Consider the following 69,659-nt stretch of genomic DNA (forward strand, 5'->3'; position numbering starts at 1 on the left):
TTTTGAAATAAAATGCCAAAATTTACTTTGTGAGCACGCAAGTAAACACTTTTCTTTGACTAGCACACACTTAACTTTGTGAATTTTCCAAAATGTCACAAAAAACCCAAAAGCTGTTCTGGCTGCAAAATAATACTGCTCTGAGCTAAATGCTAATTCAGCAGCTCCAGTGTATTCAGAAAATATTCAGACCCTGCCAATGTTTTAATGACAAACTGAGCAAAAAACAAAAATGAATTTGAAAAAGTATTAAAGTGGGGGAAAAAAAATTAAACTTTTTCAGACATTTTGAGAGTGGAAGTTTAAATCAGGTGCTATCTTTGATCTGCGGCAGACGTTAGCGCTGTTCCCTCACAGCAAGAAGGATCTGTGCGGGGTTCGGATGTCCTTCCTGTGCCGACGGCTGTTTGTCTCCATGCGACCCCGGACAGATTAACAGTCCAGGGTGAACTCCCAATGTCAGATGGGATTGGCTCCACCCCTCCAACCGCCCAGTAGGGATAATCCGTAAAGATAATGGATGAGGTTTGAGAAGAACTCAATTGACTGGACATGAATTGAAAAGGAAGGATGGGACGTGATGACACGTGGAAGCGGGACTGTTTGTGTCCAGAGGGAGAGCTTCGTCCAGCTCTGAGCAAAAATATCCAAATTCACAAGTTCAACTGGAAATGGCTCGTGGGACACACTGTGTGGAAGAGAGTGACTTGTGTTTGTGATCACTTGCATGTGTGAAGCCCTCAGGATGAATGAGCTGCTGGTTTTAGACTCCTTCTGTTTTTAAATATCATGGCTCCTGGTATGACAGCTGTGCACTCGAATGCAGCAACACAAACGATCCTTCTCATCACTAATTGTCAGGAACTGACAGTGTGCTGAAATCCAAACTGGGGTTGGACTCTCGGATAATAAAGGTTTGTTGGTTAGTTGGATCTGTGTCCACATGAGTCGGCTGCAGCTCTTTCTTCAGTATGAACTCCAGACACGCCTCCAGCTCTGGTGGGCCGCTGATGTTGATGGCTTGATGCAAACTGAGAACACCGTCCTTCATGGTGGTCTTTTTCCACTGGAATCATGTCAGGGAAAGACCAGCAGGAAAGAAAAAAAAAAAAAACACTAAATTGAAAAACGGTTCAACATCATGACTGTCAAAAACACCAAGAGGGACTGCTGTATATTTTACCATCATGTGGCAAAACAACAAATTACATTCATTTATGATGTTTTCAAAGTTGCAAAAATATCTGGTGCACATTGTGCATTTTTTCAGGATTGTACACTTGGAAGTGGATGCCAAACATGTTTCACATTTCTGGGTCTGAAAGCAGCGTCTGGATGATTCACCTGGAGGATTTCCATGCCTGCAATGATGTCCCCTGTTTTATTTTTCTTTTAGGACATATGCTCTGAAGCTCTGACTCATCATACTGCACCTCTCAAACAGATATGGCCACATTGGTAACAGGGGCCATATTGCATGTGTGCCTTTGGATTATTTTCACATTCAAATGTACGACACAGGACTTCATGAAAACTGCAGGTTTTGGGGAGGAAAGGGGCCAAAAGTGAATGATTCCCTTTAAAGAGAATCATGTGAATATTCCCACTGAATGCAAAGAGGTTGTAAAATCTGGTAAATTATATTCTGGGCCTCAGAGGGACATGTACAATTATTATTATTATTGTTGTTGTTGTTGTTGTTGTTGTGATTCTTCGTAGGCCTCACTGGTCGCTGTATTGGGCTGAAATGGAAACAGCTCGACCTTCAGAGGAAGCTGCTGCGGCCTGTCTACAGAGAGCTGAACAGCTTCTCCCTAACATTGTTAACACAAACATTTTCAGTCATGACAGTAAACACAACCTTTTTGTTTCCATATAGCTCACACATTCTTGTTCTTGGACAATTTGTATGCTAAATTGAGCGAGTTTGGTTCATCATCTTGTCTTCAACAAAGTTTTTACTTTACTTTACTTTACTTTACTTTACCTCCAGCTGAACCTCTTCTGGTGCAGAAGAAACATGGCAGCTAAAGATGGCATCTTATATTGTGACAGACAGGAAGTGGAAGAGGCCACCTAATTGGGCCAAAGGGGGGGGGGGGTCTGAATTTCAGGCTCCTTTTAAAAATTATTTAAAATTATTTAAAATTATTTAAAAGGATAATTATTTCTTTTTCTTTTTTAAATTGTGTTCCTTTATTAAGATATCTGTTAATATTAAGATTCATTTGTGATATATAGCTAACATAACATATCACCCCCCCCCCCCCATGTCTGTTGATGGTTTGCCTTTGTGGAAATAAATCTTCAGTTTGTGTCATTTGTTCAGTCACTTATGATCAGTATTTTACAGTTTCCTGGGTGTTTAAAGGTTCATCCATGTAGGTTTTAGATTCTCTGATTTCCCTTTTTTCATATTTGAAAAATCACTTTTGGAAAACAAATAAATACATTTTTGTCTACGCAGCCTCACTCCTCGGTCCCTGACAATACTCTGAGGGAACATAACGGTGTATACAAAGAAAATAAGAGCTGAATTTTATCGTGACCATTTGGAAAATACCGATGAATGTCAATCAAACCTGCTGGATCTCAGTCCCCATGTTAAAAAACAGTGAGCGCATCTCACATGGAAACATTTGGATCACGTCCACCACAGTCAGAAGCCGAGCCAGCTCCAGGCCAGCCTCCCTGCGGTGGACATTAGCCCAGATTTTGGATTAATCTCCACAGGTGGCTGATGCTGCACGCACACACAGATGTGGGTCACTCACATCTAACCCCCCATGACCATTTTCATTTAGTCTGACTCATGAGCCCAGAGACAGGACGGACAGACTGGGAGACTTTTGGCTCTCTGCCTCTCTTCATTTTACAGTCCGAGCCGCAGATGAGGGAAATAAAAAACTGCCGGTGGAAACGAATAAAGCAGCTTGAACTAGATGTTAATATTCACCACAACAACAAAACACTCAGAGATGAACACCCAGGAGTGACGACCTTAATATCACCCCGAGCCTCAGCAGCCAGGCAGCTCACACTGATGCTGAGCATCACAGCGGCTCAACAGCGTCTCTCTGTGGGACGTCAGGAAACTGCAGCAGAAATAAAACGCTCAGTAGTTTTGTTTTGCTTTTAGTTTTCATTCCAAAAATCTTGGACTTTGCAGACTTGACGAATAAAATGTAAACACCTTGTTCGTAGATTTATCATTGCTGCAGATCCAACAACTGCTGCAGCTAACACACACTTCACCACAAAAAGACAGTCCAAAACCCAGTTGCACACGGCTTATTGATACACATTTGTTAGCTATGATCCCATCGAGTGGCTGTACGTCATATTCAGATTTCTATAACACTACTAACTGTGCAAGTCCTGCTGACTTGTTCAGCCGTGAAGCTTTCCAACACTTGTCACTTTTGTTTGGGTTTGCTTTCCTTTTGTAACCACAATGAGGTATGCATTTTACATCATGTCTAAATATTAAAAAGAAAGCCTTGAATCCCCGTAGATGGTCATTGTACGTCCTGCTTCTTGATAAGTGGGGTGTTGCGCTGTTGAGACTGATACTCAGGTATTTAGAGACTTCTCAGCCACCGAATGTGGTTTCGTTGAGGCTCCGACCTTCCGTTGTATTTACAACCTGCCCCCTGAGTGTCTTCAGGGCAGACTGGAGGCTACAGTGAGTCGTTATCAGAACATCAGCTGGCAGCTCATTAAACATTACGAGATACCGATTGAACAAGCAAAAGGAATTAAAAATGCTTTTCAAAAAGCTTTTAATTAAAAGCTTCGTACAAGAAACACACAGAAAGCAACAACAGTAACAGTTAACATGACACTGAATACATAATCTGTACAATAAGGGTTTGCAAAACATGCTTCAGAAGATCAGATACATTACAATGTCATCATCATTCTCCACCTCCTCATCATTACCATCAATACAATGTACATAATTCATATTAGCATAAAACCAGACAAAACTGCAGTATTGATACATTAAAATCAGTTTGCCTTCTGATCAAACCCATATTGATCTATTAAAAATGGCATTCAAATAAACAGCATCACATTAACATTATTATGCATATTTAAAAAAAGAAACTATTAAAGTACAGTACAAAGGGGAAAATAAAAACTGCTTAAAAAGCACAATTTTCAATTCATTCAACGCATCAATACACTTAAACAAGGATCCTTCCTTTTTTTTCCAATTAGTGCCAAACAAATTGAGCACTTAAAATTCACACAATCACATAAAAATTTAAAACAATTCGAAAAGGGGAAAAAAAGAGAGGAAATAATAAAATCAAGAGCCCTATTTGGTTGAAAGATAGGCCACTAAGTTGAGTTGTGCTACCCCATGAGAGAAAGAAAAAGGAGGAAAACTATCAACAGTTGGAAATGTCACCTAGCAGCCTAAGAGCTTACACATCTACCAACTGCAAGAGTCACTTCTATCCACCACTTAAACATATTCAAGATATAGTCGATGAAAAGATCTATTCCAAGTCACGATATATCCATGTGGAGAAGAAAATAAAACTTTAGTTCATCGTGTTCTAGGAAAATACAGAAGCCATTCACGCTACGCCAATTTAGGATTTAAGTTAAATACTGTCCTTTGTGTTGAAATGTATTGAAGTATCTTCATTTCGGTTTGCGCTTTAAACCGTTTCATGATAAGAGTCTGTCAAGTTTTCTTCGTATAATGGATGTGTCATTTTGGAATAAATCCTTCCACGTGTAAATTATGACATTACTGAAAGAGTACTGACAACAACTAGAACCATCCAGTACATGACAGGAGAGGAGGCGACATCTTCCTCGTCGGTGTGTAACGGAGACATGGAGGACGCTGCGCTCGAATCATTTTTAGAAAAACAACGTAAACTGTTCAGATTGTGGTGATGTCACCCTCTGTGTGACTGGAGCTGAGTAAGACGAGGTAAGCGTCGCCTGGAGTGTAGCTGGGGTTGAATGGAGCAGCTATAAGGCAACACATGCGGAAGATTTTTTTTTTTTTTTGTTTGTTTGTTTTTTTCAGTATTGCAACACACAAATACACCAGAGTGTGAGCCAAGGTCTGCGAAGGTCTAGGAAGAGCAGCCAGCACCAGAAGAGGGCTTGCACTCTGTGCATAAAGGGCTAAGTTTCTTTGAAATACTTCTGATGCTCATGAAGGTCGAATAAAAAAAAATAAAAAATAAAATAAAATAAATCATTTTAAGAAATGATTACTTTCAAGCTTCCAGGCTTTCAGCTTGAATCAGCCTGCGATGGACGAGCTGGGCAGAGATTGAGGGTCAAGAATAAACCTACAGAGATTTAACTTTTCCTCCAAACCCGACATGCCCTCTGACTGTTACGCGGGGCCACTGAAAGAGAGTGCACCTGGTGTATTTGGAGAATTCATCGGCTTTAACTTTGCTTCCTCTCCAGTCAGATAGAAAAAGATTAATCACTAGGAAAGTAAAACTACACAACAAAACTGTCTGGTTCAGGGACGGTTTTGCTAATCTTATCCTTCCTGCAGACATTTGTGGCTGCAACACATGGCAAAACACAACTTGAAGAGTTCAACTGACATGAATTTGTACAACAATATCAAACAAACAACAACAACCCCAAAAAAACAAAACAAAAAAAATAAAATAAAACAAAACAAAACCAGGAGCAGCGACGGGACCTCAGCAAACATCAACCACCAATTGTGCAACATAAGCATCACGGAACCATAGATACATTTAGAAGGAAGTACTGAAGTGTAACGGAATAAAAGAGCAGACATTCATGAAAATAAGTGGTGTTAGGTCCTTTGTTGCTTTGACTGGAAAACATCACAATTCACGGAAGCTTTTTAATCAATGACGACACATTTACCAAAAATGTTCCCCTAAAAAACAAACAAACAAAGGGCACAGTAGCCCATTTAAAGAACCTCGCCCAACAGACAATCAGAGAGTGAGTGGACAAGGAAAAAGGTTAATCTTTGTCCTCAGACCTGGTTCGGTGTCTCCAGGCCCCGTCCCAGGGCGCCGTCAACCACAATACGTGAACCATTTTCCAATGAAACTACCACTTGAGAACAAACAAGTAACGCACCGTTAGCTTCAAAACTGATGAGCAACATCCAAAAAAAGAACAAAACAGGGCGGACTTACCACTTTAGAAGGTCAACAGACAAACTTCCTCTACTCTATTGTTTTATTTTACAAGCCAAAACCACCTGGATAGAATTCCAGACCTCACCTACCGGATAAAATCACAGGTTCAACAAACTACGACTTCAGCTGCTTTTGGCTGGTGGTTTCAGTCTGAACCGTGTTCAGCTCATGGACCTTCTAGACCTTGACAAGTTGAGAAGTTACGTTAAATGAAAATTTCACAACTGCAGTTTAGCGTCTTGGAGGACGTCACAGAGTCGAAGAAGGTGGTGGGTTCGTGAGAAAACAAGGCAAGCAGGGAAAGACGGCAAGGACAGCAATAACTTAAAAACTATTGTTTTTGTATATTATTTTGCAGCTTTTAAGGTTGTGCGTGCATATAAATACCAACTCATACTGTACGTATATGCATGTGCGTTCAAGAGAGCAAGAGGAAAAGGCCTTGACAAATTGATCAACTACATAGGTCATTTTTCGATGCAGTCAAGTGCATTGCATTTACCTCGCTGTATTGATGCAATATATGAGTCCAACACTCCAGAAAACAACAACACACTGCCTCATTAATCTTTAACAAGCTGGACTTCCAATGCAACTATGGGGCAGGAAATTGGCGTTAACACCTGATGGCTGTCCGGAGCAGCCTTCGCAACAGAGCGTGCATCTAAAAACGGTGTTTGTTCCTTTCACGTGCACCAAGTGTGCTTGATAAATGCTCACCAACGCAACGCACCAGATGGACAAAGGTGGTCTTGAGCCGCTGAAAGAAAACAAACACGATTTCTATCCAAGTCTGTTTCAAAGAGTCAGTGCTGTGCAAGTGGACAAAATATGGCAATTTAAGTGACAATAAGAGGCATATTAGCTGCCCCATTTCGAATTTATACATTTTCTTTCTTAAAAAAAATATGCTCTTTTCATTTGTTTTTACTATTCAATGGCTGGGAAGTGTAAAGTTACATTACATTTAATTTATCCTTACACAAATATGGATATGCCTCTAAGGAGAAGGGGGTGGGGGGAGCTGAAGTGGCAACACTGGCATGATATTTTTCTATCACTGATGGCAATCGACTTCATCACACCTATGGCTTAGCTTGGGAGGGGTCACTGGTGGTGGAGGTTGGCGGAGGGGAAGAGCCGTTTTCGGGGCTGGCGGAGGGGGAGGCAGGGCAGGATGCAGGGGAGGGGAACTCTTTTATGGTGACAGTGCCGAGGTTGGTGGTGACATCAGTGACCACCACGTCCTTGCAGCTCGGCGCCATTTGAGGGTGCCAGTCGGGGTCCCCCTCGGCAGGCACCCTCTTGGGTTCAGTGGGGGCAGAGCTCTGATCCCCAGGGGCAGCAAAGAGCAGAGTGGTGGGCGGTTGGCGCTTAACCCGGCGTTGGCGAGGATTTTTCCTCACTCCGTCTGAGGGCACTGAACGGTCCAGGGCACCCTCGTCTTCCTCGTCCTCCAGTGAAGAAGAGGGTGAGGATGGGAGGAAGGAAGTTGCTGAAACTACTGCATTTGCGTCTGAGGACGCGGCAGGAGGAGAAAGCTTGGCGATCTGGCCCTTCTGGGTCTCTGTGTGAGGTTTACTGGACTTGGGACCCTCGCTGGAAGGTGAGGCTCCAGTGGCAGGCTTGGACTGCCCAGCCGAGGCGGTGGGAGATTTTCCTTCAGAGCCACTGGAGCTGGCAGGAGAGGGGGGTGACTGGTATTGAGGGGGGTTGCTTTTGCTGTCCCTGGTCCCCATGCTTGAGCATGCCCCCGTTTGGGAGTGTAAACGCACAGGGCCTCCGCACTGCAGCCCAAACGGCTTCCCATACATCGGGAATCCTAGCATCTTCAGTGGAGGCTGGAAAGGTCTGTAGGGGGCCTCTCCCTTCTTCCCAATGATGCGATTGCGGGAGGGGATGTTTTGGCGTCCTGCTGTGATATTTCTACTGCCTGCAGCTGTGCCACCCCGACCTGGCTTGTCAATGACCTTCAGGTTGAGGATGATCCGCCCTCTCTTAACCTCTCTGGGTTTGACTCTGCGATTGAGGATGCGGACGGTCTCAGAGAAAGGGGACACATGCATGCGGGAGGGGAAACCACCAGGGTTGGAGAAAGCAGGCGCCATGGGATCTGAACGGGGCAGTGGGCGCCTGGACATCCGGTGGCAACGGTGAATATCCTTCTTCAGCTTGTGGGTGGCTGCGAGGGAGTTTAGCTTAGGAGAAGGGGCCACGGCTGAGGACGAGGACGAAGAGGATGGCAAATGATGAGGTGATGCCGAAGAGGAGGGAGCTGCTCGGGTGGAAGTGGACCGCAGTGTAGTCTGGCGGGTGCTGGAGGCTTGGCTGCTGGGCTCTCTTTTCTGACCACGTGCCTGAGAGAAACAAGATATTAAAAGAAACCGTGTTTGAAGGGGCTTTTCATTGGTAGAACAAGGACCTGCCCATCTCAAAAATAGCATTATATAACACTTGCTTTGTTTCTGGAAACTTTTTGCAATTGGAGGACAAACAACACCCTAGACAACCTGGGTCACAACAGGCCAAAATTTAGCTGAAATTTTAGAGATTTTTATTGTAATCTTTTACATTTCCAAGTCCAGACATCTCAAAAGAACATTGTTTAGTCTTAGAAGTTAAAAGTCAAAACTTGCCCTGCAAATTTAACATTGTCATCTCTTCTCGTCAACTTCTGACTTGAAAGCAATAAAATCCATCTTAAGGCCCTTTTCCATTGGTCAGAGAACCCACTAAGATCTGCGTACATCTGGCTTTTGTCTGCAACGGAAAAGGCTACAATCAGCATTCAGACCCAGATCAAATGACTCTGCAGTAGACGCCGGTATTTTTCAGCTCCAGCTGTGATCAGCACTGACATAAACAACACCCAACACACCACTCGCTCCTTCTACAGCTGTAACACCTCTAAGAGCATAGACACACCGGTCCAGCACGATACTGTTGAACCAGAAACCTTCCTCTGAGCGTCAGCTAGCCCTCTGCGTTAACTAACTAATCAAACTGTCTCACAGAGACTATTTATCTTTCGCTCCCCTGTATCTGCTTGTGTGCTCTGATAATGCCACTAATTTTGGTGGAAAAAGGTTATTTGGAAGTAGTAAGCCGCTCAGCAATAAAGCTTTCACGGCCATTAGTGATTCGAATGATAAAAACCAATGCAACAGAACCATGTGTTTCTAGTTATTTCTGCTTCTCTGAATTAACCTAAAGTAGCCTCAGCTCAACTTACAGCTCTAACCGCAACTTATAGACACAACATCATGTCATATTCAAACTCCTTTCAACTTCAGATCTGAATTTAAACACTAGAGGGCTGTGCTGCATCTTCTCAAATCTGATCTGCAAAAATGAAAATGGCAATGTGAAAAACAAAGTACAGCATAAAAGCCTCCCTTAAGCACTGACTTCTGATTTAATTTTCTTAAGTCAAGAAAAAAAAAAACACTGTGTTTTGACATCTATGTTGTTTTTTTCTAAAGACAAGCATAAAAATAAACCTCAAACAAGCAAGATGACCTTATTCTCATTTAAAAGTAGAAACCACAAACAGAACTTTCCGCTTTGCTGTGAGTTGCTGTTACCTGAACAAAGGCACCTGTCTGAGAGGTGCTGACTAAATGGTTTCATACCAGCTTATATTATACACTGAAAAGTAAGAACCTTATATCGATGCACATAAACATTGAAAACTACCTTCATGACAAAGTTTTTGGGTTTTGGTCCTCGTTTCTTCGGCCCATTCATTTCCCTTTCCCGTTCTCTAAAAACAAAACAAATAAGGAAACGGCAGTTTACGAAAAACAAAACAAAACACATTACAGTTTAGAAACACAAGCTAAAAAAAAAAAAAAAAGCAATACGAGCAAATATGAAACAAATTAAAAGAGAAGACTAATAAAAGCTTTGGTTGTGCAGAAGCAGTCAGGCACAGAGAGTACTTTGTCTCCCAGTCTGCATGTGTCCACTTTAGTTTCCACTTGGTGTGTGATAACAATTTTGTCTGTTTTATCAAGTTCATTTTGCTGTGCAGGTTAGTTTACTGTAAACATTTACTCTCAGCACAGCAACACAAGTGGCTTGGCAGCAGATGTAAAGGATCTGAGTTCAGGCAGACTTCTTACAACTCAAGAGAAGAGGAGGAAGAAGAATATAAAGACACAAAGAGAACAAGTACTTAGAGATATATTGGAATTAAACAATGTCCAGAAAGAAGACTCAGAGCTAAGGTAAATAAAACATACTTAATAATTATAGAAACAAAAATCAAAGCATAGCGGATTGCTGTTGAATTTGCTCTCACCGTGCACCAACTTTACTCACTTTTGCTCAAAGCCCAGAATCAGCCTGTCATCCAAAATATTCTCTTCTGGCTCCCAAGTGCTGTGTCTGAACAAGAATGAAGCAGGGAAAGATTTTCAGTTTTGAGCTGTGCATCTAATATAATGTAATGACCTAAAAATCAAACAAAACAGGGTTGTAATGTTTATATTAATCTTGTCAACAAAAGTGGCACTTACTTCATTGCCCATCCTTTCCATTTTACCAGGTACTCAATTCTTCCCTGCAAGAAAATGACAGATGGTGGATTTGACACATCATATATACAAGAGCTCTGAGAGAGAGAAAATCCTCCCAAATCCTTTGAATCTGGATTGCATTTACAACGTTGTCCCTTTTCATGTTCAGTCTTTACTCTTGCATCTATACATCTATATAAATCTACATTTGGTACTTGGTATGTTTTTGTTTAGCATTTTGCACATAACAGCAGAAGCTTAATGAAACGTAAGAAATTTTCAGTCCTGGTGAGGCCTTTGTCAGGTTTTATATTAGTCTGTATTGTGGGAGTTCTTCACATTTGACTGGGGACACTCTGCTGCTCAACCTGGCTCTCAATGTTCATGTAATAACTAATTTCTTTCACCCCCATCAGAAAACCTTGAACTGCATGGCCAAAACTGCAATTTCCTCACTGTTTTGGGGACAAATAAATACATTTCCAAAACAGACATCTATTAAACGTTTGTATGATGATCCTTATCTTAAAGAAACAAATTGTAGTCCTGCTTTCGAGTACAATCTCAAAAAGAAGGTGTGTAGCTGGTAATTCAGTGGTGGCTGAGGCCTGGTGGGCCTGCTGCTGTAACAGTGAACACTTAAAAGAGTCACTCAAAGATACCCCACCATCATTTACAGGGTCTCCCCCAGTAAACATATGGCCTCCTGCATCAGCTGGACTTTCTTTTCAACACCACATAAAGTGCAAGGACTGATGTTTCTGAAAAACCTTAAAAAAAAAAAAATAAATAAATAATAAAACAGTCTGCAGGAGAAATCAACAGTCCCCAACGTGGGTGCAACATGCACATCCTCCACAGGCTGCAAACTGGGCTTATTCTGACCGTGTAGCTTCTGCTAACATTTTTTAGCTGGCATGGAAGTCAGGCCCCTCCATCTTTAGACCACATCCCCTCCGCTGGGCTGCCTTCTTCTTTTGCACTAGCCCCCTTCTTTGTGTCGCTGTTGTTGTTGTTTTTTTTTTTTTTTTTTTTTTGCTTGTTGGTTTGTTTTTTCATTGCTATGCTAAAACCCGGACGGCTGGTATAGCCTTGCTAGTTAGCTTCTTAGCTAGTTGAGACCAGCAAAGTTAAAAGGCATCGGCGAGCCACAAGGCCTCCGCAGCGCCGGATAGGCAGAACCCGGAGCCTGTGGACCGGAGCTGAGCCGAGCCGAGCCGAGCCCAGCCGAGCCGAGCCCAGCCGAGCCGGGCCGACCAACATCTGCAGGCGGTCAAAAGACGCGGGACGGCGGCGGTGCGGCTCACCTTACGAACGCGGCGTTTCAGGATGGCTTCCGCGGCGAAAATACGATCCCCCGCCGCCGAGAGCTCCATCTTTCCTGCCCCGGGCTGAGCTACCTGTCTCCGGTTCGCCTCTCTCCAGACGACGAGCTCCGCTGTCTGCTCGGCCCGACCACAGCCGAACTGTGAGAGGCGGCAGACACACACACACACACACACACACACACACACACACACACACACACACACACACACACACACACACACACACACACACACAACTACGGTGGCGGCGCAGCCAGCCCGCTGTCACGTGGCCGGGGTCAGCCTACTGGTCGTCCTGGCAACGACGAAGACACTCGAGAGGATGCGCGCACACATTCACACACACATACAAAAAAAAAAAAAAAAAAAAAAAAACGCGTGCTGCTCTCGGATCTCAGGACGCCATGATGGAAACTTAAGAAATAAAAACATTTCAAAAACTGACAACACAAAGTTCTCCAGATAGACAAGAGTTAGAGCATCGATAAGGAGAGCTGATATCTGTCCTGAATCTGTCTGAACCGTAGACAAACAAACAAGTTCACACTTTTTTTTTTGTTTTTTCCTTCTGTTAATATTAATATATTATTTATAATAAACAGATTAAAGTCATACTAGCTTTCTCTTTTCTTGTTTTTGGAGAGAACTTCTGTGAAGCACAATGTCCAAGACAAAAATCAACCAGCAACAACAAAAACAAAAAAAAAATGTTCCCTCAGTTTAACATTTTTTATCTGTTAATATTAATACAATATATTATTTACAATAAACAAATCAAAATCATACTGGTAGAAAAAATATGCTTGCAGCACAAATAGATTTGAAACAAGCAAGAATTATTTCACCAGTTTACTTCAGGTCAGTCCCTAGTGCTCAGCAGTTCAACATCCCATAAAAGAGGAACAGTGGGCTTTGGACAGTGTGACCAGAGTGAGAAGAGAATGGTTTCTCTTTTTGCAAATAACAACAAGAGAATGAGAAGTTATTGTTAATGTAGGCATTTTTTTTCCAAACTGAGCTGGACCCAGCCCTGTGACCATCAAGGGTGTGTCAAGGATTTTAGATGAATGTCATTCTGGACAGTTGAAGAAGGTCTGTGGATATTTCTTTTTTCTTTTTTCCTTTTTACTATTATGGGAAACAGAAAACATATTTTAAGAATTTTAACATGTCAATATTTTTTTCCCATATGATGGAGTACATGAATTATGTTATGTTAATTTTAAGTTTTTCATTAATGTTCAATTAGAGGATTTTTCTACTGCAAAAATTTATGTTTCTGAGAGGTGAAATGAGTTACAGAGTCTCATAGCCCAGTCTCTGCTTGTCCTCGTGGCATAAACGCACACACACACAGCTATTGAATAGTCTATTGAGATATGATAAAATGGAATAAGATAAGATGTACTATACTGCCCCATAGCAGAAATTGTATGTTGCAGACAAAACAGTATGAAAAACTTGTTGAATAAAATATAGACAGGATGAGCTGCAAATCGATGATTAAACATAAAAATAGATATTCAAATAGTAAAAAAAAAACATAACAAACAAACAAACATAATGCATTGAAGTGGAAAAATGTGCCTCTGTCTGTTGGGAGCCTCCAAAGTGGAGAAAACAGATGGATGAGAAAAGCCCAGCAGCTTCGACATGGACAACAAGATCCCGCCCTCTTTTCTTACACGGCTCTCTCACCGCTCTGATTGGACGACCTCGTGTCAATCATGAATTAAAAAAAAAACAACCAATCAAGTTCGGTTGTCGTGTCGTGTTTGTTGATGTAGCAGTCAGAAGTCAGAGCAGAAGACAGCTAGCCGGTAAGACTGCAGAGGCACCAGCCGGCTGCTTTTATGCTTCTTAACACGATTAGCTGCACTCCACAGCTAGACAGCCTCCAGTGTTGGATGTTCTGAGCGGGCTACAGGTATGTTTTAAAACGCATTAACTACAGATACGATTTTGGTGGCTGTTTCTTGCTAACTTTTAGCGGCTGTATCATGTCAAATCCGTTCTGCACGACAGGAAACTCGTGAGCAACATGAATGGAGTCACTTTCGTAGTGACAGTTTACAGGAAACGTAGTTTACCGCTTAGATATTAATAAATCTAATAGAATTAGATTAACCTCCCAATCAATACGCTCAGATTGTTTACCTGCTCATGACAGACTGTAATGTGTAATATTGGGGATATTACACCTGTTACTATTGTTGTAGTTTGCACCTGCCCTGTGGAAAACATAAATAATGAATTCATTGACTTCAGTCCTACAGGCTGTGGTAGAGAAAACAGCTACCATATTTTAAACATTTATGTATGCAGGGGCCGGCCCAGTCTGTACTCCTCTTCATAAAGCCCCTTTATTCTCCCCACAGGTTACAATGCAGTTCCTTGGCCGTTTGTTGGACACAGTCTCCTCTGTATCAACCCTCTTCACCAACCCTTACCGGGTCCGTGATGTGCAGCTGTCTGACTACGGCGGAGGAGGCAAAGTCTTGCTGAAAGAGGAGGGACGCATTGTCCTGTATAGAAACAATCAGTGTCAGTCTTGGGACTGTCTGCTGATGTGCCCGGAGACGCCGACTGTGGTTCTGAGGTCAGTGTTGATAACATCACAGGATGTCATTTGTTGTGTAATACAGCCACAGGACTAGGTTTAAATGTTGAAATCCAGATCTGTTTAGTTGCATCTAATCTTGTGGCACCATGCAGATTTGGTTTATTTGATTTAGTTTAGCCCGGAAACCGATAAAGTGGTTGAAGGTGAGTGAATGACTGATTTAGTTTAGACCCATCTTGACCTGCACTGTTGCTTAACTAGAGAGCCAAAGCCCTTTTACTTGAATGAGTTAGTGTCAGTAATCCGTGACTCACAGATGTGAGAAGCAGGTTTGTGTAATGGAGCCAAAAGTATTGCCTATGATGAAAATTTGTTGCTGGTCACCAGCAAATAGTTTACTTACTTTAAAAACCTGAGCATAAGTGCCTCAGTATCACAGCAACAACAAAAATTTGTATTCCTGATGCACATAAAAACTCATTAGCAGAGGGGAACAAAACAGAAAGTTGAACAATACAACATATTTACTCGAGGTGGGAATCTTTTACTATCTCACGATTCGATTAGATTTCGATTTTTGGGGCTATGATTTGATTCAAAATCGCTTTCCAATTCAAAACGATTTGATTCATAATGATTTCTGCTTCAACCAAAGGATCCTCATGATCTACTCCAGTATGCTTTGCAAGATAGAATGACGAATGGAGACAATAAAGTCCCTTTTTCACATTTATTAAGTTTTAAACATTTATCCATGCTTACATGCAATTGTTGCAAAAATAAAAGTGTCTCTTTATAAAAAAGAAAAATAGTGCAGTTAAACATGAGTTCTCAAAGTGCTCAATCCTCATTTTGCAAACTGTGCATACTGTAAAGCTCATGTCAAGTTTGGTCTTCCTGGGCATTAAGTAAATAGGGCCCTATAAAATCTGTGATCATGAAAAAACTGAATTCATCATAAACACGGAATAACACAGAACTGGCTGACATTTTATATTAATAATAATTATTAATAAAAAGGAACGTATCTGTTGGAAAAATGCTCAGAGGGGTTCGCTAATAATGCACGCCCACCTACCCATCAATCAATCAATCAATCAATCAATCAATCAATAAATTGATTGATTGGTTCATTGAATGAATGAATGAATGAATGAATGAAGAAAGAAATGACCTGACTTGACCTGAGCGGTGACCTGAGCAGCATGGTGGTGCAGTGCTTAGTGCTGCTGCCCTGTAATAAGAAGGATTTCCTGTTAATTTTCATGAATCTAAAGACTGCTCTTCCCAAACCAGGCTATTCCAGGTGGCGTCAGAGGAAGATGCCATGAACTGGTTTCCGCAGTATGCCCTGAAGCTTCGACCGTTCTATGAGACGCTTCCTCTGAAGACTGAGACCACCCAGCCAATTGTGGACAGCATTCGCAACCACCCGGACTGGAGCTCTGCTCACATCGCTGTGGAGACAGGACTGAGGGAGTGTCTGAAACATAATTATGTTCAGAGGTAAGACTGAATGTGCTGATCTTCATTCTGAGAGGTACTTGCATCTTGTCAGAGGTAGAGAGCAAACAATTCTCGTATATAATTGATGGATGGCTGCCTTGAAGGAAGGAAACTCCTTATTTAATTATACGATGGAAAATGAGTTCAGTTACGAAAACATGTGAAATGACCTGTCTCATCACCAGAGCTGTTTTTAAATTCTCAAAAAGTAAAAAAAAGCATGTCAGTCCTTGCCGCCTTGAAATTTACCTATCATCTTCTTGCCTCCAGTCAGATCAACGCTCGGGATGCATCAGGGCAGACACCACTGCATGTAGCATGTGAGCGGGGTGACTTGATGTGTGTGAAGGAACTATTGGAGGAAAGCCAGGCTCGCACTGACATCCGAGACCGCAATGGAGAGACCCCCATGCATTTCGCTGCCAAGCAGGATTCTCCTCAAATCATTCAGGTTTTTGACATTGAAGAATATTTCATGACAGGAAATGTTGGAATATATGATATAATTAGTATATTCAGTATATTCCAGATGGGCCCAAGCCGACTGCTTAATAGCACTCCTTTCTTCCACCATACTGTCTCCTAATCCAGATCCTGTGCTCGCGGCTGTGTGCAGGGGTGAATGAGTTGAACAACAACAAGGAAACTCCACTCCACGTGGCCTGCCGTCTGGGCCGTGTGGAGGCCGTCAAAGCTCTGTTGGATGGTGGCGCCAAGTGCAACGTCATTGGTGGCACCGGCTACCCCATCCACAATGCCATGAAGTACAGTGAGAAGGGGTGAGTAGGGAAAGGGTGATGATGATGACTTACAACATGGAGTTAGTTTTATCTCTTCTGGCGTCTGTGGTGTAACTGCTGTAATTCACAGTCAGGCCGGGCCAGCTTTAGTGTTGCAACATTTCGAGCAAATGCACTGTCCCCATTTAACTGCTTTTTGTGTAGCTGCAGGACAACATTCCTGGAGCTGGAACTGATTCTCCTTTCATCCCAGTGATGGTCTTACCCGGTTTAACAGGGTGTAATTTTACTGGAACAAGTTTTTAAAATATGCCTACAGGTCATGGATTTGTGAACTTAAATTAGCATATAACAGTAATGAGGGCTACAAAAGTACCTTTGTTTTCCTTAGCTAAGTAAAATTGGGCGATAATGGCAGCTATTGAAGTATTCTTCCATAGGTTTGAAAACAGCACTTCTATGGAATCCACACCTCTGGGCTGAAAACAGGAGAAAGAGTTGCTATTTTGAAAATCTTCTGTTTAAATATGAAACAAAGAACAAGGCAATTTCTGGGAAGTATGATTTTGATGATTGTGATTTATGTTCTTTATTTCATTTAGAGTAAATTGTCCTTTCAATTTGTGTTTGCCTCTCAGCTGCATGGAGGAGATCCTTAAAGCAGACCCAGGCCAACTTCAGGCTGAAGACTCTTTGTATGGGGGGACGCCTCTACACTGGGCCAAGACTTCTGAGGTGAAAATTATTATGGGTTTTGTGGTTAGATGGTCCAAAATGAATATTTGTGTTCTAGTGGGAAACATCCAGAGAAGTGAACATGTTGATGCTTTGATGAAAAGTTAATGGAGGTTTGACCTCTGTGAGCAAAGAAGTTGGAGGACACAGTGAAACCTTTAATCCTGCACACATTTATGGCACAACTCCACCACGATGGTTGCCTGTATGTTTTCAGTTTTCCTCCCCCTAGGGTGCTCTGGTCTCCTAAACCAAAACATCAGTGTTTGGAAGTAGAAAGGTCTCAGCAAGAGTTTATGAGGACTAAATTAATGCTTGCTGTCAAAAAAAAAAAAAAAAAGACTCTCTCTGTGCCAGATGTGTCGGATTCTACTGGAGCATGGCTGTTTGGTGAACTACCTCAGTAGGACTGGAGAAACTGCCCTCCACATTTTGACCAAGAGGGGTCGCTTTGAGGCGGCCATGGTGTTACTCACCCACGGAGCAAATGCCAACCTGAGGGGCCAGGATGGGAACACAGCCCTTCACCTGGCTATGAAGGTTGGTGTACAGAATATATCTGTAATCATATGTTCCATCCAAAAACAAACAACCTCCCTCTGCCTCAGAAAGTTTGATTAAATTGCAAAGAAGGTGGTGACCATTTGGGGGAAGAGGGGGAAAAAACAGAAAGATTACAGGAGTTTCAACTCTTCCTAAATCCATTGAACATTGCAGATTGATAACATTTGAAAGAAAATCTAAAGTCAAGAAAATCCACTTCCTAGTTTTAAGTAATGTCTTGAAACATATCTTTAGCATATGACTTTTACTGCTTAATATGACTCTTTATATTGCTGTAACTGTTGTTTTGAAAGATGCTGTATAAAGTGACATCTTGCTGTGGAGATGTTTTTTTATCAGTATCCTTTGTTCTATATCACATGATGTGCTAATCAGATGGACCACATGGAGCTCATCAAAGCTCTGATCGTGTTTGGTGCTGATGTGAAGATCCACAACGACCTGGGGGAAACTCCTGGACTGATTGCTGCTCGGACTAGCAAAGGTAAATGAGGCAGGCGGGTGTGGCGAGGGTGAAAAAGAGCATTAAAGAGAGTGAGATGTAATACAATACAAGTGGATAGAAGCTACTGAGCCTCATATCAAACCTGTGTGACATAGTCAGCTGTCTTATTTTAAAAGCATGTGTTCTGCAATAGATGGGAGAGTCTCTGCATGAAAATGGTTTGGTATGTAATGAGTCATGTTGAAAATGTACAAACTTACAAGTTCTAATGAATAATTCTGTTTTACAGCTCCAACTAATACATTGGCTGATGACTGGTTATATACTTGTAGAGCTTTAAATGCATTTGAAAAGCACTATATAGAGTTTCACTGCTCCATTATGTGAGATAAAATTGTTCACCATCATGGAATAAGATGGAATCTGTTTAAGGCGGGTGAGTAGCGTCTGAAAATATTTTATCCACTGAAGCAAAAAGTCTTAGTACGAACACTTCAGAAAGTAATCCTCTTACACAATTACATTTAATGTGGATGTATTACAACAGTTTCATAATTTAAAGGTGCAGAGTTTCTTTTGCTACGTAAGCTTATAGTCTGCAGTGCAGTGAGGAAAACAACTTGGCTCCTTCTGCATTAGTCTTTTGTCTTCTTGATGTAACATTACTACATTAGCATAACTGTTGTTTGCACATGGAGATGGCTGTGTGAAACCACTGAATGAAGGAGAGTGAAGGAGACAGGGTAGTAAATTGATTTTGTGTTTAGTTGTTTATAGATCTTGAAAATGCACGATGATTGCTAATAGCTTGCTTATCTTCTTGCTGTCTCTTTATCTCTTGTTATCACTCATCCTCTCCCTGTCAACTAGATCTCTCTCTCTCTCTCCCCCTCTCTCTAATTTTTGTGGCGTGTGCATGTCTGACATATGCTTGCGTGTGTTTGTTTTTGTGTTAACATGAAAGGTCCTAATAGAAAGATACTGCTGGACATGCTGTGTAGTGTAGGGGTCCAGAATTGCCTCCCTCCCTCCCCTGGCAGTCCTCCCCCCATCTCCTACAACGCCAAGTCTCAAGGCATAGGTAACAGTATTGTCCCTGACCTTTATCTCCCTTTCACTGTTTTCTGTTTCTCACTTTATGCCGTTCAAATAGAATAAAGATTTGGCAGTGCAACTACTTTTTTGTGATAATTTAGGATCGTCTTCAATGCCTAAAATACTGAAAAAACATATGAAAATGGAGTTCAGTCTTCTTTCCCATTTAAAATAGTGAACAGTTTTTATTTGACATGTTTAAGTGGGCAGCATCTACCTGCTGTTAAACTGTGGAGGACACGGGTTATGCAGGTATAGCTGAATTATTTCTGACATTTTTCTGCTTTCTTTCAGTCAATAGCTGAACTTGTTGCATGTTTAATGTGAAAGTTCAAATTTAAAACCCCCATTTTTTTTTTTTTTTTTTTTTGTAGAATGGCCAGTTATCCCTTTTTTCTTTATTGTATTGTGTTCTGTATTGTGTAATCAATACGGACCCTGCCTGTTGGCATAATACAAAACAGCTGCTGTGATTGGCTGACAGGTTTTGAGGACATCATTAATATGGGGGCTGCAATCGGTGCGATGAGCAGAGGCACATCTGAAGTAGACAACTCTAAAATGGGAAAAAAAAACAAGTAAGTAGAAGCATGTGTAAATGTTATTAGGATGTGAAAGATGGAGTCATAGAGATTTATCTTTGTGTTAATATTTAATTTAATTTTATTTGTCCCCTTTTTTATATCATGGTTATGTAAAAGACACCACAGATTCTAAAAATTACTATGAAAGCATAAAGAAGGTAACTACTTTATTTTTACAATCAAGCATTTTTAATGGATCAGTATTCATAAACATGCTGTAAAATCATCTCATTACTGAAGATGAATGTCTTATTTTGACTCTGGCAGGACACAGATGGTGACCATATTATTATTTCTTCAGCAGCTGCTTTTGTAAATAACTATATATGAATATTGCAGATTTGGAAACATCGAAGCTCAGTGATTGTGTGTTCTGGGTTTTCTCTCCCCTCTCCTGCAGGATGGACAGACTTCTGTGTCTGGACGGTGGAGGTATTAAGGGTCTTGTGCTCATCCAGATGCTGATCGCTCTGGAGAAAGAGGCCGGTCATCCCACCAGAGAGCTCTTTGACTGGGTGGCTGGCACAAGCACCGGTGGCATCCTGGCCCTGGCTATAATCCACGGTTTGGGTGTTTCCTTTTTAAACCGCACAGTATTTTTCTGTAAGGCAGTATCACAACAATAAAAATTCTTTTATATGTAGGGAAGTCCATGGAGTACCTGCGCTGCTTATACTTCAGGATGAAGGAACAGGTGTTCAAGGGATCACGACCTTACGAGTCAGCACCTCTGGAGGACTTCCTTAAAAAAGAGTTTGGAGAGAACACTAAGATGACAGACGTAGAATACCCCAGGCAAGCAAATGGAAAATACTTTAATGTTAGCCAATTGATAGAATTAGCTGCACAGTGTAACCACAAAAAAAGTGCAAATATAAAATCGGTATTCATAAAAACCTTCCTGGAAGGTTCAGTGCTGAGCCAATAATTTCCCATAAAGTAGGCTTTCGGGGAAGATTTGGTTTGCTTCTGCTGTTATATCAACCGGCTTTAACTACCTGACTTCTTCAGTTCGTGGAGAAAAAAACAGAATAACTAATTTGTCACAAGTACTTTGACAATCTGAGATTTTCCTTTGCCCCAGAAAGCTGGAAAGTTTGTTTGAAACCACTGAATTAGATTAAAATACAAATTGTATGTCTTTTGATGCAAAGGTTTGAAAGAGATCAAACTCAAATCTCACCTTGTTTCTCCCCAGGGTAATGGTGACCAGCGTTCTGGCAGACAGACATCCAGGCGAGCTGCACATCTTCAGGAACTATAACCCTCCCTCCGTCCGCAGAGAGCCCCCATATGCCACCACTGCCACATTTAAGCCCCTCACCATCCCACAAGGTAACACACTATTGCCTGTTGTGTTTGCTGACCTGCTGCCCAAGACATCAAATGTTTGAGGGATAGGGGAGTGTAGTGATTCTACCACTGGATGGCATCAGAGGAACACGTTTTCAAATGTTGCATTTCCTTAGTTTATATGAAACTTTGTCCTTGAACAAGTGCAGTAGTGCTGTGTTGTTTGAGTGTCAGCCATGTTGTTATTACAGGATGGGAGAATGAGGATGTGTTGATAGTAGGATACACAGAGGAGCCCACCAGAAAACGTAGGAAGGTGACAGATGAAGGTGTGTGCATGCATGTGAGCGATAGACCTAAAGGGACAGCTTCACCAAGAATTTAATTTGGACAGTCACAGATTTAATACCTCGCAAAATTAAAATGTGTCCACATTTAAATGTGATTGTATGAATAATAAACACTTTGAGCAGATAAAGAATATTTTATTAATGTTACAAAGTCAAAAACATTTCAACTTATCCTTATCCAACTTGTCTTTATACCAGAACAATTTGTGTGGCGAGCTGCCCGCTCCAGTGGTGCTGCTCCCACCTACTTCCGACCCATGGGCCGTTTTCTGGATGGAGGGCTGTTGGCCAACAACCCAACGCTGGATGCCATGTCCGAAATCCATCAATACAACAAAGCCTTAAAAGCAGAGGTATTGATAGCTGCATTCTAATTTTATTCCTCCGCTAAGGGAGGATGCTAACCCAAATGGATTTCACATTAAATAATTTATTCATCTCTTCCTCTTTTTGACTTCCCTGAAACTCCTCTCTCCAACAGGGCCGAACAGACAAGATCAAGAAGTTGGGTATAGTGGTCTCCCTTGGTACAGGTAAAACACTCTTTAGTTTTGTGGAATTGTTACATTTGTTCTACTACCAGAACCACACAGGAAAAAAACAGGATTAAAAACTTCACTTCACTGTCTCTGTTTATTTACTTGTATCGCTTACGTGTGTGTCCAGGTAAACCTCCTCAGGTGGTGGTAAACTCTGTGGATGTTTTCCGGCCTTCCAATCCTCTGGAGCTGGCAAAGAGCTTTGTTGGAGCAAAAGAGCTTGGAAAGATGCTGGTGGACTGTGTGAGTACTTTTTTTAAAAAGCTATTCATGCAGTCAAGTTTTATTCTCAATTCTTTTGTTTTATCTTCTTAATTTTTTCTTATATTGTGGACATCTCTATTATACAAATTCGCCTCTCTGACTGAACAGTGTACAGACTCTGATGGGTGTGCAGTGGACAGAGCCAAAGCCTGGTGTGAAATGATCGACACCATCTATCACAGGTCTGACAACCAGGAAGTGCTCCCTCTAGTCTCTGCCTTTTACTGAGTCCGCCTGCCCTCATCTGTTTCTCTGATGAAACTTCTTAATCACACCATCTACTCTTTTGCTCACTTCCTCTGTTCCCAAGTATCTAAAAATTTCCTCTGAAGCATTTTAAAGAATTCTGAAATGCTTCAACGGGGATATGTAATGCAATGTGACTGCTGTTTTATCACATCATACTACTCATTAATCATTAAGTTCTGAATAACTAGGACTTCCCGAGAAGCAGTGTAGATTTCATCATAACCTTCTCCAGACTTTTACACATGTTCTTTTTGATTGTGTCTTTGGACTCACTTTCAAATACCTGAACATAATAAGCAATGTCCAGTATAATTGAAAACTCTTTACAAATCACCCTTTTTCATTGTATTTTGCGCAGGTTGAGCCCCCAGCTATCACAGGAGGTGATGCTGGATGAGGTGAGTGATGCCGTCCTGGTGGACATGCTCTGGGAAACCCAGATGTATCTATACGAGAAGAGAGAGGTCCTCCAATCTCTGGCAAATGTTCTATTGAACAACTGAAAGCACGAGAAAATAACAAGGAGAGGCTGTAAAAGTGGAGAACATGGACACACACAAGAGGCCTGGGTGTGTCAAAGTGTTTGCACAAGGCGCAAAGATGTGTTGATGTTGCCTTGGTGGTGTCTATTGAAAGACAGGTTATGTAGCATCATCTGACCTTATCACTGACCTTATTTTTATCTTGATTAATTAAGTTTACTGTTGGTATATAAACAGTAAAGGTAAGAGTTTGTTTTCCTTCGTGTATGTGAGAACGGAACATAAATGTAAAGGAAATGGGATCAGCTGAATCACACTGAAAGTATCTCATCTGGTGACAGAGGCACTGCCATTTAACTGTGGTTTTTCCTCTTTTCTCAGTGTTTGGCAAAAAAAAAAAACAAAACAACAAAAACTGACCAGAATCCAATCTCTCATTGAATGTGATTAAACAGCAAAAATCCTTATTGTTCTTCCTTCCTTCCTTCCTCTTTCCCTAGTACTCCCCCCTTTCCAAAGTTGTTCAGAATATACTGACAGTTTGCATGAGACTTTATGATCAGACGGGGTGCAGCATTGTTGGTGCAAGAGCTGCGAAAATACTGCCATGAAGGTGATTAAAAGGTTCTGCCTTATTTGTCTTTACCCAAATTTGTGCTGTTTCGTTTCTAATATCCACAACAATTTTTCCTACCTGTGCAGGTGATTTATACTGACAATATTTGACAAACATGCTTCCCCTTTGTACAGTGTTTTATCCTCCTGGTGTACTGTGAATCAGTCCTGGCACATATTTAACGTAGTGTTACCACAGGACTGCAAACTAGACTAAGGATCCACTTACTTGAAAGACAAACAGACAGAAGACTCACTCCTACTTGCACTATGTAAACTCAAATACAAATAACTTCTTGTGTTATTTTTTTGTATCTGGATTAATTATTGAAGTGTATACTGGTATGGTAATAAAATATATTAATATTTACTTCAGCTGTACCATGACTGATTTTTTTTTTTTTTTTTGATGTTAAACTTTTGCGTAAAAAAACCTTGTGTTCTGCAGTTTATTTCGGTCCATGCATGACTTCCTCCCAATATTTTATCAATAAATTACTGTGGACAGTAAAAAAAACAAAAAAAACAACATCTATCAATATTTTTCATATAAAGGAATTTGTTGTAATTAAATGGAAAAGGCATTGTATCGTTTCGCAGTAAAATTGTCATCAAAATGTTGCAAGCGTAGAGATGTCATTTAATTTAGGTGATTTTAGGTAACTTTTTAAACTCTTCAATAAAATAATTAATTATTCGCGAAACACGTCGTTAGCAGTCGCTAGCTTTAGCTTAGTTAGCGTCACTTCAGACACCAGCTCAGGTTGCTTAGCAACAAAAAGTTGGCTCGATCGCCTAGCACAGCTAGCTCTGGCTAGCAGTTTAGTTGAAACACGATAAATGTATTTGTTCGTTTATTTATTTATTTATTTATTTTTTTGTGTGTGCCATTTTGAGGAGACTGTAACAGAGGACATATTACTGAAAATTATCGAGGCTAGCAGTCAACCGAACCAGCGGGAGTAAAGAAGACAGCCATGTTCGTGCCGGGTGAGTTAGCTTACTGAAACACAGGAAAAACAGACCCGATACTCAAATACATGTGAAATATAACATTGATCGATGCCCTGTGTTTGTACTTTATTCTATTTTAGAGAAATAAATAACTTAACTTGCTAGCGTTAGCTTACGGCGTTGCTGTCTTGACTTTTCCAGCTAACCGCCTCGTTAATCCAACAGCCACAACCTCTGACTTAATTTGTTATTTATTTTGCAGAAGGCTTTATGTCTTCGATACATTTCAACATCCTGACGTTTATGTAAGGGTTGTTGCTGACACAGCTGAGGCCCGTGGACCGTGAAGTGATCACAATAACGCAAAGATCCCCTTTTTTTTCTCCTGAAACAGACGGTGAGTCAGGCGGATCGAGACGAGTTGGACATCTGCCTGCTTATTCACGGAAAACCGCTGCTGACGAGCTCATCAGCTGAGGGCTCCAGCTCTGCAGATCACACAGGCAGGTGCGTTGCTTTGCTCTGGTTTGGAGGGATTAACTGTCACCACGACATCAAAAAACAAGTGTGAACTTGAAAACACCACACCGAAGGAGAATGCAATATCTACACAACTTTAATCAAAATTGTCAGTCTGAGTCATAGCCCACATGTAATATGCAGCATAGTGTGACAAGATATATTAACTTTATTGTCCTATTTGGCTTTTGCTTCCACTGTCCTGCAGCCAAGACTTTCCACATGCATGATGAAATAGAGTAAGACAGCTAAACATCCACTAAGACTCGTTTGGAGTATAATGTAAAACCTGTAATTTCATAATACTGCATGCTTTGAATAACTCTTAATTGAGTATTGAGTTCAAAGCCAGTTTTACAAAAAAATATTGTAAACTTAAAACGGACTAATATAACTTGAGGCACACCAGATGTGCCAATGTCCTTAAGAGCTACACAGTGTTGATAAATTCCATAATTTTCTGCTTCCTCTGTTGATTGTTAAGTCCGTTTAAATGATGCATTGTGGCTGTCTGTCAACAACACCAAGTTAAAACCAAATTAAAATTAAAAAAAATGTTCGGCGCACCCATTTTTTTCTTCGTGTGTAAAACTATGCGAATTAGGGGGCTCTATGTGCATTGCGTGTATATGCTAAAGATGTGTAAAGTCAGTTGGAATCAGCTGGTGGTAAGAGACTAGTGGGTCTTGCTGGACTTAAACTTCACAATGCTGTAAGTACAATTGTTGTCTGTGTCAGGCTGGTGCGGTTGGAGGGTGGAGTGCAGAGTCTCTGTCTGGTGCTTAGAGAAATGGACGCTGCTATACAAATAGTCTTCTACATCTGGTTGTGCTGAGATGTTGTCATACAAAGGACCAGCTACTGACTAATGAGGAAACAAGACAAAAAATATTAGTTCACAATCAGTCAGAAGTCACATGCAGTCAGACGTTTGGACACACTTTCCTCTTTATTTGAATAGGAAAGTGTTCCCAAACTTCGTAGTACTGAATATCATAGGAGAAAATATCTGATGACTGAAAAAACCAAATGACCCACTTCGCAAAAAAAAGGTCAGCATTAATCAACTCTCTAAACCTCGACCTGCATCTTGACGCTACATAGCATGTGCCATCTCTGCACATACATTTATCCACCCTGCCATATTGTATTATCTCTCTGCTAATTACATCTCTGCTATTATAATTCCTGTTTGTGTGTGTGATGCTATTATCACCCCCTACATCAGGGAATAACAAGGCTGATCCCTCTGAGATGTCCTGAGCTAGCTGGCCTGTGTTTCATGGAAGGCTGGTGATAATCACAGACACACACTTAAATAATAAAACGTTTAGTTGAAAGATGAAAAGTCCATCCAACTCGTAAAAAGTTGACACACCTTGTGGTGATAAACTATGAAGTCAAATGAAGACACAGTTCAGTTCAGTTGTTTTACCTGCTCATTGTCCTCTGATGCTTTAGCTGTAGACCAATCTGAATTCCTCTTTCTTCTGCTTAGTGAAGTGAATGAATAAAATTGAATGCAGACAAATTAAACGTTTTCGGATAAGACAGTTTTTGTTATGGATGTGCAGAGTTCAGTGGTGCTCACCTAATCCAAAAGTAGATCATCAGAGGTATGATAACCAAAAGAGCAACACAAGCTCCTACAACAGCTGCTCGTATGTGAGCAGATTTCAGAATTGTATGTGGATGAACGACTCTTAGGAGCCTCCAACTGCTTTTGTTACCATTGGCAGCACAGGAGTAATTTCCTGCATGTTGACTGCTGACTGGGTCCAGAACCAAGACTTTGTTATTGCCCAGTGGCGGGGTCAGAGGCTGACCATTCAAGTTCCAAATGTAGGTTGTGCTTTCAGGAAGAGGACAGCTTGTACTGCAAATTAGTGTGACTCTCTCGCCCTCTTTGACTGCAGCAGTGGACATCTTCACTTTCAGACCTGAAAGATGAATAGATTGGTCAGTAATAAATGGAAAAAAAACATAAATCTGCAAATTCTGAGACCTGGATCATAACTCCTTATATGTGTGATACAAATTAGTTCATTTTGTATGAGACTAAGTAAAAATTAAATTTCCTAAATGTTGCTATCTTGTTTTGTTTAAGCACTCATAGCAACGCAAATACCAAAATCCTCTTCACATATGATTTGTAGATAATGTTGCAAATTTTGATGATATCTGATGGGAATGTCCTTAGATGAGACTTTCAGAAGTAACTTTTGCTCTGTGGCTTTTGCGGTCCTTTTCTTTGAAATCTGAACCAGCCATAAAGTGCTAAAAACATTTTTGCGAAAAGTACATTTCATTTGCGTATAAGAGCCAAAGAATAAAAACAAACACAGTAACGCATTAGTCATTTTGGTTTTTCTTCTTCAGATAAATTTAAGGTGACATCCACAATGTGAAGGAATTCATTATTCTTTCGAATTACCTGTAACAACCAAAGTTACTGCAGGAAAATTAAACAGTTCTCCTTCTGACGGTTTTTCCAGTCTGAATATATATTCATCTGAGTCATTCTTCTGAAGGTTTTTTATTGTCAGAGTGTTGAGATTGTTCTTGTTTTCATGATACAGCTTACGTTTCCCTTTTGTGATGTGCTTTGTACAATGCACCTCACTATTCCTCTTTCTTCTATACCACATTTTATATTGGGGCTGCTGATTGGTTGGATGTGAATATTCACTTGAAATATTCACTGAAGAGCCCCGCAGAGCACAGATTCTGCTGTTGGCATACTTTACACTCCAACAGCTCTCATCGACACCTGAAATGGAGGAAAAAAAATCGCTTGTCTTATGATTAATGCGAGGAACCAGAAATCATCATTTCATTAGACATCAAGCTTTACTACATTGGACAAATTTAAACCCAAGACAGACATTTTTTGTTTTATGTTTTTAAGAAAATAGGAACACTCAAGTATAACAATAACACTTTGGATAAAGTGTAGCAGTGTATCAAAGCCAATATATTGTTTTGTTTTGTTTTTACACTGACTTATAGAATTAATACTGAAAAGAGTTCACTCTGTAGCCTGTCCTGTACAATCCCAGTTTCTCATGTTGCACCTTGGGAAAACTTATTTCCCACTCCTGCTCAGCAGGGACATCTAATGGCCTTAAGTCAAAAATACAATTTCCTTAGTGGCCTATTGTGATGTCTTTGTTTTAATGAATTATTAAAGTCTCAGTACAGCGTGTACATCGGGAAAATTGTGTTTCAGTTATATTACCCATTCCCATCATCCTGTAGTACTATTATGGACTTCATATTTTTATTTCATGTATTTGCCCTTCATATATTTACATTTGACAAAAAATATTTTAGAAATTGAAACGGGTGATACTGATACTGTTAATGGGTTTAAACTTACAGACTTCAGATGACATGACATCCTCTTGTTCTTTTAAGGCACAGGAAAATCTGCCAGACCATTCCCCAAGTGTAAGCGTTTGGGAGTCAGAGTTATTGAGCAGTTTTCCGTTGTGGTACCACCTATAGGCAGCCTGAGGGTCAGTCAGTTGACAACTATGGTCACAGGTCAGCATTCTCTGTTGTGGACTTTTTCTAACATGTACTTCTGTTGGAAAAGGATGAGCTTACATTTGATTTGTTCCATTTCATGTTAAATAGTAATTGCATACATTATGTGTTAAAACCCTTAGCGTGATTTACACAGTTGGATAACAGAAAAGATAAAACACCAATGCTGATGGTGAGAACGTATAAACAATAAACAATTGTGTGAAACAATTGTATTTTTCTTCTGAAGTCAGGAAGATTGTGAATATTTAGTAACTGAACCTGAGGGATATGTGATGGAGCAGGACTTTTCCACTGATGTCTGCTTACACATTCTTCCCTTGGCATAGGTCACATTAATGCAGTTTGGTATGACAGAACCTGAACAAAAATGAAGTTGATTTAATATTTCCTTTGGTGAACAAATTCCTCAAACATCAACAAAATTCAGAGAATGCATTTTCTGAATGTCAAAATTTGTTGTATTGAAATAATGAAAGTAGATATGCCTTATTAGTACATATGAAGGAAAACCACAGATTTTTTCCAAATCATGAAAACAGTGCTGATCATAACCACAAATCACTGACCTCTTCACAACCACTACACACTTTGAATTGCACAAAGTCAGTAAGAAGTCTCTTGGGTCTAATTTCTAATGCTGCGTTAAAAATCTCTCATGGGAACAGCTTAAGTTTTTGTTTGTCAGAATAGAGTTCCTTCATGTTAAAAGAGGACACAGGTCACAGTTTTTATTTTGAAATTGATGTTTAAGTTGCCTATTAAACAAACTTAAAGACTTCTATGAATTATTGAATTTAGATCTAAATCTAAATCAACCAAAAAAGCGCTTTAATGATTTTTGATCATAAGAATGGTTGTTAGTGGACCAACCAATTGTATTATTTTATACCTTTTTACATGTGCCCATTCATTCATATTTTAAAATTCACATTAATATTACATTTTACAGATTAGTTTGTATAACATCAGAAAGGACTAACTCACCCACTGAGACTTCAGGAGCTCTGACACCTTTGTAGCCTTTGATAGCGCAGGAGTATCTGCCTTTGTCCTCACTGTGGACCAGCTCTTGGTACCAGGGAGACCAGTCCTCATAGATAATTTCATTGTTCTTGTACCAGATGTAGGCTGCAGGGGTTTCAGTCAGAGAGCAGCTGGTGCTACAGACCAGTGTAACTGTGTGTTTTTCTGTGGCAGGAATCACTTTCACCTGCAGGTCTGAGAAAATTGTGAACTTATACGCGACAGGCTTCGCTTAATGATATCATTGTTGAAAAATATTTGACTCGATGTATAAATAAGTAAGTATCACCTGTGATTTTGAGGTGGATTGCACTTTTCTTGCAGACTTCTGGGTCGTCTCCATCAAAGCAGCAGTAATGTTTTGCATCATTCTCCCTCAGATTTTGGATCGTTAGAGTGGGTTGACTATTTTCAGACATGTTGTATTTTGCAGGACGACCTCGTGCAGAGATGCTCGTTATCTTGTTGCCATTGCAGTTTAGAGTGTACCATTTGTTGTTTGAAGTGCGAGGTTTGTCATTGCAGTGCAGAGCCACTGATAAACCTTCTAAGGCACAGATGCTGCTTACTTGTCCGCTAACCCCTTTAACAGATAATCACCATTTGAACACAGTCACAGAGATTTTAAAGGAGACAATTTTAACAGGTCAGAAATCTTTAGAATGTGACATTTTCTTCTCTGTTTCATAGAAACAAATCTTCAATAGAGTTTTACATTTTTGTAAAGCAGTCTATGAACAAATTTTAAATTGTGAAATAGTAAAAGGATGATGAGAAAGGATAATCAGTGACTCCTACCTGAGATATATAGGACAAGTCCAATAAATACACATCCAATGCCTCCCAGCACCATGGCTGTTGTGCTCCGTTGGTGTTTAACTACAGGATTGATGATGGTATATGAGTCACTGTGCATGGCACTTCTGTATTTTTAAAAGCTTAAAGAATCACGAAGTGGTTAGATATAGTATCCCTTCACTCACAGCCCAAAGACGTCACTGATGACTTTATCATGGCTGCAGCACTTAGCTCATGACCACACTTCCTTCCGTTATAACTGGTGCAATTCTCAGAAAGAAAAGAAAATTGTTTCTGATGTGTGTGCGTTTTACTATACTGCATGCCATCATTTTAATTCGTCCCTTCTCATGTCTTTGCTTTACATAAGGAACATACTGAATCAAAAAGCATAATCTATTCAGCTGTAGAATGTGTTCTCAGAGTGGCTTGGAGCTTTGGAAAATCAAGTATGTCAACTGTTAAAAGAAGAATATTACTGGAGAAGAGAAACAGAACTGTTTCCTCATGTCCACAAATCAATAAATCATTTAAGAAATTGCTCATAGCAGGCTGTGGCGTACACTTATATCACAGATAAGGGGCGCTAGGGGTTCAGATCAGATCTGCTTGCTTTAATGCATTGCACTGCTTCCATGTGATTGGCTGGTTGTCTGTTCTGTTCTGTTTTTGGTAAATGTGTCTTAAGACAAGACAGGTCTCTGGAACCCAGTACGTTTCCGTTTTAACATGATTTAAGTGTTCAGGAAAACCCTCTTGCATGTTTGACAACCTCTTTCAAAGCAGATGTGAGACAGGCAGCATGATCACACAGTTTGAACCTGAGATAAAGGTTGGTACTTTGCTGGCATCCAAATATACATCACACCTTATTTGGACAGTATTTCTGTAATTCAAGTCTGTGAAGTGAGAAAGTAGTCCACTAAGTTCAATGTGACTCTAATAATGCAAGAAGTTGTTAGTGTACAGCTTGTGGGGGAAGGTTAATCTTACTGGGGCTTAAACCTAATACAGTACTTTAATGGTTCTTTGTTTAGTACAGGCCTGGTGCTGCACTCTGGTTAATAATCCAAATAATTGTATATGAATTAGATTTACTTAATGTATTCAGTGGATCAACTGACACACGAGGAGAAGGTGAAAGTAATTTGATTGTTAATCATTAATTATGATTGCAGAAAACAGAGTAACACTAACATATCACCTTTTAAGTGGATTTGGCAAACTAGCAAGCGAAGAGTTGAGTATTTAAACATTCATGATGGTCCAACAGTGTTGTTCTTTTCTAGTCACTTTCCAGCTCTGATTTTGGTCTCCACAGCTGCTAAATGCTCAGCTGTGTTTGGCTGCCTGTTATTTGAATCTGTAAGCTGTTTGATGCTAAGCAGATAGTATAGCTCTGGTACTGAAACCAGCTGAAAACAGTAAAGTTGTGAGGCACACAGCTAGATAATGTAGTGAAACAGCCTGTAAAGCTCCATAAAGCCAAGTGGAGCCACAGATATGGTGGATACTTCTACTGACATACACATTACATTTTACAAAAGCAGCATTTTCATTTGTCAAACTTTTGAAAATTAATTCCAACCGTTGTTATTATTGTATTCATCATATTTAAATGTATCTGTGCTGGAATCCAGGCTTTGTAAAAGCAAAACTTACAGCAAAAAAAACGGCACGAAAATAAGATAGCACATCTGCATCTGTTTATTCAGTTTATCAGGTTCCCGTGTCCAGTCAGCTTTTCAAGGTCAACTCAATCTAATCAAGAGGCCAAATGATAACTTTGTGAGATAAGCCTAAGTTTGATAACACCAGTAATTTCTTAGAAGCCTTTCCAGAGAGTCCATTATATACACACAGAAATCCTCTGTGGTTTTTATAGTCCAATAATAAAGCATATTTGTGCATATCACACCTGTGGTAATGGATTTTGTGCAACCTGTTTGAATTCAAACAAGTTATAAAAGCAACACTGACAAATTATGGCTTTCTGAAATTGATATGACAAACTCATAAAAAAGTGTATCTTTACAGCTGACTCAGTGTTTATGTATGTTAACATAGTCTGACTTATCTTTGTGTTTATTTATTGTTATATTTTATTTAGAATGTAACTAAGTTTTTTTTTTTTTTTATCTGCTGCTGTCTGGAGTGAGCTTTTGCCAAATTAAGTTGGTTTTTTTATGCAATGACAATAACTGGCTGTGGTAGGCCAATATTCACTCTCTTTACTTTTGTTCTATTCTCCAAGTCTCTAATATTCAGCTATTAAGTGCAGATACCGTTAAAGTGTAGTATCAACTTTAAATAGAGGCAACTCTCCAAGCAGCTCTCAGTATCAAACACAACCAAACCAAAAGTTTAATAAGAAACTAGTAAACCATGACTCTTAATACCAGAGCAAAGCCTCATCAACTTTTATACGTTCTCCCTCTGTAGTTGAGCACTTGTTGAGGATTTTCAGTGTCACTTCTCTGCAGAGATACAGAGGATAATGATGAAGGATGTCGAAAAGGGGAGGGGAACTAGGCCACTTCTTGTCTTGTCACCATCATGTGCTCGCAAGCTGGCAAGCTGGCAAGCAGGTAATAACAACAGAGTATAATTAACACATAACCACACACAAGTATGCTTGAGTTTTGCTCACTTCTCCCTATGAAAAATTATTTCATAATACAGACTGAGGGACTGCATTCCTGTGTAAGTGTTGGCATTGGCTTTTTAATTCTCGTGAGCTTTATGCATTGTAAAGAAGACATATTGGCGGCTTAGGATCAAGGATGTTATATTGACTGGGAAGACACACTTCTCTCCCTCTTGATTGGCTGTTTTTTGTCTATTTTCCGAGGTAAATGAAACATGTCTCTTTAACTCTCAGTCTTACACAGCATGCAATTAAAGGACATTACCATCAAGAGGATTTCATGTTTTCAACAAGTGCTGAAGTATATTCAGTAAAATACACTCAACTGTCAGGTTATAAGGTACAACTAGCTGTTGCTCACTAGTACAAACTGTGTGATCATTTTGCAGGCTGTAGTTTGTAGAGATGCCAAACTGTGTAGACATTTTGAAAGTCATTTTACAGAGAAATGCTGACAGTGCTTTTGTGTCCCTCTCTTTATAATACATTTGATGAATCTCTTTGATTATTCTGAGAACTATATGCAAAAGTAAAACCTGGTGATATTACCATAGTAACTTAAGTGCACTCACGCAGGAAAAGCCTCACTTTCTGTTCCACTCTGCCTTTTTCCTGGTGCTCGTTAAAGTCACACAAAGCGTCTGTGTCAGTGTTCTGATTTGGAGTTAATACGATGCTTCCTCCTTCATCTGGAAGCTAGTGTGGCCTTCAGAGCAATGCCATGATGTCACCTCACTGTGACTGTGTGTATCACATGTGAGCACACACACACACACACACACACACACACACACACACACACACACACAGAGTAAACACTACCTCCATTACTTCCCTCCGTTACCACTCTATAGACAGCATTGCATTGTTTCCAAGCCAAAATTACCACATCAGCAGCCCTCCAAATACACCCCACATCCTTCGCTCTCAACTTGATGACAATGAGGGAGAAATCCTTCTTTTGGAAAAGGAGAGAAGGGGATTTCTTCTCTCTCCAGTTCCCAGCATGGAAATAACTGCCGTGAGAGCTTTACTAATTGGCCTCTTAATCTTTTGAAACAGCAGCGAACGAGAGCAGCAGAGAGGGTGAGATAGGTTGAAAATGAGAATGATATGGAGAGGGAGAGAGAGCAAAAGAGAGAGTGGGTGTTTGCGTGTGGGAGGGGGGAGGTTGCTTATGTATAACAGTGTGTGTGCGCATACATGTAGATATGTGGTGGAGAGTGTGTGTGTGGTCTGTGTAGGAGTGTGTGGTCAAAATGTGTGCGCATCTGTTTGCCTGAATGTGTGAATGTGTGTAATGTACAGTACTGTGTATGTGCCCCTGTGTGTGAGCGTGGGTATGTTTCTGTCCGTGTGTGTGTGGTCAGTGGGGTTCACCAACACTTCCTGATGATTCATCAGTGGAAAACACAATTAACTCCCTCACTGCCTCCCAATTATTTCCGCAGAGGAGATTAAAGTCTCCCAACTGAAACGATGAACAATTGGGGACGGACAACGTTTGAATCAGATGTTCCACTGGTCAAACATCCAGTGCTGCCTGTTTTCGCACACTTGGAGTTCGCTAACAGCTGTCAGCTGCACGGGCCATATCCATCCAGTAGTTTTTGTTGTCTTGTTTTCTTTTTGAATCATTCAGCCCCGGCTGCGTTGATCGCGGGTGTGTTGATTATCACCTTATCATACAAATCAATTGGCAAACGTGAGAGGGAGATGTGATAGAATTGGAGGAAGAGGAAAAGGGAAGAGGTGTTAACCTTCTGCAGCAGCTGGGTGGAAGTGGGATAGTCTCCATCTTGGGATTTATGAGGAGACAATTAAAAAAACAAAATCTATAAATGTTTCTGACTATGGTTGGACAGATAGCATCAATATCCAGGGCTGTACTCATGCTCCATACTCACAATTAGTTTGACCTGAAAATAGCAAAAGCAAAACTGCCCCAAACAGCCACATTCTGATCAATTTGCTAATAAGCTGCTCTGCTAGAATTATAGAAAGTCTTATCTTAGATGACCTCACTCAAATTGTCCTGAACCACCTCAGAATCAAACTAAATATCTCTAATTGTGTGTGCGTGTATGTACATTAACATTATCATCTTCTGCTGCCTTTCATGTGTCACCACCGGCCTTGATGAGCGAATGAAACACCATAATGATCCACCACGCAACGGTCCAGAGCAACTTTTCACTCTCACCTGATATTCTTGTAACCTGGATGAACATGATGACTTTGCAAAGGTAAAGGAATTACAATACACATGCAAAAACTCAACTAGGGACAAGTAGTGTTAATAAAATACTGCAAATATGATACATATATAGTGACATAAAGATGAAGGAATACAAGCCTAATGAATGTTTCCTTGTGGAATAACTGTTGCGGTGATACCAGCACAACTGCAGTGCCACAGCTGATGATACAGTTGCTCTTGCTGTTAAGATTGTGCTACAAGTCTGTCTGGCCAGTCATCAAACTCAAGTGTTTTCAATGCCTCTTATATTACTTCCTGTTTCAGTACAGTGAGGAACATAATGGATCTCATCCCCGTTACATCCGTGCCCGTGTGTTTTCCACAGTTTCTGTTGTTGTAGCGTTAAATACGTTATTTTCCAGTTTAATCCCACTCAGTGGTGCTGAAGTCTGAGTGCAGTTTGATTTGTGAAGCTCAAAACTTTAAGATGAGCTTAATGTTGTCATTGACCCCAGATTTTATGTTGCTTGTGGTTTTGTAGTGTAGAAAGTTTTGACTTGTTTCTATATTAGAAGAGGAGATTAACATGGTTTTCTGTTATGTTTACTCAACTAAACCACACTTCACTGTGCTTTATTCATCAGATATGCATCGCAAAGGCATTTCTCATTGTCAAAGCTCATTACTGTAATATTTCCTGCCTGAAACACTGAAGGGAGTGAACCGGTTGTAGAGTGTTAATCTCTCGGGCCATTGCCTTGTTGAACTGTTCCTGTAGCCTCCTTGTCTCCTGAAAATCACCAGTGGAGGCACCTCTTTGACTTTAGTGCCTTACCACTCAGAGAGGGACAGTTCCCATGATGTTGAGAAAAATGAAGATCTGAAACATTATTTTGATAATAAACCCAAGTACACATGAGCCATTGGAAGAGCTTTTTTATTATTATATTTTTTCCATGTTTAATGCTCACAAATAGACCAAATGCTGCTGATACCAGACAGTCTGCTATCACAGTAACACAGCACAGCTGACACATGTTCACACATTCACACTTTCATATACCCCTCTGGTTCTCTTTCATAATCTTGATACAATGGCTCTCTCAAACTTTGATGTGTTTTGTGCTTGAATGTGAGCAGTTTGGACCTGGAATGTCCCCAAAAAGGCCTTGAATTCACTGTTTAGAAACATGTGGGAACCCTGTTAACGGAGTCGGAAGTATTCAGGTGGAGCAGTTTTGCTGTGTTTTGTCTTAAAGCTCTGATAAGGAAGCACAAACATGTCTTTTTTGATGCAGAAACATTATTTAGTTTATAATTATAATTTCTACAATTAATGCGCCGTGTTCCTCATTTTTTAATTTTTCTAATCAAGCTCAACAAATATGTGAATTTTACCACTGTCCCCAAAATGACTTTACATTCAGAGTAGCAGTAGAAATCTGCCTTATAAAACCAACCTCGCTCAAGGCTGTCTTAGTATTCACTGTAGAAAAGTTTAACTGAGTGAATTTTGCAGTTTCCCAGCTGCTTGATAGACACAACCTTGTACTCCCAGTTCTTGTCCTCTATCCCAGAGGACTGTTTCCATCAGTGTGCAGCGAGCCAGTGCACAGTGAACGTACAATTTACTATAAGATTTTTAGAGGGAGCTGAGAACTGAAACTGTCTGTCTTAGCCCAAAATTTCACAACTATTTCTGGAAAGTAACTGGTGACATTAGGATGATGTCCTCTGGCCTGTGGCCCAATAATCTGTGAGTGAGTGAGTGAGTGATGTTTATAAAATATATTTTGCCTTTCAAAACCAAGACAAAACTTTGAAATTCCATGTTGATGTAATTCATTTTTGTATGAGTCAAAACATGTGATTTGATCTTCCTCCAGATCAAAGGACAATTGATTTGTTCCTTTCACATCCGTCACGAAGACAAGAAACATACATCTCATGTTTCTCTGTCATCATGAGTATTTGAATTCAGATTGAAATACTGTATCATATCTTTTATGTATTTATGTAACAGAACTAGGAAAGCATTAGGAGTAATAGGAGTTTATTGGTGCAACATTTTGGTCATTTTAGCAATCTAATCCACAAAGTGGTAAATCAAATCTGTGGGAGGTCCAGCACTTAGTGATGTTGATTCTCTGTCTTCATGACTGAGAGTCCACACAGTACAGAGGCCCTGTGTTGTCTGCTTCCCAAGCAGACCCTAAATAAAGCGTTCTCTCAGAGCCTTGTGGGCTGTGATGAACAGACGGGTGGGGAGGTTGGTGGGGTGTTGGGGTTAGCAGTGGATATAGGTAAATGCCAGCATATTTGAGATGGTAATCCAGGAAAAAACTGCAGTTGGGCAATCACCAAACATTCATGTTTCACACAATAGGTTTTGGCAGGTTTCCAATAGTGGATTTACTCTGGATTTAACGGTGAAATCCATTCTGACTTTCTATGGAAAAGGCTTTAATATTTAATGTCGGCCGGATTGAAGAGAGACGGGAGGGAAAAATGTGTGTAAAGGGTTTTGGGTTTTTTTTCCACCATGTGCTTGGTTTTGTGAATTAATTCGGGGATAGCCCGTCACCCCCACCCTGCTCGTAAAAGTTTTTATCCCTCACTGGATTAACTTTTATTGCCTCTCTGTCTCTCAAATGTTCTTTTTTCTTTTTGCTGCTCATATCTCCAACACCTTCTTCCCAAAATCTGACTATTATATTTTAATCGCAGTCTTTCCCCATTGGTGGCCTTCCACACTCCCACAGGACAGTGTTTTTGGTGGGAAAGCTTTTCTGGCATTGACTCCACCAGACACTGCTTAAGTGCTGCTGAGCAAGGTCACCAAACAGCAGTGTGGAGCAAACTATACCAGGAAAGCAACTGGGGAAAAATGTACAAGTAAAAAAAAGTGATACAACTTTTCCCTGGCTTGTTATAAATAGACTCCATAAAATAAAAATAAAATGTCTACTCCACTCGGAAATTTATGTGGGAGAAAAAGAAAGAGGAGGAGGAGACTATAAAGTTTCAACTGCATTCATCTTGATGCCCATATAGAGAGTTTCAAAATGCAACTAGCAGTGTGTAATTACAATGGAAGGCTCACTTAATGTAAAAATTCAAATAAGAGGTTAGGGCAACGTTTCATTTGGTAATTAGATTATTTTTAATCTAATATTTTTAAGTTTTTAATTATTTTTATCAAACAAAACTTTTTAAGGCTGTATGTGTTGAATTAATAATTTCGATGCCTCCATGTGGTAGTATCAAATAATAGTTTCAGAGAGCAGAATACATTTTTACTGGATCTGCCTAATTTTGAATGGAAAGTTCATCATCATGGAGTTTATTTACTATCTATACTTTGACCGTTGATTGAAAAGGAACATGCATCAAATGAAATTGACAAAACATTTTAAAATGTGTGCTTTTCCATTCTGTCTGTTACGGTCACTCTTTAGCTTGGTACCAGGGAGATTTGCTGGTGCAGAAAAAGACAGACAACAGAAGAAAAGGGAAGAAGACAGAAGAGAACAAGTGGGACACATCACAGCAGATTCTGCTGCCAGAAGGAAGTGACAGCAGCTTCATGGCACAAGTGTGGCCTTTCAAGATCCGAATCGGCTCTGACCCATTTCCTTTCCATCATTCCGGTTCTTTGTCTGTGTGTCTGTCTCTGTGTGTGTCTGTGTGTGTCTGTCTGTTGGTTGCACTGAAGCTGTTCAGGGGAAATGAAGGGAGAGAGACAGAGGTGGGTTTCTCTTCTGATGGTATTAGCCTCTGTCAGGCTAAATGGGCTTTAATTGGGGGGCTGTTCTGTCCAACACTGGCAGGATTTTCTAGCCACACATGCGCTCAGTCACCCCCACTGTCATCTTCTCTCATCCAAATAGGCTTCATCTTAACATCAACAAGCGTCTTATCTCTGCTTCTCTGACTCTCACTCTCTTCCAGCTTTGGTTGTTTTCCATTCTCTTTCTCTTCCTTTTCCCCTCTTTCCTTTTTACTCCTCGCTTGCTCTTGTTCGTGTCCTCACAGGAACCTTTAACACTTTGTCAGTTTAACTAGTTTTAAATAACTCTGTGTATATGGTTGAATTAAGGGTATTGTGTAAACAGCTGTGCATGACAGATTGAGACAGACAAAGGGAGAGTAAATGTGTACGTGCATGTTTAAATACTTGAGGTGGATTTCCAGATTCCAGCACTGCTTTATGAAGCTTTAGCTCTGGGAAGTCTTTCTCATTCCCCCGCCAATTTACTCCACTAAAGAGTGGATGAATGTGAACTACTTTCCAAGTCAGAGATTCTCAGTCTGACACACATTAAAGGACCACACTGGTGGTGCGGTGTGGTGATGGTTATTGACTGCAAACTGCACATAACACTACTGCCATGCAAAAACACCTTGTGTAGCAGAACCCTTTGAATTGACAGTTAATCATTTATACAACGATAATTCTTCTGTATAATGAGGATCAGTCCTGTATGGATTTCAGTCCCAGCAAACTATTGAATATTCAGTCCAACTGTTATCTAATTTGGCGCCAACATCGTCAGAACAATATGATTTGACAGTGCCTTAAAAAAAGTCCAAGAAAAAATATTCATGTCTTTTCAGTGGTTTCTGAGCTGAAACTTAAAACTATGTGGTGGAGGTTAGAGAGAGATTTTGTTTAAAAAAAAAAAAAAAAAAGTTTGTATAAGACAGGATGCAAACAGCACTCTGGTGTCTCGGTCTGCTTCTGCTGCTCAGAAACAACCGTCATTATTCACGCTGTCAAAAGCTGGCTCAAAACTGTGTGAACCACTTCAGACCCGCCAACATTTAGGACAAAGTGTTGCATCCCAGAGATTCCTGTTCGCACACCGTTTAAAAGACTGCTGGAAATGAAGAATTTCGGTGCAGTGAACCTGTGACCTCACACAGTGCCAAACTAAATTCCCTGTCTTTCCCGCTCCCTCCTTCTCTCTGGGCAGTCAGTTTTTCTGTCTGGACACTCATTAATGAGTTTTATTAACCAGCAATTATACACTGACATGGTCACCAGCCTGCCACACACACACACAGGAGGATAATTTCAGGGAGAAGCCAAGCCTCTGACTTTGTGAGCAACTTATTCACAAAAGTTTTTTTTTATTTTTTTTTATTTTGGTAGGTTATGAATTAACCCGCACAAAGAGTTAATTATTAGTTATTACTGCCTCGGTCCTTCTTGATGTACAAGTTTATTCATCATCATCAGCATCAGGCCACTACACGGCTGTGTCACGATCCTTTGCTGTAGTTTGCTGCCCCCGCTGTCGTCTGTTATGCAAAGCGCGTTCTCGGTGTGCTGCCACGGGGACGCGCGCAGCTATATCCTGTGACTGAAAGCATCTCGGCTCCATTCACCCCGGGAATCACACCACCGAGGCGACCTGACTTCACACTCTCCATTCTGTTTCCAGCTTGTAGCCTGCTCGACTCTCCTCCTCGTGTTCAGCTCCTTTCTGGGAGTTTCGAATGGAAAGGATTTAACACACTTTGGTGCTCAACAGGCTGCAGGATGCGCAGACTGAAGGGATTATTCTGAGGACAAACTGATGGATACTGCTGGATGTGTGACTGCCAAAGAAAAGCTTTTTTCCCCATTATTATTTTTCCCATTGGACACCTGTTACACCAAGAAGAGCAGCTGGACGCCAACTTCGCCTCAGTTAGGACCGATGGTTGGATGACTGAGACCTAAACCTGCTTTATGGTCCCTGATACGGGACTTTGGAAAACCAGCCCCCCACCCCCTCCTCCTCATTCTCTCCTCCAGTGATTCCCACTGAATGAAGGAGCAGAACAAGTTTGAAGCTCTGCCCCAACCGCACTTCACTCAGGATTTTAAAGCTCATTTAAGTTTTATAAGCGCCTGGCTCGCTCTTTTGTGGAGCTGCGGTGGTGGCCATTTCTCCCGAGGGATGATTCTGGGCTGCCGAGGCCAAGGAGCGACCGCCCGGCTCCTGCAGTGGACCACCGCCTCGTCCTGGTGCCTCTGCAGCGGATCTGAGAGGAGATGAGACCCGCAATTTACCACCTCCTCGCTGGCTGCCTGTGCCTGTTGCGCAGCGCTGCTGAGGTAAACCCGGCGGAGACAGATGCCGACTGACAGTTGTTGTTGATTTCATTCAGGTTTTATACACATTTCCTGCAACTCAAAGGGAAAATTAAGGAAACACATTAAAATCGTGTCTGCGTAATTACGCACGTGTTTCCTCTCCCCTTGGCGCAGTCATGGTTCGGGTTCTCACTGTCACTTTAGGCTCTGAAGAGCTGGTTGCAGCTCCTCACAGTCTCTGCTGGCTCGCGTTCCTTCTGTCCACATCCCGTAAACCCTGTCTCGTTGACTTTGTCCCCTCAGGAGTCTCCTCTCCCCCGGGAGCTGTTGGAGCGCCTCTCCCGCAGCGACATCCGCAGCATCAGCGACCTCCAGCGGCTGCTTGAGATAGACTCCGTAGGTAAAGCACTTCATTAATACAACTCTCACCCCTAAGAGCTGTGTCTCTGAGCCCAACTGCACAAGGAGCTTATTCAGCAAGGTCACTACTAACCTATGAGCATTGTAATGTAGCAGCAGGACTCACCCACTCTGCTGGTTTCCAAAAGCTCATTGAAAAGTAAAATTAGAACTTGTGGATTTGGATCATCGTAACTCTTTCATTTCACTACTGGAATCTCTGGATGATGCTCAGAGTCCAGCTGCTTGAGTTTACTTAGACTTATCAGAGGCTGCTTATAGTGAACACAGAATATCTAAAGATGGCTTTACCTCCCAGAGTAGTTGTTCTGGAGGAGAAGTAAAAAAAAAAAATATATATATATAAAAAAAGCATGGTGAGCTAACAATGATGTCAGCAGGTGTCAGGTCTTCGACATTATAAGGTCTTTAAAGGGACGTCTGCCTGAGTCACTGCAGATTGTCTGGAGTTTTAAAGCAGGCAGTTGCACTATGGCTGCTGTAGTGTTCTGGAGCCTCACGTAATCTAAGGAGTAAAAGTCAGGCTATCTATATTTGTTAAAAAAAAATACTTCTTGCAAATTTATTCAGGTTAGTTTTGGTGTGCTTATCCCTCTGGAAATAAACTTTCTGCTGCATCTGGAAAGGAAAGCATTCATGGCTTTATGATTAAAACTTAACAAACAACTTAAACTACATCTTTAATGAAGAGTTTCTATATCAGTGTACTCATTACTTAACGTTCTCCTCTAAAATAAAATGCCCTCCATCTGTTCCCATTTTCATGGGCTGAGAGGAATTAAATGTGACTTTTCAAACTGCAATTGCTGTATGTAAAAGGAAATAATAATACTTAGAGAAAAAAACATGATATAAAAGTAACCACTTTACATAAAACCAATATTTGCCTGCAGTAAAGACAGTTCTGATTATCCAGGTAATAAATCAGAGCAGATTAAATAAGCAAAGAGAGACATGAGGAAATAACTGGCATAAAACGGGAGTAATTGAGTCAGACTCCAGATTTCAACCACAGACACTTTTCATTTGCTCTGAACTTCTCATTGCCTGTGAAAAATAGTCGATTCATTTTTTTTTTCCTTGCTCCTCCGAGCAGTGCCACCATTAATCCTGGCATCATTGAGATGCAAATGTCGAGTGTGACGGCTCCCTGGCTCGGTGGGGGTCAAGTGGCTCACTTCATTATGCTGTTGTCATGCTGCCCATTATTGGTTTGAGAGCAGGGCTCGCTGGAAGGCGGCTGTGTTGCTATGTATAATTCATGCTCAAATTCCTGCATGTCAGGGTGAGCGAGAGATGCACAGGCAGAGAGAGAGAGAGAGAGAGAGAGAGAGGGAGAGGGAGATGTCGGAGGAGGACTTTGTTGTGTTTCAGAAGCACATTGTGTATCTAGGCAGGCGTGTGTGCATGACTGCTTGCTCACACACAAGAGACTAAGACTGACTGGTGCACAGTCACATAAAAGTGTGAGCTTTGGTGTTCAATATCAAATTAAAACAGTCCTGCCTTTGGGTTATACCAATGCATTGACCATCAGGGACAACTCCACGGGTTGTCTGTTTGTTGAAGCCTATGGGAAAATCTTTCCCTCGATACCTCAATTAACATTTTCCTAATAAGTTGATGATCTCAATTCTCCACTTTCTCCTCCAAATATGTCTTTCACTTCTTCTTGCTCCAAAAAAACCAACATGGCGCAGATCAAATTAAAAATCTTCAAAACAGCAGCTTACAAAACATGTCATCATTGTGGGTTCCCACTTGATGCTAACAAAGAGAATAATAAATTTAAATATACAAAAAAAAAACCGCTGCAGTCAAACAGCTCAATGCTCATGATGAGTCAGTTTATTGTCGGTCTGACTGGTGTGTGACAGTGATTGGTTGAGATGATACTGGCTCGGTGTGCACTGCATGTTATGTGGGACTCATATACATGAGCTTGCTTTAGGTATTTTACTATGAATCCTCTCTTTGGGGCAAGTCAAGTTAAAATGAACTGGACACTGCTGGCAATAGCTTGATGAAAATAAATTAAATTAACAGCAGTTGCCTAACAATCGTTGACGAGTACAATTACAATTTTCTGTGCCGGCCTTGATCAAATAATCAGGTCACATGATAACCACAAATAAACCAGAAATTTTTTCTGAATATTTGTATAGCACTTTCCATGGTATGCAAAGATGCTCTACAGTGAGAGTTAAAATCAAGGGAATAAAATATAAATATGTAAAATAGATCAGCATTTTCTGGTCTAAAGCAGAGTAAACACCTTTGGTACAAAAAAATAAAAAAAAAAAGAATCAGGTACTCAGACATGAACAGACAACATTCAACCATTAGGACAAGAAATATAGATGCTTCAAACTCAGTCTCCATTTAAAAAGCTCAGTAAGTTTGATAATCATTTCACAAGTCCTGGCTGAACAAAACAACATCTTTCTGCTGCAGGGCTCTGACGCCCCACCAGTGACCTCAGTGAATTCTTCCATGTGTGTATCCGTGTCTTTAGGTGAATTAGATTTGAAACGTATCTGATGTTCGTGCTGATTTGCTGCATTTCTCACCGTCTGCAGCTACAGAGAACCCAGTAACCTGTTGACACAACAAACATCATAACTCAGTGAGACATAAGTTGAGAGATGCCTCGAACAAAGAAATTACTGCAGCATGTTAACATCCCAAACATCTTCTCACTTTCCTGCTGTTGGCTGCCCAGTCAGCTGTGAAGATGGTGCAATAAACAGACTTTTCTGCTTTTGGCTTGACCGAAACTTTGGTCTATATCAAGATTAGAAAAACAAAAAAGAAAACAAGGTCAAATGTTAATGCAGTTTTAAGATGGTTACTAAAGCCTTTTAGTTCTCATGATTTAGGAAACCCCTGGATCTTCATCCAGTGTTCAGCCTTAAAGGGAAAAAGCTTTGGAATAAACTTTTTATGTTTCCCAGAAACTGAACATCTTAAATCCAAATTTTCCTGTGAATTGTAAAGTCGAATCCACGTGTTTGACATAAGAATGGCAATATTTATGAATGGTGTTGTTAAGAGTGAGAGTGTATGTGATGTCTGAATGTGCGTGTGTGTTGTTTTGTCTCGGCACAGAGAACGAGGTGATCGAGGAGACCAAACACAGCCACCACAAGGACTTCTCTCACAGCTCCCCTGATCTGAAGAGAGCGCACACACCCACAAGACACAGGAGGAGCACGGGTAACACACACAAAGACACACACTAAAGAAGAGTGAGAGTCTACAGATGGATTAAAAGTTGGTTTATTTCACATTGGCATTATTTTTCATAAAATCATGTGCTGAGCACTGGAGTACATCTTGTGATTTCCAATAATGATTATACTTTCAGAACATAGAAAAAATGGTGTGAATAATAATAATTAAAACTAAATGATGCAAAATCAAAAACTCTTGACTATATTAACACTCCTATTGCCCCAAGATGTGGGATGTTTTCAACACAAAATAATCCTCGGACAAGAACAGCTTAGCTGTCACATTTGTATACTCTTGTTTTAATTTATACTGCCATTCTTTTTTTCAGCCAGCTGGTTCTTGTCAAAATCTAATCTATCTAAACATGTATTACATCTTCATATTAAAAACATTTCTGAACATGTATCAGACATTCCTAAATCTGTTTAAAGAAGAGCTTTGTAGGACGATATGGAGTTACAACATCTGATATGGGTCAGGAGAAAGTTTCAGTGTGCTGGGCTCTGATATCAAAATCTAGGTCATAAGGTCCCAGACTTTCCAAAGCTTTCCAAAGCTTTAGTCAGCAATGAAGTTGTTAAATCAATCTGGAATTTAACAGGGAGCAAGTGAAGAAGGCGAGGACCAGAATCATGTGATTGTACCTGTAATAAGATGGAGTTTCTATACCCTTTGACCTCCAGTGGTGGAAGAGGCCTTGCCAGCAGTGTGTAAGGTGCGGACAACGATCTATGAGATCCCGAGGAGCCAGGTCGACTCCACCTCGGCCAACTTCATCATCTGGCCGCCCTGCGTCGAGGTGAAACGCTGCACAGGCTGCTGCAACACCAGCAACATGAGATGCCAGGCATCTCGGAAGCATCACCGCACAGTCAAGGTACAACGCACAGTTTGTGCGCAAGGACAACTGACAAAAAACACAAAGGATAGTTTTCTGCACTGGATTGATACCATAATACTGAATTTTCAAAGAATAGTGTCAATAATTTGTGTATATTTCAGCTTTAAAACTCAACTTCATCTCAACTCACCTTACAGAAACCCCTCAATTAAATAGCCAGTGAGTTATCATGACTTTTTGTCGCTGTGTTTCTCTTTTTGTTTATCACAGATGTTTGAGACCAACCAGCAGGGAGACAAATGCTCACTTCTGGTATAAATCTGATTCTAGACATTCTCATGTTAAAATCTGAGACAGAGGCTCAGACTGTAGCTTCACTTTACATAAATAGGATGTGAGAAGCAACAGAAACAAACACAAAGACAGTGCAGTAACCAAAAAAGACATTTTTGTTATTTTTTCTGTTCTTGCTATTTCAGCATGCTGGCGTGTTGCTTGTAAACACTCAAACATTTTATATCACTCTACAAACTTATGGCATGTAAATACACAACCACTTACTTGAGGTATACACTCCACACCTGCCAAAAAACATTTACTCTCCTTAGCTTATGTGTGTGTGTGTGTGTGTGTGTGTGTGTGTGTGTGTGTGTGTGTTGGGAAAGTCTGGCAGTGAATACTTTAAAAAACATAATAGCTTCATTTTGATCTCTGCCAGAGCTGGAAACAAGACTCAGTAAATCCCAACTGGTTTGCAATCACACCATGCCAACTGGAAGCTGACCCAGTGTGTATGTGTGTGTCTGTTTATTGTGCACACAGGAAAGGGGCACTTTTATATCTCAGACATAATGACATTTGATAAGCATTGTTTTCGAGTGTGTGTGTGTGTAGTATGTTGTTTAGTAATTTGACAGGTGTGGTAGCTCAATTTAACGCTATCTAGAAGACACTGAGAGTTGTGTTACCTCTTTTATATCAGACAAAGACTATCCTACACACAAAGATAAAAAAAAAAGAAGCTTGTGCTTGAATAAGAAAAGTGAAAGATAAAGAAAATGAGAACAGGTTTTGTGTTTGTTGCCGGAGGTCAAGGGGTATAAAGTGGAGACAGAGGAGGAAAGGGTGAAGTTGATTTTCTGTGCTTTGGCCTGCTGATACACAATCTGAGATGAAAGGACTCGTTTTTTGTCCGCTTACAGAGGAAATCAAAAATAAAGTCACTCACATGTGCGGAGATCCAGCGTTCGGAGGGTGAACAGTCAAAACTGCAAGATGGACTCGCTCATGGCCGGAGGGGATATGGCAGGGCTACAGTTCAGCTGGGGTGTCCAGATGTGAGAGTAAAATCATACGAGCATTACAGCCTCAGCCTCACTACCACCATATCAGGCTGTGAAGGTGAGGGGCTGAACTTCAGTTATCAGCCAAAGTGCTCCATGCATATATGAGCCGAAGTTTTTCCAGACCGTCTCAATGAGCTGGAGGCTCTGCATTTAGGTGACGATTTCAGGAAGCATGAAGATGCTGCATTTTCATATTCATGGTGATAAACAGTGAAGCTTTCTAGTAAAACGTCAGTCTCAGGTGACGTCCACATCGCTACAAACAAGGAACACAATAACAGTTTGCAGTGTTAACATATTGCACAGCTGCTTCAGGCAAAGACAGCAAGCTCAGCAACACTTTCAAATGTAATTGGTTACTCATGCTGCTTTCACCACTGCTAGTTAAGGCTGTCAAGACCCAATCGAGGGGCGAGCGGTTGTGACTACGTCGTCATTTTCAAAGGTCTGGTGTGCTTCTGCCTGTCCAGACAATCCCAGAGTTTCCCAACTGAGTCAGTGTCAGCAGCGTTTTCAGTGGACTCCAAAGTGAGGACAGGAGGCGAAAACTTTGTGGTGAGCAGCTGAGGTTTAATGGCCTCATTCAAAGTCATCCCAGATGTATACTGCTTCCCCGGGGACGGAGCCAATGGCTTTTTTTTTTTAATCGGTCAGCATCCTGCTTCTCTAATCTTAAGGACATTTTTTTACAAAACCACAAATTACATCATCATCAGGAAACAGATTATTTTGAATAAAGATGGCCGCTCACAGGGTCTCCGGACTTCAAACCTTTAGCTCTGTCCGCACCGGAAAAGCAGCTCCTCACCTCAGATGAACCTCCGTGGCTGCTCGGTGTTTTCAGTCTGCTCATCAGTGCCTGAGTCTGTTCAGACTTGAAGCAGAGATGTTGCACAATCAGACCTGAAGCTCCATTGACGTGGCTCTTCATCCGAGACTCGCACATCAGCATGCAGTGTATCTGTGTGTATATGTGTGTACCACAGTGTCGGTTTCTGTTTATAAATGTGTGTAAGATTAACACAAATCTACGGAGTCACCAGGTTCAGTCACGGGGCTTGTGTTAGCAGCAAGTGTGCATGCTTCGCTTAGATTCAATGAATTCAAACTTCTTGGCAGCATTTACGTTCTGCTTCATCAAAGAGCCAACACACCTGTGTGTTTACACAGGTACCGTAAAACATAGTTGTGATTTTCCAATAACGAGCTCACGAGGCATTTTGTCTGCAGCACTGATGCCATAAATGTTACCAGCTTTTTTATTTTCTATAGTGTTCTATTTGAAATGTTGCTCTGTATGAAATGCACCCTTGTTAATTCTCTTCCAGTCTCTATCTTAATTAAATAATTGATTATTAATTATTAATTATTTAGCCAAGCCCCCATTGGCTACTGTTGCTATATCGGCCAAGGATAAACAGTTCATCCTTGACTGGAGGCCGAGGTAGACTGAAGCAGGCTTCTCATCAATTAATTAATGTGTTCAACAAAAATAACTTTAATCAGCACGTTGTACTTTTGGTCGTATGTGATTGGTTTTGAAAAGGTTTCTTTTTACTCTTCTGTTTGATTCACTCTCTCTCTCTCTCTCTCTCTCTCTCTCTCTCTCTCTCTTTCTCTCTCTCACTCTCTCTCTCTCTCTCTCTCTCTCTCCAGGTGGCGAAGGTGGAGTACGTGCGGCGGCGTCCCAAGCTGAGGGAGGTGCAGGTGAAGCTGGAGGATCACCTGGACTGTATGTGCACCAACAAACGCCACATCAGCCCGAACTCAGACACAGACAACGGTGAGCATGCTGGAGTGTGTGTGTGTGTGTGTGTGTGTGTGTGTGTGTGTGTGTGTGTGTCTGAATGCATATATGCATTGGCTCATTTCACATATGAAGCTTGCTCCTGTCTGAATGTGTCTGCTGACACCAAATAAGCTGATAAGAGATCTAAAGTATTTACTGTGATATTCCTCTCAGCCTGAATTAGTTCTCCCTCAGGGCAACACCTACTCTCTCTCACACACACACACCAGCATGCTCACTGGTGTCTGTGCTGTTGTTGTGTTTGTAAGTTCTACTGTTGTTTCTTCATTAACTGGAAAATCACAGATTTGATGGACAAACCTCCATGTGAGTAAAACACACAAGTCTGCTCAAAGCAATAGAAATCATCAGCAGTTTCCAGTAATCCAGACGTCAACAGATCTGACCCTGCAGCAGCCATGTGATCTCCTGTAGACTTTCTGCAGGTCACATCCACATCATCTGAATGTAAAACAATCCCAATTCCAACATAAAGTAATGGTCTCATTATCTGCAGGACATTTTCTATGTGTAGCAAAATGTTTTACATTAAAGGGAATTTCATATTTTGTTGTTCTCATGCACTAACAGACATTATACGATACTGAGCTGCTTCTACACTGTGAGCAGAAGTTCATGCCTCACAAAGGTCATTAAAATGAAAAACAACTAGTTACTGATACTTTTATCAGCCTCACTTTGGCTGCCTCACTTTTGGAAAAAAGCAGGAATTGTCACGAACTATGAAAGATGAGTTCAGCTGTTCTCACATTCACCCCAGCTTTCTTTGTACAGGCATCAGGTGAAGAGAGAGAGACGGCTGACGGAGTGGAGGGGAGAGAGAGCGACAGGAAGCAGAAGCACCTTTTGCTTCACCACCCCGCAGCGAGGTTTGACCTTTTTTGAACCTCAACTTAACCTGGAGGACAAAAAAAAAACAAACAAACAAACAAAAAAAAAAACAAAGAAAAACTGAGAAGAACAAACTTTCAGACACAGACAAGCAGGAGGTTTCCTCTCCATGATTCCTCGAAGGAGAAAAGAAAAAATAGATGCTGAAATGCACCGGCAGAAGAGAGGTGGATTCTGGGATACCGGAGGACTTATTGTCTGCGTCTTGTTCCTTCTCTGTAAACCGCTCAGTGTCTCGGATTATAAACTGGATTGAATCCTTTCTAGAAACACTGACTGGGATTAGAATTTATACTCCAAGATTTACTCTTCCTCAGCTGAACACACACACACACACACACACACACACACACATATGCACGTACAGTATATCCCCTTATTTTTTATTTTCTTTCATTTTCTATCACTGTCTGTTTTATTTAGGTATGTTATCCACATAAAGAGAGGGGGGGGGAAGACCCTCCTTACATGTTACTGATACTAATAAACTATTTATATGAGAGCACACTGGAAGTGTCACCCATCAAAAACAAACAACAACAAAAAAAAAAAAAAAAAACTTGAGTGAAACAGATTTTTTTAGAAAGCGTTTGTGCAAGTGAGGGATTTCAGATTTGATTTGAAACAGAAAGAGGACCTGAACATGCGTGAGAGAGCTAACAGCTAATAGGTGATTTTTCACTGTGGTCTCACAGCTAACGTTGTTATTCCAAACTGGAGGAAATGACAATGGTCTCGGTAAAGAGGAAGGTAAATGTTTTCAGAGGTGACCTCATCCCGTCACTCGCAGAACGGCGAGGAGAAGGTGACCTCATATGAAAACATGAATCGCTCAGCCGCTCATTTAGTGCCCACCCTCATCGGCGTTTCAGTCTGTGCTGAGTATATCTGCCCTTTCTCACTTAATCATAGAGCCTTTATCACTGTTCTAATATTTTCCCTTGGCACCAGGTGAAGGACAGCGAGCAGTGGTATGCAGCCCATCTGCAAAAATAATATGTGAAGCTCAACCTCAAATACACGAGAAAAGACGTAAATACAATCGTGAATATTTAATCATATGAAGAAAACGTGCAGCAGCCAGAGATACACAGTAATTTAACTGCTGTTTTCGACTGCAGAGGAGAAACTGAACTAATAATCTTTCATTTGTATTTAAATTAAGATCAACAGCTGATTGATTATTGTCCACTCTTCAGTGGAGGATTAGCGGTGACCTTGTGCTTTAAAAAAGGGTCAAACATCAGCTGCATGTCTGCAGGGTGTGTCGTACTTACTGTACCATAAATACCCAAACAGAGCGTGGAGATTTGTTCTTAACCAAAGCAAAACACATCTTTAATGAAATATTAACAAAGCGTGCAGCTTCTCCTCAGAGCTTGTGACTGTATCTTACGGCCTTGGCGCTTGTTCCGGCGTCATCATCGTTCAGATAACTAGACGATCCGACGTAAACGCAACTCATCAACTGTTCACACCAGAACAATAACTTCCTTGTTGCATTTTGCCATCGTAAAATTTTACATAACAACTACGCTGGTTTTGGAGAGGCAGCCAGCCGGTTAGTAAAAACGAAAATTAAGAGGAGACTGTCGGGTTTGTTTCTTTTGGTGGTGAAGACATGATGTTTTTTCTTCCCTCGTCCAAAAACCTGAAGCCACGGAGCCGAACCTCGTGACTATGAGGCCGTTCCAACTCCCGCTGGTATCCCACAAGACCTGATGTTTCGGCTATTACCCTGCGGTTGCACGCAGCTCGCAGCCGCCTCAGTCAGCTCCGAATGAGCCCGACGTTTAGCACTTATTTGGACATGCTTTGACAGCCGAATGCATTCATCACAAAACAAATGTTTGTTTGTTGCAGTGGCGAAAAAACAGACGAGGCGAACGGTTGGATGACCTCATGCATGCTTGAGGTCTCTTTGCGTAACTCACTTTGCAGGCGTATTGCTCTTGGAGGAGCTGGTGGCCAACGACATAACCAGAGCGGGCAGATTTTTTAAATACATAAATTTTATAACTAAGTGGTTCTGTGTGAGCTGCACAAAGACGACACTGTTTGAAGACTTTTGGTTTTTTGGTTCCAATCTATCCATTTCTCAGAAACCAAACAAAGGCTGTAGTTTCATCTACCCCGTCCTGGTGATGCAGCAAAAATACCCAACATGCAAACGTGAAGGAGAGAGAAGCTTCGTGTCGGAATAATACAGCGAAAAGCAGTTGTTTTGTGTGAGAGGGAACAAAGGGAAGAGACAGATGGGGATAAGACTGTGTGTAACAGGGTCTGAGAGGTTGGGGGGGCGGGGGGGAATGAAAACACAATGTGTGTTTGTGTTCGTAGAAAAGAGACAGCGAAAGTGTGTCTTCGTGCGTGAGACTGGATAAAAGTGGGTCTGTGTGTGTGAAGCAGAGAGGAACTCCATCTCGCTCTAAAGCTCAGTTAAGCAGATTAACAACATGCTAGCTAAAATGCTGAGCGCTCTGCAGGTCGGGTACAACCCGATATGAGCTGAGTCCAACGGCCGCAGAACTCAGCTCAGATCGGCAAACCTCGCTGACGTAGATCTGATTGTGGGTCAGCAGCTTTTTCAGGTGCTGCTGCTGCTGTACTGTGATTTCACTCACTTGAGAGGTTCAGTCTTTACTGTCTACACTGAAATACCTCAGCGGCCAGTGAGATTAGCCTCACGCTGTCATGGTTCCCTCAAGTTTCCCCTCGGTCAAATGTCCAGATATTGTAATTATGGCTGGAGAAAAGTGAGAAAGTCTGGAGTGAGGAGAAAGTGAAAGTGAGGAGCTGTAAAGAGCAACAGCTGATGGACGGGTGAGCCAACATCCTGTTTTTGCTCTTTTACCAGCTTCTGCCGATGAGTTCAGTGACCGCCATCCTCATCTTGTTGGCAGCGGACTATAAAACAGGGCAGAACTTGACATTATAACCATTGTTATGTCTTCTCATCCTCCTGCTGTGTGTTTTCGCTGCAGGGATGAGAAGAATGTCTTCCTCTACCTCGTTCCCTCCCTGATATCCTCCCTTTGTCTCCATGTGTCAGCGCTGTCGGCCCGATGAACGCCCGTCCGCCTCCCTCACGCGGTTCTACCTGATATCACACAATGCAAATTTTCAGCTGGCGTCCACATGTCGATAATAGAGAGCAGCTCTCTCAAATAACAGTGTTGTTATGTTGTGTTGTCACCCTCCAGCAGGGGATGACAGCACCTTCTTCTTGTTCCGCAGCGTAACAAATCCATTTCAACATGTTGGTCAAAGCCATTTCCTCTGTTTGTGTATCTCCTCCTTCCTGTTTTCTTCCTTTAGGGCCTGCAGGTAAACCAGCTGCCTCCAGTGCCAGGCTCTTCTCAGAATATAGACACACAGGACACTGATTGGTTTGGAGATTTTCTACTGAGGACATGAGTCATAAAATGATGAATTAGTGGCCTCAAAAGCTGCACGACACACCGATCACGCTAACATGCTCTGACTGTTTTTGATTTGTCAGACCAGAAGAACAAAGGATGGGGACGAGGAGACGGAGATCTTCGAACTGCCGTGGGCCATTTTTGAAAGTTTGTCTTAACCATGTGTTGGACTTCCTCCTGTCGTCAGGCGTCACCGACGAAGACGGGTCCATCCTGGACTGGGCTGATATTCAGTGACAAACCCACTGAAAGGATGCATGTGTTCGGACGGTGGGAGGAAGCCAGAACTGCTGGATGGAGCCAGCACAGAGACGAAACCCAGAAGCTTCCTGTTTCATTTCTGTACATTTGTTGTTTGGATGGTTGGAATGAGGAACATGGATTTTATTGAGCCATTAAAACATCCATCTGAGATGTGATTGATTTTGACCTTGAGTTGGTTCGCACACGAAGCAGGTCCTCATCTGCTGCAGGTCTCCACGACTCTGCGGCCTCAGGGGAAACAGCTGCCTGATCACTATCACATCTGCCCTCACAACCTCCTCCTCCTCCAGCTCACTGTTGGACTCAGAAGCCTCCTCCTCACACAAAACACAACACAACAAAATAAAGCCCCCCTCCTCATCTCCCCTCATCACCGTCTCCGTTCCCTGCAGCTCCGCCATTGTCTTTGGTCGGGCCGGGCAGGAGGGCCTGCTGCTGCCGCTGAGAGTTTTGGGAAGCCTCAAAGAGAAAAGCAGCAGTGTGGCTGAGGAAGGGAATAAAAACAGAGAGGAGGGGGGGTTAAGTGCTTTTTGATGGACTCGCTGGAGGAGGGAGCTGGATTGTTAAAGGATTAAGGTGTGTGTCAGTGAGTACGCTGGCTGCGGCCATGTTAAACCCCCGCTGATATAATGTCGCACAGGAATATTACACAACATTGAGTCACACACCATTAAAGCATCCTCGGCCTCTCGCTGAGAGCTGCGACTTCCCTCCAACCTGTTTTGCGACCGTGCGTTGCGTGGAGATTAAGCCCGATGTCACATGTAGCCGTAAGAATGTCTGTCTATCACAGCTATTTTTGTGTCTGCCTGGCATGTTCTCCCGCTGTAATCCTTCTGTGGTTGTGTTCTCATTTACCACAAAGCCATTAAGAGCCATTGTGAGTAGAGAAGGAGCATCTGCGTGAAAGATAATATTCAGATCCTGATTATTACTGTAAATGTGAGACATGCAGCCTTTCATGTGTGTCTCATGCTGTACAGAAAGGCTTCATATATTTGACAGGTTTTGTTCTGAAAAGAGAAATAAGATTTCTAATGAATGTGAATTAAACCTCATTCCTGCATAAATAAGAAGTTTAATTAATACTGCTATTAATTGGAAAAAAACTATTTTACGTCCTCTGTGTTTGCCTTTGCATCATGACTCATTTTAATGATGCTGTTATCTTAAGAGAAAATATATTTAGATTAAAACAAACACACGTGGGGTCCTGAAATCCATCCGCTGCTGTAACAAGAGGATTAGCTGGAGTTTGCATGCAGGAATGAGGTCAGTTTGTGAACTCAGCGAGGCTCAAGAGATGATAATCGTGGGAATTATAGTGAAAGGAAAGCACAAAAGTTGAGAGGAAGTTTTTTTTTTTTTTTTTTTTTTTTGTCCAAAAAAATGCAGCGGTGAGCTCAAGTTACAGTCAAGAAGCCTTTTTCCTCTCCAAGTAAAAAAAAAAAAAATAGAAATGCAGGAGCTGTGTGAAGGCGATGATTAAATATCAGTTACACGGTGTGATATGAGACAATAAACCTCTTTCACATCAGCAGCTTTGACTCGTCACGGGAGGAGAAGCCCAGTTCAGCTGCGTTCAGGTGTCCCGGTTACTCAAAACAGAGCCAACGTGAGGGACGGCAGAAGGCTGGAACTGAAGCAGCTCGCTGAAACTCAGTGACCGAAACATCACCGGCCCGACGGCCTCCCTGAAAAACATTGCTCAGTCATTCAGTCAGTCATCAGGATGACGACGGTTATCTTATCAACCACATCACCTTCCACCACGTGGATTTAAAGACTTTAACTACAGCAAAGCCCTCACGTTCCCCTTTGACTTCTCATCCAGTGCCAGCATAATGCTAGCAATGGTTAGCATGCTAGCACATGGTGAAAATGGTGAATATTGCTCGCTAAAGTTGTGAGCATGGCAGCATCAGAGTCGATCTCCATTTCGAGGTCACAGTTCAATATTTCATTTATTTCTATCTGTTTAAAGGAAACGTCGTAGCCTTTTAGTTTCTTTGGTCGTTGTGCACTCGCCATCTTGGTTGTTGATTTGTCGGCAGCCAGAATAGCTCCTGTTCGCACCTTGATATGATTTATCAAAGTGCTGTTTGAGCTAAAGTTTGACGCTGGCTGATCGCTGTGAAACGACCACATCGGCCCGTTACAGCATATGAAAGAATGAGGGAGAGACTTTCCTCTGAAGGGACTCTGTACAGACCGGCGTGTTCGAATGAGCTCAGCCTTGTTTTGAAGCGCCAGTATACTCACACCATCCAATAAGGGCCCTGTTTTCACCTCCGCATTGAGCTAATTTGAATTATAGAGCTCTCTGAGTAGATACTAAAACTCTTGTCAGCGGTGAGAAAAGAAGGAGACATCAATGGGCTGAAAGGAACGAGGGGGCTTGTAAGGAGGAGAATATAGAGGCAGGGCAGTCGGGGGCCACCAGGCTGATAGTAAATCTGGTTTTATTATTGAATGAGCATTAAGAAAACAGGCTTCAGTGAAGTGGCCAGCAGAGTTTTTCACAAGCGAGAAACTCAAAGCATTCTTCTTGCATCCGACAGTCGGATGATTTGCCGCAGCACTAACGGGCACGTCGAGTTGACTTTGTCGCTACTCGACATCAAGAATCTCGTCTTCAAAGGAAGCAACGTGAATTCATTCACACGTTTAAAAAGCCACATCTGCATTTAGAGCCTTTTAAAGAACCAGCAGAAGGAGAGCAACGGCACTTGTGTGTTGTTGCCACCAACATAAAAGAAATAAATGACCATTACTTGACAAAGTGAGTAAATGTGCTTTATTGAAAGCTGCGTAAAAGAGGTCCGACTTCAGAGGACAGTGACCCGATGGCTTCCTTCTTTATTACCCGTAAAGCATCCTTTTCAGTCCTCTCAATGTGGAGTGCAAAGGACTTTTCCTATAAAAGTCAGAGGATGTGTTGCCTTCAGTGTGGAGCATCCAGCCTTCCGGTATACGAGCCGTGATTTTTCTCAGTTCTCCCCGTGAACGACACATCGACCATTTCTCCTCCCATCGCTCGCTCCCAAAGAAAGTCCGACTGCTTGTTCAGGGTTGAAATAACTCAACAGCAACTAGCCTTCTTTTTTTTTTTTCTTTTTCCTGGTCCCCTGGTACCTTCGTGGTCCCCAGAGACTGAATCCTGGATGGGTTTCCCTCAAATTGTAAGTCATATAATAATAACTCAACAAACGTCTGACGTTCTCATCGTCTTTTGTATTAAGTACTAATCAGTCACTATTAGCTAACTAGCTGAACTAACTGAACTTAATAATTGGCTGTTGGCTGTTGGCTGCAGCCGTCTCCTCAACAGATCCTCCAACCTGAACCTGACCTGGTCCGCCTCCACCTTCTGATACAACCCGCTGGACTGTGGCCTGAGTTCTGAGTCATCGTGGAAACAATAACACACAGGAAATTATCTGTAACTCTCAGTCAGGTTTAGCCAGTAACTTATATTATTTAAGTCTGAGATTAGAGGACTTTTGACAGTTACGATAATAAACACAAGTTTGTAGAAGAAAAACAAACACAAAACATGCATGAAAGTTTGTTGGCCGCTCCATCCAACCCGACCTTCGGGGTTTTTGTGTCATATATTACGTCACCTAACTCGCTCATTTGCTGATAAAAGTCGCTTGATAAAATATTGTGTCAGCTTGTTCCTCGAAGCGGTTCAGTCTCTTCATTCTGCCTAAAAGAAAATGAGGAGGAAAGACGAAGAAACGCTGACAAAACCTGCAGCTCAATTCTCTGCGGCCGCCGGCATCAATCAACCCAAACGTTTCCCTCTGAGAGAGAAAGAAGCAGCTGCTCGCCTGCCTCCTGAGGAGGGAGACAGTTAATAAGGAGGCAAAATGTTCTGAGGTGATTCACAGGTCTTTCTTCTGCGTCCACGTCAGGCCTCTGCCGCCGACCTTTGACTCCCAACCTCTTGACCTTGGCTTTGTCCAGCCGTCAGGTGCCAGCTTGCTTTCCGCGGGGATTGAGATTCCTTCAAGATGCTCTCACCCGAGGGGGTTCAGTATTGTCTTTCCGGGACAAAGAGAGAGAAATTTCCAATCAGGCACTGTCGTCCATATCCCATAAACAAAGCTACACACCCACAGACGCGCTACTTATTTTCCGGATGCCGTCGTTTGTCTTTCCTTTCCCCTTTCTCCAGTCGAGTTTCACGTTTCCCTCCGTTTGCGCGGTGAGCTGATTGCCAGAGAATTTCAGGCATCCTTCAGACTAAGACATCAAGACAGCTGAAGCTTTCTGCCCCCCTCCGTCCCTCCTCCCTGATTTGTAACATCTTGTGGGCATCTTGTCGGTCCCTCCTCACTGAGATCAAAGCGCTTCCTCTTTCATGCAGAGATATGAATATTTTTCAGGTTCCATCACAAATCATATTTGCCCACTGGCTTTGATACGGCTGTCCTCCCCAAAGAGGAATTCATATGATACCCCCCCCCCACCCCGCTCCTCCCCTTCTGTTCCTCATCCATCTCTCATCGCGATACATAATAACAGCATCAAAACTTCAACCCAGGGCTCGAGGTAATTCATCCCCGACTTCAAAAACAAAAGATATCCACCTTGGTGATGGTGAATTTGTGTCTTATTTTCATGTTGACAAAGTCACCGTGCGCTTTTCTCCCCCTCTGGCTTTGTTCTTCGTCCCCTCGGCCTTGCGTCGCTCTCTTCCTCCACCTTGCTCTCTCATCCAGCTCGGCTGACCACAAAAGCACAATATGTTGGTTCAAACAGGAGGGAAGTGAAAAGCAAAGTGTCTCTCTGTCTCCTAAGCTCAGGGAGGATTAAGGCCAGGAGACTTCTGAGGAACAGTCATAAAGTGTGTTCGTGCCTGCAGGGCATAAAGGGAGATAGATAAAGAACTGGAGGAAGAGACGGGGGGGTTTTCAAAATGAAAACAGTTAATCAAGCCAACACCAAAGCGGCGATGCATCAGTTTCAATGAGCCCATTTTTCCATCCTGTTATTTAAAGTCTGGATTTGGAGTTGAGACGAACATCACCAATAATTCAAGCACAGAGTTTAGTCGCTCACCAGGCGAGTTTAAAGATTACATACGACTCTTATTTTGATAAAAATCATAAAAGTAATAAAATCAAATGAAGTGCCAGCACACTTTGGACACAAACTTCCCAGCTTTATTAATGAATCGTTTTTTAAGGCAGTAATGAAACGTGTGAAAGGAATGAGTGGAGGAAGTTGTATGAAGGTGGCAGGTGATCTAATGGAAGAGATGATGACGTGCCTGGCACAGTAAGTCCTGCACAGATGTGACCACTCCTCGTTCTCCTCGTAAAGCCAATCAACGGAGGGCCGCCGACAGGAAGTTTTATTTCAGCTGTGAACTGGAGGGCAGCTGGTGTTAAATTTGTCATGAGCGCTGGCGTGCACCGTCCTGACCTCTCTGAGGAGAAGCACATGTGGAGGGTTCAGTGCAGCCGCCGAAAAACTTTTTTTTTTTTTTCATCTCCTCCCACTTTCAGCTCAGGAAATCATCCCTTTTCAAATGATCAAGTCATTTTAGTGTCGCCTCAACCACTTTCCAACAGTAACGTCAGTTTGACATCGGTCCTTCTCATATGCCTCGTTCTGATTCCTCTGTCGTGATCGTTTTCATCCACTGACCTCCCTCCATCCTCGGCAGTCACTTCTGGTCTCATCGCTTCACTTTCAAACATCTGTGGTCATTTAAGGGCTGTCTTGACAATTTGAATTTATTACGACTATATTTCTTTGTAAGTAGCCGTAATAATAATAGTAGTTTTCATTACAGTACTTTAAAAAAGAAATGGTGATACTAAGGAACACTCAAAAATCTAACGAAAAAACATGTTTTACATGAAACACAAAATGATCAGTTGTCATCAGATGCCTGTCCAGTTTCAGTTTCACTCAAAAACTGAATCTGGCCCAAGCCTGAGCCTTGGTGCTCACCACAGCTCATGAGTTTTGAAGGATGAATTAAATTCATTTGTTTCCACTGAGAAGTTTCCGTGACTGCCTGAACCGAGGACCTGATATTTGTCTGAGGAGTTTGTGGATCTTAAAGGCAAACTGTTCCAAATAAATGAATGAGTCCTGATATTGCTTCGAATCTGCTGGATGTGCAGACGGTCTGTGTCTGCTGTTATATCCACTCAATGTTTAAAAACAGCAGTGGTTGTTTCAAAAACTGTCCAATTCATGCTAAATGTTCATTTTCCTTTCAAACAGCCTGGAAGAAAAACGAGGCAGACTTTGTTTGAAGGAGTTTTTGTTTTTTGAAATTAGTAAAGTACGATTCCTTCCTTTTTTTCCCAGGCTATGATGAAAGCTTTTATTTGCTCTGTGGCTTTCTTTTGAAAAGAAATGTTTTCGTTTTCACACATGGCCAGACAGAAGGAATCATGGGTATGACTCTGTTTGAAGCCCGACTCAAAAACAACTCAAATTGACAGGGCAAACTGTTGTCACATCAGCACACAATCGGCTGCTTGACAACCTCCTTTTCTTTCTTGGTTTTTAAATGTCCTTTTTCTTCGCGGAGGGCCGGGCAGCGGCGAGGCGGTTTCAACGGGAACAATACAAGTCAAGTGTGCAATTACATCTCCACCTGTTGACAAAACAGCTCAGAGAAAGTAACATCCTGCCGAGTCTTGTGTTTTCAGCCGTGTTCATCCTCCCATCCCACTCCCCTCGGCAAACATCTTTCATCCCCCGCTAATGGAGCCTCGCTCGATTCGCTTGCAGTCTTAAGTGAACTTGTCAAAGTCAGATGCCTTTTCCTGAGATAAAAAGGAGCCTTGGTGGTCTCTGTTGAGAGGGAAAGAAAAGGAAAAGGGGTGCAGAGACAAAATACCCGGAAAACCGGCACCTTGTTGGAATTTATTTCATTCTTTTAAACTTTTTCGACTTTTCTTTTCATGAGCTATCACAAATCTGACATGACCTGAGTGAGGTCTTGTTCCGTCAGCCAGGAGGTGGCCGTTGACCCACAGCCAGAGGGGGGGGCTGGTTGATGCGTTCAGGTGGGCCGCCGCTCTGTTCATCTGTCACCTGAAGGGGGGAGAAGGTCAGAAACCAGGAGCTGGACAAGGTTGTAAAGATGAAGCAACACAGAGCCCCCCCCCCTCCTCCGGGCTTCAGGCCTTTGGTGTGAACAACCAGGAGGCTTTCTTGTCACAGAGATCTGATGGGGCTGATAGGGACTTCCTGGGAAATTGATGGTTTGAAGCATGGGAGTGGTGCAAATTAGGCACATACACCCACTTTTACAAATTAGAGCGGGTGGAAGCAGTCGACGCTCAGATAACAGTTATGGCTGCGCTGACTCAGAGGGAAGTGGGTCAAACTGACATGAGCGTTTCAGGCAGAAATCTAAAACTGGAACACCTAGACCTCTTTTTCAGGAGAGACCTGAAAAAAGAAACATTCAGAGTCAGATAACGACACAAAAAAAAAGGCCAGACAATTACAACCAGGCACCAAATAGACCCAAATTCTCGAAGGAATGCCTCCTTATTTAAAGAAACTGTTACGGTTAAGTTTGCTATTGCTAATGTTACCATTAATAACTTCATACTCGCCAGTTTACAGAAAATGTTAAGCAACAAAACTTACACAGAGTTTTATCCAGAGGGAAAGGATGCTCTCCTCCAAACTGTCCTCCTCAGAGGACATTTTATAACCTCTTGTATTAAAAATACAACGTTGGCCAAAGATCTCACTGCTTCCAGCAAGAGATTGCAATCGGCAACACGGAAAAGGCACAAAGAAGCTTTTAAATAAAGTTTAAAACAGGGAAAATATGCAGGCTAGTTTGGAAGAGTTGAGCTTTTCAGATGTCAGATATCAATGTTTCGATAAAGAGCAGAAGATCTGTCGTTGGTGCCTGTCTGGAGAAGTCAGTTGCTCAAACAGCTCACACCTTCTATCTTCAATGTATTTATGAGGAAAACTGTGAGGAAAGGAAAGAAGAACAACCTTAGCAGAGCTCACTGCAGCTCTTTAATGTAAAACGATGTGAATATGAAGGAGAGCGTTGCTGAATCCAAACAGGATTTTTCTCAACGTGGCATTTTAAAAGTAATAGATGAATTTCCATAACAAACCTGCGTTGGAAGCTCTCATGAAAACAATTTAAGAAAACGCGTTAGCGTTCATTCCTGCAGGTACAGCTTGTTCCCAGGATCAGGACGGAGCCGTCCAAACTGGCCTTGGTGAGGCTGGCCTGTGGAAGAGTTTTGGGAAAAGCCCAGTCCACAAGTTACGGAGTGGGTGGCCTCTTCCAGAGCCGCATATGGATTCATACGCCACGCATAGCCCACAGTACGAGCATACACTGAGAGGCAAGACAAAAAACAAAATCAGTGTGTTCCACTTATTGAGAGCTTTTATCAGTTAATATGAAAATGTTTTCCCCGTGGAAACCACCAATTGGCTAACCACAAAAATTCTCCTTAAAGCGGCAGCTCAACTGGCAAACGCTTTGAAAAGTCAACCACAAGACGTCACAGCGCCGTTTAAAGTGTTTTAGGGCTGAGATGGAGAGAGGGATAAGGTTTGGTAAAGTGATAGAGGGATAAAAACAGAAAGAGTCAGGGTTGGGATTCAGCTGAAGGATGAATTTCCATCAAACTATCACCAGGTAATTATCCGTTATAGTCTATGAGCTATTTTTATTTAGGGGGAAATAATCAGATTCAGCTATGGCAGAATAGCTTGGTTGTATAAAAAGTGCTTAAGAGGAGCAAACTGAACAACGTACATCATGTTTAATGGCGCTTTTGCTCTCATTTTTCTTCAGCTCTACAAAGAATTTAGCCACAACGTTAAATTAGACACCATGTTTGCAAAAAGACTCGCCCGGTCAGTTCACTGGTCATTAAAATGAAACAACCAGGAGCTGGATTTATGATCCCCGCATTTCTGCATCTGTATCTGAGTGTGTGAGGAGGTGCACTGAAGGAGCCGACTGTCCGTGACGCAACAAACGGTGGCATTTTTCTTCTTGCACCATTTTGATCTGAATCACTAGGTGAATGTGCGGCATAAAAACAAACAACAATCGGCTGTGTGTATCTGAAATGCGTCCTCCAAATCTAGTTTAAAGGGAAGCTGCTGTGCAGTGCATGCTCGTGAGAAAACAGGTCATGAATTCATGCTACATTATGTTGCTGCCTTTTACCTGACGGGCTGCAATGCTGAGAACGTTTTGCATCATTTTCATTAGTACATCTGTACTACTGGCAACAATTTGCTTTGGGCCAAACCCTTACAGACCTCCCAGCGGAGAGACCCTCTGAATTGCGGCAGCAGATATCCATCAGTTGCACGCTCACACTGGCTTGGACTTGGGAAGAAGGGAATTAAAGGAAACCACAAAGAGAATTAAGAGCAGCCCCATGGCAGCCATCACCCAAACCGAGCGGCTGCCACAGAACCACGGGGGCAGAGAAACCCTCCTGTCTATTGACTCCGCAAACTAGTGACTTATATCCAAACAAAGGCTGCCTTTCTCTCGGCTGCGCTCGGGGAATATGCTGAAGAAGGAGCAGAAGACTAACCACAGCGGTTATATAACCTGCTTGTTTTTCTAACTACCGATCTCAGAAGCTCCTCTGCAGTTTGTTCTGCTTTGGCTTTCAAAAAGAACAGCGAAGTGAACAGACCACAGAGACGACCCTGTTGTGTGAACATCAGACCTTCAGGCTGATGAGATGTGAAAGAGATGCTGGAAAACTTTTTGGCCTCTTTTCCCTGTTTGCCACATCCAGCAGTGAAGTGATGTTGCACAGCAAAAACCAACTGACAATGAGAAATGTGTATTTCAGCTGTAATGTGTCGTGTCCAAGATGGATAACTTTTGCTTCTCTTTGGTAAAGTTGAACCTTACACATGCATTTCTGCCTCGTGCCTTTAGAAGGTTTACAAACTAGACTTAAAACAGCTTTCTGTCCTGCTTCATTCTTTGTGGACTTCAGATGACTTACTTAAACGTCGCAGCAATACCCAGAAAACACTTATGAGTAATTTCACTGTCAGTGGACGGCCATTGTTGGGCCCAGACGGCTTCAGATCTGGAGAAAAAAGAAAAAGAAAAAGAGGGGAAGACTTCTGGCACAAACCCTGCAGCTGACATTACCGCCGTTTCCTGTTGTTCCAGAAAGAGTCTGAATAACTTCGTCACTGACAGCAAACATACAGATGGAAGACAAAACATCCACCGAGGCCATGTAATGTATATAAACCCCAATTCTTCACAGCATGTTTGCTTCCTCTTGTCCTGTAACTTGATGATGTAATTCAACACATGAGCTCATCGCCGTTTGACTGGCATTTTATGCTCAGTTCAACCATGACAATGATGCGATTAAGGGACGGACAGAGGGCTGGAATCCGAGTTCTCCCAAAGGAGGCTGGACTCATACTAGTCAGCGCCATATGTCCCGATGAAGGAGACCACCTACACGTATTTGGGAGGACACGATATCTCATTCAAATCCCCGGAAACTCGGACGGGATGAAAGAAACAGCAATATAAAAACGATAAGAAGTAAAATAGCATTGAAAGGAGATTCTGCTGAGGATCAAACTCTTATCTTCTGAAGGTTCAAGTCACTCAGGAGTGTTGGGTGCTTCAAAGTTTAAGAGGAGTTAATGAGTTCGGGCAGGTCAGAGGTGAAAGATAAACAGTATCTTTACGAAAGCAACAGATGAAATGAGTGGAAATAATGATGACAAACAAAATATCGTGTTGCTGCTCTTGCTCTGATCTTAATGAAGCCTGCTGCTCTTTGGCAGCAGCACATCGTCTTTTATGAGGTGATAATAGCTCGATATCGTGTTTTGCTTGCCGCAGTAAAGCCGTATGTACAGTGACCCTGATAGGTCGCTGAAGACAGTTTTCAGAAGACAACACAACACAACCAAACACTTTAAAAAGTCCAGGCTGCTTTCATCACTTCTTTGTGTTTATGTGTGTTTTCTTCAGCGGCAGTGTGTTGACCTCTCAGCGCCACCGTACATCTAATATCAATGAAACTAACTCAGTCTGTGCCACAGTATTCCCTGAATAATGTTTTTGGCCACAGAGGTGTTGGTTGAATTTTCCGGTTTTTAATTCAGCTGTTGCCATCTTTGTTTTCTGAAATCTGAGGAGAGCATGTTTGGAGGAGACGGTGCAGCTGAGGAGGAGTGAGGTTGTCTGACCTGATCTGTTTCTTCTAAATGGGACAACAATTGGATAATAAAGCCGTAAATAAATAAATAAACGTAACTTTGTATTGAGGAAGACTTGAATCTAGAGCCTAAGCCCATAAAATCATGAGGAAAACAGAGGGGAGACATTTTCACAACCAGCAGACGGTCAATAGATAAAATGTACGTTTAAGGCTCTACAGAACTGACTTCACTTTTCAGACCTGTTGTTTACGTCCACTTTTAGAGGCAGACAGGAAAGAGAGTCTGGGGTCACACAGGAAATGGGTGGACTGGGTGGTGGAGTCGGACAGAGGACACGTCTCTCCGGCTGGACTGCAGCAACGTCAGGAAATTAGGTAAAATTTTTGAGCTTGACAAACTGAATCAAGCATTTAATTCTTCTCCTGAGAGAAGGAAGTAATATTCCAAGCTGTTCTCTTGTGTTGGCTTTCAGAAACACTAAGAGGCCATTCAGTAATCCAGTAGCACAGCCGCCTCATCTCCACAGCAGGACGGTGTCGTGCCGGACGTGGTGTGTCTTCTGCTCGCTGTCTCTCCTTCAGTCCATGCTCGCTCTGCCCTCGAGCCATATCAGCAGCTGCGTCTCTGAGCCGCTTCCTTTGGCTGTGAGATCACTTTCTGTAGCAGAACACTAACCGTTTCTGTTCGAGAGGCTGTGAACTCGTGTCGAGCTTTTTGCTCTCTGTCTCTGTCTGACGTTTATTTGTGACACAGAGGACGTGAGGGGGAGGGAAGGAGGAGAAAGGAGGACTGGAGGGTGCACCTGCATCCTCAGGAGTTCAGCTATTCTCGAGGTTAATCCGCACTTCCCAGACAGAATCCGTGTGACATGGCGCGGGCATCCTGCAAATAAGTTTTCCGACAGTTGTGCGTTTGTCTGAGCTGAGAGGAGCAATCTGGGCCAGCCATGATGCGTCCTTTTGTGTGTCTGTGTTTTGGCTGGAGGTGCTGAGGTTTGGCAGCAGGGCTGATGTATGGAGCTCTATTGCCATGTCTCATAAGTCAAACACATTAATTACAACCACAGGCTCCAAACCAGCACTCCTGCTTTGAACTCCGCACTTTTTGACAACGTGTGTGTGTGTGTGTGGAGGGGGGAACAGAGAATCGAGCATAAGCAGTTGAGTAAAGATTGACACCCCTTCCCCTCCTCCCACCGATCTGATGACTTGACCTCAGACCCCTCATCTCCACGGCTGGAGAGATTAAAAAGCAAGAACGACCAGAGAAGTTAAGTAGCAGCGGCTCGCACAGTTTAGTCACACGTGATGAGTCAAACATCCAGCATGTGTGGATGTGTCAGCATACACACACTCACACACACCGTAACACAACTGAAAGCGAGCTGTTTGTGTTGGTATTCAGGTGCATGAGGCAGCATCTGTACGGATGCTGGTAAGAACAGTTGATTTCAGGAATATTTACATTATTCTGCAGCAAATGTCAGCCTCTGCCGGTAATGCTTTCCACACACACACACACACACACACACACACAGTTGGAGTTGGGATGCTGTTTTGCTGGTCGCCATGGAGACGGCGAGGAATGAGAGAGAGACGGCGGGGGGAATCTGAAAGGGAGCATGAGCTTCTCTTTCATCAGGTCACACAGGCTGACATCCATTCAGCAAGCTCGCCTCATAAAAAAATCACTGACCTAACGAGAGACGTGGAAATGTTGATCCTCCTCCATCCTGCTTTTGTCTGTCACACCCTCCTCCTGTCATATCATCACCGTCTCTTTGCTCTGCCTGGTGAAGCAGATATAAGAGGAATAACCGGACTGTTGGTGCTGGAATATATAACTCCGTACTGAAACTGTACCCTTAAAAATCAACCTTAACTGTGATAATGTGTTAAGATTCTCCAATTCAGGGAGGCCAAAGCTGCATTTAGTTATTTTACGTGCAGGTTTCCAATCACTAAGCCACATAAAACATGTCTTGACACCTGACTAATGCAGAGGAACATTGTTCTCGACCCAACACCCTTTCCGTGACCTTTGAACTCTCTCCCCCGGACACAAAGGTCAATGTCCCATCGCAGCTTTGAGATCATTAGTTTAGAGTCTCACGCCTCCAGGGAACCAAGTGACCCCTGATAGTAAGTTATTATTTTTCTATAAGCACAAACAAGTTCCTTCACCAAACTCATTCAGTGCAATGAATGTCGCCGTCAGTCATTTACAGCTCAGTGACCCCATCTGCTGGTTCTACATGAGGACCTTCATGGCAGCAGAGCAGATAAACTACCGGGTGAAATCATCGAAAAAAAAAAAAAAAAACAGCTATGCATTTAATGAAATTGTGAGAAATAAAAAGTAGAAGCTCACTTGCCAAGTCTGAGAAATTATTTGCTGGTGATTAAAATATATAAATTGGTGGTGTTATTCTTATATTCTGATTATATGTGCTTCCTTTAAATAAAGACTATACATCATTGTTGATTTATACACGGTGACACCCCCACCAACATCGATAATAATACCAATAATAATGGTGATAATACTAATACTGTTAACAGTAATAATAATAATATAATAATTATAATATTATAATAATAATATATAATAATATATAATTAATAATAATAATAATAATAATAATAATAATAATAATAATAATAATAATAATAATAATAATAATAATAATAATTATTATTATTATTATTATTATTATTATTATTATTATAGTTCGTTTTATTGCGTCACACCACATCAAGACTTTTACTTTGGTAGGTGCGCTCACACATGCGCAGAGCGGCTGTGACGCAGCTAGTGACGCGGAAAATGGCGTCCTCCGCTGCCCGGCTGGCTGCACGCCGGTTAGCCCCCTCGGCTCCTCCGGGACTCCGGAGCGGCCGTTTCCTCGTCGTCTCCTCCTCCGGACATGGGGGAGGTTGTTCGGCGGCGGTGTCCGGCACACGGCGGGGAGAGACGGCCGGCGGCCGGAGCTCCCGGACACCCGGAGGTGTCGTGACATTGACCGGGCTGACAGGTGAGGGAGCTAACTGTTAGCACAGCCGGAGCACTCTGCCGCTTTTCTGCTCGATCTGCGCTGTCCTTGTTTCTTTTTAGCGACACAACCGCGGATTTCTTTGTTTTAAACTAATATCCACGCCTCATCGCTGCTCCGGCTCCTGTTACATCAGTCACACACTGACACAATCAGTGTTCACACACACACACACACACACACGATGTGAAGAAACACCTGGATTGATCCTGTTGATGTGATGTGAATTGCACCAAAGAGAGGAAGCTCTTTGAAAACTGCTATGAGGAGTTCAGCTGTGTCTGACTGTTTGATCCTGATGTATCCTGATGTCTTCCTTCTGTTTCTCTGGGAAAAGACACGGCCCTTCTTTGAACATTGGAGGTACTTCATCAGTCACTGAATGGAAAGCTCCACATTTAACAGTCCTTTTTGTGTCTTATGTCTGCAGGGGTGAGATTCCCACATGTCGCCACCTGCCGCTCCTTTCACACCAGCAGCAGGGTGACAAACAAGCAGGACTTCTATGAAGTCTTGGGTGTGTCTCGCACTGCGTCACAGAGGGACATTAAAAAAGCTTATTACCAGGTGGGGGACATTGCTAAGGCCTACATCATTCACTCATTTCCCCCTTTTGAAAAGAGATGAAAATGGCTGAAAATAGTTTTTGAATAAAGCAGCAACACATCTTTTGTTGCCCACTCACCAGCTGGCGAAGAAGTATCATCCGGATACCAACCCAGATGACCCAGAGGCCAAAGAGAAGTTTTCTAAACTGGCTGAAGCTTATGAGGTACAAAACAAATTTCATCAGTTATTTGCAAGATAAAAGATTAGTAGCATTATCCAATGACATTCTTCTGTTTTTGAGATAAACCCCCAGACTTGTCCTTTTTGTGTTTAGGTGCTCAGTGATGAGGTGAAGAGGAAGCAGTATGACACATATGGAGCTGCTGGTTTTGACCCTGGTCGAGCCGGAGCAGGCCAGCAGCAGCAATACTACAGAGCTGGTGGGGCCAGTATAGATCCTGAGGAGCTCTTCAGGAAGATCTTTGGAGAGTTTACAGGAGGGAGAAACTTTGGAGATTTCCAAAGCATGTTTGAACAAAGGCCAGAGGTGAGAACTCGCAGCTGTCGCTGTTTCCATACTTTAACCAGAAGCCATTATTTCATATGTTGGTGAAACTTTAGATGGATGGAAAATAGCAATAAAAAAAAGTAAAAAACGGTGCATAAGGTTAAAAGGTTTGTATTGAATATGCATGAAATAAACATGCAAGTATCAGCAGTTTTGTGTCATTGTGTTGGCCTGTGGGAGTTTGGATTACTTATTGACAGTTCTCCAGTCTTATGGCCCCAGAATCTGGCTCTTCTGCTC

At 41.9% G+C, this 69,659-nt stretch overlaps 5 protein-coding genes across 8 annotated transcripts in view; 3 read left to right on the forward strand and 2 right to left on the reverse strand.

Annotated features, from left to right (window-relative positions):
- Positions 1-5,019: 5,019 nt before the first annotated feature.
- Positions 5,020-12,343, reverse strand: cbx6a (chromobox homolog 6a). The gene is made up of 5 exons (XM_029503719.1): positions 12,001-12,343; positions 10,694-10,737; positions 10,497-10,562; positions 9,870-9,936; positions 5,020-8,530 (listed from the first exon to the last, which is right to left on the reverse strand). The coding sequence occupies exons 1-5, from the start codon at positions 12,067-12,069 to the stop codon at positions 7,259-7,261; spliced, it is 1,518 nt and encodes a 505-aa protein (XP_029359579.1). The 5' UTR covers positions 12,070-12,343; the 3' UTR covers positions 5,020-7,258.
- Positions 12,344-13,817: 1,474 nt separating this feature from the next.
- pla2g6 (phospholipase A2, group VI (cytosolic, calcium-independent)) lies at positions 13,818-23,897 on the forward strand. The gene is made up of 18 exons (XM_029501093.1): positions 13,818-13,948; positions 14,400-14,620; positions 15,881-16,090; positions 16,361-16,541; positions 16,682-16,869; positions 17,469-17,565; positions 17,923-18,105; positions 18,505-18,613; positions 19,539-19,655; positions 20,154-20,247; positions 20,654-20,817; positions 20,898-21,048; positions 21,452-21,588; positions 22,095-22,249; positions 22,378-22,429; positions 22,563-22,678; positions 22,808-22,881; positions 23,307-23,897. Exons 2-18 carry the CDS (start codon positions 14,406-14,408, stop codon positions 23,449-23,451), a joined length of 2,388 nt encoding a protein of 795 aa, XP_029356953.1. The 5' UTR covers positions 13,818-13,948; positions 14,400-14,405; the 3' UTR covers positions 23,452-23,897.
- Positions 23,898-25,638: 1,741 nt separating this feature from the next.
- LOC115045321 (B-cell receptor CD22-like) lies at positions 25,639-31,061 on the reverse strand. Of its 2 annotated transcripts, none has more exons than XM_029504956.1 (9): positions 30,892-31,061; positions 30,383-30,676; positions 30,055-30,288; positions 29,329-29,427; positions 28,898-29,104; positions 28,208-28,288; positions 27,110-27,458; positions 26,954-27,008; positions 25,639-26,383 (listed from the first exon to the last, which is right to left on the reverse strand). In XM_029504956.1, exons 1-9 carry the CDS (start codon positions 31,007-31,009, stop codon positions 26,195-26,197), a joined length of 1,626 nt encoding a protein of 541 aa, XP_029360816.1. In that variant the 5' UTR covers positions 31,010-31,061; the 3' UTR covers positions 25,639-26,194. The 2 variants fall into 2 exon arrangements, with proteins under 2 accessions (XP_029360816.1, XP_029360810.1); XM_029504950.1 differs by having other exon boundaries at positions 27,953-28,288.
- Positions 31,062-34,809: 3,748 nt separating this feature from the next.
- LOC115049649 (platelet-derived growth factor subunit A-like) lies at positions 34,810-50,433 on the forward strand. 2 transcript variants are annotated; one of them, XM_029512030.1, is made up of 8 exons: positions 34,810-35,784; positions 39,197-41,844; positions 42,127-42,223; positions 45,352-45,459; positions 46,161-46,354; positions 46,589-46,630; positions 49,321-49,447; positions 50,249-50,433. In XM_029512030.1, the coding sequence occupies exons 2-8, from the start codon at positions 41,782-41,784 to the stop codon at positions 50,257-50,259; spliced, it is 642 nt and encodes a 213-aa protein (XP_029367890.1). In that variant the 5' UTR covers positions 34,810-35,784; positions 39,197-41,781; the 3' UTR covers positions 50,260-50,433. The 2 variants fall into 2 exon arrangements, with proteins under 2 accessions (XP_029367890.1, XP_029367900.1); XM_029512040.1 differs by lacking the exon at positions 46,589-46,630 and having other exon boundaries at positions 34,811-35,784; positions 45,352-45,453.
- A 17,643-nt stretch (positions 50,434-68,076) lies between these two features.
- LOC115044522 (dnaJ homolog subfamily A member 3, mitochondrial-like) overlaps positions 68,077-69,659 on the forward strand; it is a 5,156-nt gene continuing 3,573 nt past the window's right edge. For both annotated transcript variants that reach the window (XM_029503595.1, XM_029503603.1), the window contains exons 1-4: positions 68,077-68,284; positions 68,733-68,869; positions 68,991-69,074; positions 69,186-69,398. In XM_029503595.1, the coding sequence (XP_029359455.1) occupies positions 68,077-68,284; positions 68,733-68,869; positions 68,991-69,074; positions 69,186-69,398 (642 nt within the window). The remainder of the gene's footprint in view (positions 68,285-68,732; positions 68,870-68,990; positions 69,075-69,185; positions 69,399-69,659) is intronic.

Source organism: Echeneis naucrates, chromosome 1, assembly GCF_900963305.1.
Source record: "Echeneis naucrates chromosome 1, fEcheNa1.1, whole genome shotgun sequence".
Lineage (NCBI taxonomy): Eukaryota > Metazoa > Chordata > Actinopteri > Carangiformes > Echeneidae > Echeneis > Echeneis naucrates.

What these genes read in the sequence shown, in the direction of transcription:
- cbx6a (XM_029503719.1), bottom strand. Translation starts at nt 12,069, where the DNA reads ATGGAGCTCTCGGCGGCGGGGGATCGTATTTTCGCCGCGGAAGCCATC. An exon ending in TGAAACGCCGCGTTCGTAAG is followed by an intron (nt 10,738 to 12,000) that starts GTGAGCCGCACC and finishes ATTTTCTTGCAG; the next exon opens with GGAAGAATTGAGTACCTGGT. An exon ending in CCAAAAACTTTGTCATGAAG is followed by an intron (nt 8,531 to 9,869) that starts GTAGTTTTCAAT and finishes TGTTTCTCTCAG; the next exon opens with GCACGTGGTCAGAAAAGAGA.
- pla2g6 (XM_029501093.1), top strand. Translation starts at nt 14,406, where the DNA reads ATGCAGTTCCTTGGCCGTTTGTTGGACACAGTCTCCTCTGTATCAACC. An exon ending in ACGCCGACTGTGGTTCTGAG is followed by an intron (nt 14,621 to 15,880) that starts GTCAGTGTTGAT and finishes TTCCCAAACCAG; the next exon opens with GCTATTCCAGGTGGCGTCAG. An exon ending in ACAAAGCCTTAAAAGCAGAG is followed by an intron (nt 22,250 to 22,377) that starts GTATTGATAGCT and finishes TCTCTCCAACAG; the next exon opens with GGCCGAACAGACAAGATCAA.
- LOC115049649 (XM_029512030.1), top strand. Translation starts at nt 41,782, where the DNA reads ATGAGACCCGCAATTTACCACCTCCTCGCTGGCTGCCTGTGCCTGTTG. An exon ending in GCTTGAGATAGACTCCGTAG is followed by an intron (nt 42,224 to 45,351) that starts GTAAAGCACTTC and finishes GTCTCGGCACAG; the next exon opens with AGAACGAGGTGATCGAGGAG. An exon ending in GAGACAAATGCTCACTTCTG is followed by an intron (nt 46,631 to 49,320) that starts GTATAAATCTGA and finishes CTCTCTCTCCAG; the next exon opens with GTGGCGAAGGTGGAGTACGT.
- LOC115045321 (XM_029504950.1), bottom strand. Translation starts at nt 31,009, where the DNA reads ATGCACAGTGACTCATATACCATCATCAATCCTGTAGTTAAACACCAA. An exon ending in CTCCATCACATATCCCTCAG is followed by an intron (nt 29,105 to 29,328) that starts GTTCAGTTACTA and finishes CTTTTCCAACAG; the next exon opens with AAGTACATGTTAGAAAAAGT. An exon ending in ATGATCTACTTTTGGATTAG is followed by an intron (nt 27,009 to 27,109) that starts GTGAGCACCACT and finishes TTCACTAAGCAG; the next exon opens with AAGAAAGAGGAATTCAGATT.